Raw genomic sequence first — 68516 nt, 5'->3', positions numbered from 1 at the left:
CAGCAGGGACCAGGAGGACGCTATCGGTTCCTTTAAAGCCAGGTTGTAGCCATGCGATTCACTGGACTGTTATTTTTCAAAATGCAATTGTAGACTTAGTGCATATCTACCAAATACTCTGTTCTGCAAACTTCAAGAAATTAGGTAAAAGGGCTCCGGCTCCATAGTTGAGGAAGGGGCCAAAGTAGCCACCAGTCCTTCGGTACACTGCCTAGAGATGGAAGGTGGTCCAGAGGAAGTGCTGGGTGTCGCTGCCTTCAGCCGGCCTCAATTCTTTGGGAGGGGCAGCTGGGAGGGTCCATACAATACTCTTTATTTTTACTCAATTTGGATTTTAGAATACGCAGTGGCATTTGAACATCTAGAGTTTAGTATTTTATCGTTTAGGAGAAAACCCGATGGAAGCCAGGGGATGCCCTCAAGCTGCCAGGGTGTCTAATCTCTTCACTGAAGCAAAAGGCAGAAGCTTGGACTGTTCAAGTACAGAATTTCAAGTTCCAAAATCCTACGTGCATTTACACTGGGCCATGTGATTGTCCTGTGATGAGCTCTACCAAGCAGAGCCTGCAAGTTGAAGAAACGCTTCAGTAAGCCCCACCTGCCACTGGAGCCTTAACCACCAGACCAGCCAAGCTGGAGACTAGACCAGTTCTACAGGCTTTCACTCCTTTCCAAGGGACTGACCTGAGTGCACAAGCGCCCCCAGTTGGTAACAGGGCTGGAACTCAGCCGGGCCCAACTGGAGCTTGGAAAACATTCTGTTCTATAGGATATAAACAGCTGTTGTCCCCAAGGGATCCCAAACCCTGAGCAAAGAGGAAGACGTGAAGGCCACTGGGCCTGCGGTGGGTTGCTCTGGCTCAAGGCCACACGTTATCTGGCACACAGGAGACGTGCGGACAAGGAAAGATTTAGTGAGGATAAGGCAAGGCTTGGCCCGACGTGCAGGCATGAACCCCAGAGGCCAGTGGCCGTGGGTAAAGCTGTTTAGTTTTCTCAGCACTGTAGCCTGAGACGCACTGCTTTGCCCCACAGAGCATCTGGAAAGAAGATGTAGGACAGCGACCACAACAGGCAGTAAAACGCAGTCAGAGAGAACGGAGACAAGAGCAGCATGATGGCACCTGGAAGAAAAAAGGCGAACACTCCGTTTTTATGAAGCCCTCCTTCGTGTATTTTCCATCCTCTTCTCTCGCATCCCCATCCTCCCATCCTTCGGTTTGTACTCGTGGTGCCGAAGAGACAAAAATCAATGAGACATGAGCCCTGCCCTTAAGGAGGTATTGTCTGTTTGTAACTAGATGATCATAAGCGAACGCAAGCTCAGGTTCCATTTTGTCGGATTCAGATCAGAAACCCAGTCTTAGCCGAGAATACATTTGAGTTGCCCAGGCCCCTTGTTATATATGATTGTGTCAAGTTTAACACGTGACAATGGCCAACACAATGTTACCCGTATGCAGAAGAACACAGCAGACCTGAGGCAGCTCTCCCTTGAAAGGCCTGCTTCTGCTTACCAGTTATTCCTGTCTGGAATCTGGGAACATGGCTAGTAACCAGTTCCCTATACCAGGATAGAACTTTCCCTCGTGGGCAAGAGTGGCTCACTGTGCTTAGACGGTGCTGAGATTGATTTCCTTCTGTGAAAATCTAGAATTTTGGTACTGCTAGGCCGAGGGTGCTGATGTGGCCAGCCCCCATGAAAACCTTGGGCACTGGGTCTCTACAGAGCTTCCAGCTAGATAAGACTTCACGAGTGTTGTCACAATTTCATGCTGGGTAGCCCCAGAGGGGCCCAGATTTTGCCCCTTTCACCTTCCCTTTGCTGCTCTTGCCTTGTGTCCTCTTGCTGTGACAAATCTTAGCCATGAGTCTAACTATAGGCACCCCGTGAGTCCCTAGAGAATCAATGAACCTGGGGGTGGTCTTGGGGGACCCCCAACACATTTGAATCTCAGATTCACCACTGAAAGGCAAAAGGGCGCCAACACTTGTGGGATATCTTCTTTGCATTAGACATTCTGCTAGGTATGTTACAAAGATTGTTCCATTTACATTTCAGAATAACGCTGTGATTCAGAATCAAGTCTGTTTTTCAGATGAGGAGACAGAGGGGATGTAACCTGCACGAGGTCTTGATTCAAACCCATGTCTGCTTTTGTAAAAAAAGTAGACACTTAGCCTCAGAGAGCTCAAAAAGAGGGTGGGAGAGTACGGGGCAACAGCAGGTCCATGGGGATAACCACCATGCATTCCTCAAGAGAAATCAAAACATTTGATCTGGCAGAAGACCACTTCTAAGGGCAAGAGGCAGTTACAGAAACGGATCGGAACTTTGGGATACTCAATATCTAAGAATGGTCATTGATCTGTTAAGGCAAGGAGACAATATTTTAGTTGTCCTGGAAAATATGTGACATAAGATCTCAGTAGCCACAGGCCAGCTTCTCAGAAGCTCTGTGGAGGAGATGGAACCTCAGTCTAAAAAGGGGATTGGGGCGCCCGGATGGCTCAGTGGGTGGAGCATGCAACTCTTGATCTTGGGGTTGTCAGTTCGAGTCCCACAGTGGATGTAGAGATGACTTAAAAATAAAATCTTAAAAAAAAATAAAATGGGGGCATCTGGGTGGCTCAGTCAGTTAAGGGTGCAACTGTTGATTTTGGCTCAGGTCATGATCTCAGGGTGGTGAGATCAAGCCCTGCACTGGGTTCCACACTGGGCGTGGAGCCTGGATAAGACCTCTCTCCCTCTCCCTCTGGTCCTCTCCCGCGTGCTCTCTCTCTCAAAAAACATTTAATAAATAAATAAGTAAAAAGGTGACTATCTGCACCCCAGGTAAGAGGAATATTAACAGTGGCCATTTTGAAATCTATCCAGTAGGGCTCTGGTATTAAATAGTGTCTAAATCTGTGAGGTGCAATTTCCTCCTTTACTCAGAGCCAAGACAATCCAAGGAAGGCTGAGGCCAAGCGTATGGTGTATTTTGAGGTGAGGGGATCAGTGGTATCTACAGGAGCAAAGAACATCATGGGAAACACTGTTGCTATGAGATAGGAGTGCAGGTGGAGAGAAGAAGGGGTCTAGAAGTTTCCATTTACAGGACACATCTGTGCCAGAGGATTGGTATACATTATCTCATTTAATCTCAAGAATCCTGAGGTAGGGATTAATGTCTTCATTTTATAGATGAAGAAAACTGAGCTCAAAACAATGAGGTTATTAGCCCAAGTTCATGCAGTTAATACGGGCTGGCGGGTCTGTTTTCCTCCTTTGGTCAGTCTCCCGCCACTGAGTCAAAGTAGCCACTTAAAACTGCTGCTCAGAAATCCCTTCAGAGGCTTCCCATTTGCTGTTAGGATCAGTTCCCCAAAGCTGCCCATCTGGCAGCCTCGGCTTCTGTCCCTAGCGTCTCTCAGCAAGTTCCAGCCACACGGCTGCACGAATGATTCCAGCACCTTCTAGCTTAGAGCTGTCACAAAATACCATTTTCTCTTCTGAACTACCCCTCTCACCCACCTAGCCAGTCATCTTGCAGGTTGCTTTTTTTTCTTTTCCAGTTCCATAGAGATATCATGGACATATGACATTGTATTAGTCCAAGGTGTACAACATAAGGATTCGATATTTGTGTGTGACACCATCAGCACAGGAAGTCTAGTGAGCATCTGCCACCACACAGAGTTACATGTTTTCTTTTCTTGTGATAAGAACTTTTAAGCTCTCCTCTCCTAGCTACTTTCAAATGTACGATATGATATTGTTAACTGTGGTCACCATGCTGTCCCTTATGTCCCCAGGACTTACTTATAACTGGAAGTTTGTACCTTTTGACCACCTTCAGCCAGGTGAAGCAGCCTTTCCCCCCTTCAGGCCATTTCCGCCTAACTAGGTCCCCCTCCAACACCTTCTCAGAGCACCCTGTGCTTCCACAACACATCACAACAATGCATTTCTAGTTATGTCTGTCATCATTTGGTTGGTGTCTGTCTCCCCTATCAGACTGTAAAGCCCGAGGTGGGAAGTGTTTGTCTGGTTTACCGATTTGGTTCTCAGCACCTGGCGTACGGCAGGTGTCCCCGATTGAACTTGACAACATTCAACAAACACTCACTGAGCAGCTACCCCGTGGTTGGCACAATCCTGGGTCCAGGGATTATTGCGTGCCTAACAGAGAGTTCTCTAGCCGGGGGCAGGTTTAGTGTGTGGAGACAATGAACAAGTAAAGGCATGCCAGATGATGATAAACCCCATGCGGAAAGATAAAGCAGGGTAAGGCAGCTCGGGAAAGCTGGGGCGAGGTACAGGGTGGCAGTGAGCAGCAGGGATAATAAACAATCACTGGTGACATTGCGAGCAGCCATTTTCACTCACCTCCCAGATAAACCACTTTTTTCCAGTTCTCAGACTCCAGGATTTCATCGTGTGGGTAGTAGCTCTGGTCCATCATGAATAGAATCATAAGTGAGGCCATGCAGGAGAGAATGAACGTGTTGCCTTTGGTCAGAAGGGAGGTGGAGGCTAAGACACAGGAAGCATAGCGGCAGGGTAGACCCCTGTACGTGAGCTGAGCGTCTGCTGGAGAAAGAAGAGCCAGGCATTAGCTGCTTCCCACGGCTCTAACGCTATCTCACCCGAAGCAAGCCCCTCTCGTTGGGTCTTCCCTTCCCCACGTTCCAAATCCCCCTCCTTGCAGGGCAGTGGCAGGCTGTAAAGCATTTAGTCATTCACAGAGAGGACTTGGCACCAGATCCCCATGGGGAAGCAGGCTGCCAGGACCAGGCGGGGACCCCGGCCCCGAGGACGGCTCTGTAGAAGGGTCTCCTGAGGTCGTCTGGTCTGCATCTGCCCTCCCTTGCATTGGGAACTTGGGCAAGGCAACTGCCCTCAACAGAGCTCCGTTTCTCCATCTGTTGTGGAAAACTGGAGGATGACCTCTGGTTCTAGATTCTGTAAGTCTCTGTGCACCCTCTAAAGGTCACACAATAAGAAAAAGGCACAGCTGCTCAGAGAACCCCGGGACCCTGCCCCCAACCAGGGCTCTGCTGGTGCAGCCTGCAGCCTTCAGTGGGCCTGGGACGCAGGAGAAGGAAGAGGGACTCCACAAAGGAGGGGGAGAGTCAGTCACTGCCCCCCTGGCTTCTGGCTCCCACCGGCTCCCCCTCCCTGGCTCCCGACGCTCAGCTACAAAGCTGGGGATCACTCACCAGTTGAATAGAAACACAGGCGGAAAGTAGCAGCTAACACATAGATGACAGCCAGGAACCCACTCAGAGGCCCATCCACGCCGAGGAGCAGGGCTGAGGCCAGGCCGAAGGTGGTGAAGATTGCAAAGTCATTCAGCTCCACTCCTGCTCCGGAAGGCCAAGGTTAGAACTTACACTCATTTGTCTCGCACCTTAGTCCACTCTGGTGGGGGAGCTGCAGTGGTGCCAAGCAGGGTCTGAGGTCCCAGCGAGCCACAGCTGCTCCCCCGGGGGATCAAAGACAGGGGCTCCTCCTGGCTCTGCCTCACGCTGACCCTGCGGCCTTAGACAAGTCTTCCCCTCTTGGGTCTGACTTTCCCACCCTTTAGCTTCCAGGACTGGGTCTACGACTGGATGCAAATTGACAAGCTAGGGAACCCTTTTTTCAAGCACAATCTTACACGAAAACAGTTCCTTGTATTTTGAACCAGTGGCTCGGCCACCACCACCTCAGCCACCACCCCACTCCCGATCCCTGGATCGGCCCCAACGGGGAGGCCAGGGCAAGGATGGCTGAAGCTAACAAGTGAGCCAGCGGAGGGCTAGCTCTAGACTGTGGGGCTCCCGGACGGCTCTAGGGCTGCTTCTGCCATCCTTGGAGGGTTGTGAACAGGAGTGGTGACCGATGGAGGCCTGTTGGATGTTAGAGGGGGGAGGGGGGATCTGAGATGGGGGCTCCTGGGGTCAGGGATCAGGGGTCTGAGGCCTGGACTCACCTGACTTGGAGCAGAGGCTGAGGTGTCTGGTTATCGCCCCAACTGCCATGTCTAACAGGAAGCTGATCAGAAGCATCCAGGAGGCACAGTGGCTTCTCCTAAAGTGTATGGCAGCGGGCCCAAATAGGATGGCTCCTTCATGGCCTCCACCGGCCAACCACTCCACATACCCCCAATACACCAACACACTTCCTACACTTGCACACTGGCACACACCCCTGCCCTGCATGTCCCCACACTCATGTTCTTTCTGAAATACACTGCTTTATACACCACACACGCACACACACACACACACACACACACCCCTGCCATACTCTCAACCCACAGTCTTAAAGGGGTGCCTGGAGTGCCATAGATAATCAGTAAGGTCCCTTCCAGCGCTAAGTCCCAGGCATATCTGAGGGCACAGGGGTCCTCTGTTTTAGCCCAGCCTTTGCAACCATCTCACTGTGGATTCTCAGAGAAATCCCTCCCTGCATCTCTAGGCCTCTCTTCCTCCATCTGTAAAATGAGGGGTTTGTGCCAAATGACTTAATAGATATAGGCCTATCTAGATGATCTATTTCTCCTAGTGCAAGTTTTGGTAACTTATGACTTACAGAATTGGTCCATTTCATTTAGGCTATCAGATTTATAGAGTTGTTCATAATATTCCTTTCTTATACTTTTAATGTCCATGGGATCAGTAGTGATGGCTCCTCTTTCATTTCTGATATTGGTATTTTGTGTCTTCTCTTCTTTTTTTTACTTTTCTTGGTTAGCCCGACTAGAGGCTTGTCAGTTTAATTGGTCTTTCCGAAGAATGAGCTTTTGGTTTCATTGGTTTTCTCTACTGATTTTTTATTTTCAATTTCATTGATGGCTGCTCTCATTTTTATTATTTCTTCTCTTCTGCTTACTTTGGATTTAATTTGCATTTCCCCTCCTAGTTTGCTAAGGTAGAAATCTTACATTATTGATTTTATATCTCCCTTCTTTTCAGTTTTTCTAAGAGTTTTTTTTTTTGGAGAGATTTTAGGTCTACAACAAAATTGAAAGGAAGCTACAGATATTTCCCATATACCCCCTGCCCCCACATATGCATAGCCTCCCACATTGGCAACATCACTCACCAGAACAGTACATTTAGATTCTTCATACATACAAAGGATGAAACTCCACTGACACATCATAGTCACCCGAAGTCCGTAGATTACCTTAGGGTTCACTCTTGGTGTTGTATATTCTATAGTTTTGGACAAATGTGTGATGACATGTATCCATCATTATAGTATCATGCAGAGCATTTCCACTGTCCTAAAAATCCTCTATGCTCTACCTATTCATTTCCCCCCACCCGCCCCTGTCAACCACTGCTCTTTTTATTGTCTTCAGAGTTTTGCCTTTCCAGCGTATCATATCATATTACTGTAATCATACAGTATGTAGCATTTTCAGATTGGCTTCTTTCACTTAGTAATATGCGCTAAAGATTCCTCCATGTCTTCTCATGGCTTGATAGCTCTTTTTTTTTTTTTTTTAGCACTAAGTAACACTGTTTGGAAATACCACAGTTTATTCATCTGTTCACTTACTAGAAGATATCTTGGTTGCTTGCAAGTTTTGGCAATTATAAATAAGACATCATAAACATCCAATTGCAGGTTTTTGTGTGGACATAGCTTTTAACTCATTTGGATAAATAGCAAACAGTGTGATTGCTGGATCATATGGTAAGAGTATGTTTAGTTTTGTAATGAACAGCCAAATTGTCTTCCAAAGTGGCTGCACCATGTTGTATTCCCACTGTTGCTCCACACCCTCGCCAGCATTTGGTGTTATCAGTATTCTGGACAACTGGTTTGGCTGATAAGTGTGTAGTGGTATCTCATTGTTACTTTAATTTGCATCTCCCTGATAACATATGGTGTGGAGCATCTTTTCACATGCTTATTTGCCATCTGTAGATCTTCTTTGGTGAAGTGTCTGTTAAGGTCCTTGGCCCATTTTTTAATTGTTTGTTTTCTTACTGATGAGTTTTTAAGTTTTGTCTATTTTATAGTACCTTATCAGATGTACCTTTTGCAAATACTTTCTCCCAGCTTACAGCTTGTCTTCTAATTCTCCTGACGTTGTCTTTCACAGAGCAGTTTTCTTTTCCAGTATATGCATTCAATGCTATACATTTCCCTCTAACTACTGCTTTTACCGCATCTCACAAATTTTGATAAGTTGTACTTTCATTTTCTTTTGGTTCAAAATACTTTTCTTCTTTAATTCATGTATTATTTAGAATTGTGTTGTTTAACCTCCACATATTTGGGGATTTTCTAGTTATCTTTCTGTTACTGATTTCTACTTTAATTCCATGTGGTCTAAGAGCATACTTCATATGATTTCTATTCTTTTAAATTTAAATTCAGTCTTATAGCCTGAATGAGCAAAGAGAAGAATGTGTATTCTGCTGTTACTGGATAAAATATTCTATAAACGTCAATTAGATCCAGTTGATTGATGGTGCAGTTCAGTTCAACTATCTCCTTCCCAATTTTCTGCCAATCGGATCTGTCAATTTCTGATAGAGGGGTGTTGAAATATCCAACTATGATAGTGAATTTATCAAGTTCTCCTTGCGGTTCTATCCATTTTCATCTCACATATTCTGATGCTCTAAATGATTTCTAAGATCTCTTGCAGACCCTACATTTGAGGATTCTGCATTGCAGTCCAACACATGCTCCCAGACTGCTCTGAAAGCAGCCACCGCAGTCTCAGGCAAGGCTGCCCCAGCCTGCCATTCCTGAGTCTACACCCTGGTTGCAGTGTTTGGATGGCCAAGCAGAAGCAGAGAGCCTGACCCCAGACTTCAGCTGTCTCTAAACCACCTCAGCACTACCTTCCTTTAGATCCATACCTATGTGTGGACTGGGTTCACCATTGTGCCATAAAAATTACACTCCCAGAAGATTAGGCTGAACTAAGAAGATATTTTCTGTTGCAGGTGTGATCTACTGTATAAGACTCCACAAATCCAGACTTAGAGAATCATAAAATTTTCAAACTGGAAGGGAACTCAAACATCATCAGGTAAGATTATCTTAAATTATGGATGAGAAACTGATTCAGAGAAGTCACATGCTGATGGTTATAGAGAATAAAACAGTTAGGAGGAGGATACCTGCATTATAAAGGATTTCTCTTTAAAGAATTGATTTGCCAAGGCATTGAAATATGATTCAATTATAGAAATATAATTTGCTTACAAAATATAATTTGCTTTGCTTTTTAGGGGTCCATATACATGTCTCAGATTTTCCACAATAGTGCTAATTGTAAATATTCCCCACATCATATGTTCTAATTTAAGAATAAAAAATTTTAGGGGTGCCTGGGTGGCTCAGTCGTTAAGCTTCTGCCTTCGGCTCAGGTCATGATCCCAGTGTCCTGGGATCGAGCCCCACATCGGGCTCCCTGCTCAGCGGGAAGCCTGCTTCTCCCTCTCCCACTTCCCCTGCTTGTGTTACCTCTCTCGCTGTGTCTCTCTCTGTCAAATAAATAAAATATTAAAAAAAGGGCGCCTGGGTGGCTCAGTTGGTTAAGCGACTGCCTTCGGCTCAGGTCATGATCCTGGAGTCCCGGGATCGAGTCCCGCATCGGGCTCCCTGCTCAGCGGGGGGTCTGCTTCTCCCTCTGCCTTCTGCCCTCTTGTGCTCTCTGTCTCTCATTCTCTCTCTCTCAAATAGATAAAATCTTTAAAAATAAATAAATAAATAAAATATTAAAAAAAAAAGAATAAAAAATTTTGAATGGTAGCCTGCCTACCATTAAGTAGGCAGGATTAAGTGAGGGCCACCAGAACAGAATCTCTTCATTTTTCTCATAAAAACCATTCTAGACTGCCACAGCTGGAAGGAACTATAGAGATCACAGTGCAAGCTCCTTGTTTTAGAGATGGGGAAACCAAGGCTCAGGGATATGACCTAGCCAAAGTCACATGTCAGGTTGGTGGTAGAACTGAGGCTAAGATCTTGGCCCCTTGACTCCCAACCCACTACACCTTCTCCTGCCCCTGGTTGATCCTGTGCCTCAGTGCCTGGCTCGCTAGGCTCCCCACTCCTTCCCTCATGCCACTGACTCCAGCTCTTGGCTAGGAGCTTGCTGGGCCCCAGACCTACTTGCAGAAGCTGCAGAAGATGGAGAAGAGCCCCAGGATCAGGTTGGCCAGGGACAAGGCATTGGTAACGTCCTTCCAGGAAAATTCATTCATCTGGGGACAGCTCTGGTTGTTGGTCAGGAAGAAACTGGTGCAATGATCTGGGGCTCAGGGGAGAGGGGTAAGGGTTCCCAACGTCAAAGAGTCCCAAAAGAGGCTCCCAGGGACCAGGCAGTTCTGTTCGCCGGACCTCATCCCAGGACTGCACCCTCCCAACACTGTTTCACTGTCTGGAATAAGAGAGACAGGAGGCAGATGGAGGAGACCAGGAGGCAAAGACAAAGGTGCTGAGGATGAGCGTCTTGGGGAAGCACAACAGCAAAGCAAGTGAGGCCGCACAACCAATTGACTGTACTCCTTGCCATAGTGCGGGCCTCCCTCCAGCCCATGTGGTGACTCTTCTCGTATCCCCATGGCCCAGGGGACAAGGGGTATGGACCCTTCCCCCATCGGAGAGATGAGCCTTTTGTCATACGTAAGCCCTTGTTAAAACAATTACGAAGTTACGGGGCGCCTGGGTGGCTCAGTCGTTAAGCGTCTGCCTTCGGCTCAGGTCATGATCTCAGGGTCCTGGGATCGAGCCCCGCATTGGGCTCCCTGCTCAGTGGAAAGCCTGCTTCTCCCTCTCCCACTCCCCTTGCTTGTGTTCCTGCTCTCGCTGTGTCTCTCTCTGTCAAATAAATAAATAATCTTTAAAAAAAAAGAAAAGGAGAGGAAAAAAAGTTCTTTGGGGCACCTGGGTGGTTCAGTCATTAAGCGTCTGCCTTCAGCTCAGGTCATGATCCCAGGGTCCTGGGATCGAGTCCCACATCGGGCTCCCTGTTCGGCGGGAAGCCTGCTTTTCCCTCTCCCACTCCCCCTGCTTGTGTTCCCTCTCTCGCTGTGTCTCTCTCTGTCAAATAAATAAATAAAATCTTAAAAAAAAAAAAAAACAATTACAAAGTTACTTTTAATACTTTTTTATTCCCGTGAGGTGAGCCCCAGAGGAATAAAAAAGAACCCTGGGAAGGGGTAACCCCCCACCCCCCAGGAATAGCCCAGGGGGTGAGAGGCTCCCTGAGGGGTAGAAAGCACAGAAGAGACCGCCATGGAGTCAGCCTCCTTTGTTCCGCAAGCCATACTCACTCCCTCAGGACAGGGCTGCCGCTGGAGTGCCCCAAGGTCCTGGTTCTGACGGGCCCCAACCAGAACAGCAGCCCCAGCTCCCACAGGGGAAGAGGTGAGACACAAGAAATGAACATGGACAGCACGGAATAGTTCACAAGTACCTTCCACTATGTTCTCGCTCCTGATCCTGACGACCTCAGAAGATGGTGCTATCATGATTTTATGAATGAGAAAACTGAGGTTCAGAGAACTGGGACATTGGCTCAAAGTGACGTGCTAGGTGAGTAGAAGGTAATCCCGCTGCCAGGTTCTCAATCTGGTGCTTCCTTGGCTGGGGGCCCAGCTCTGGGCAGGAGGAGGTTTGTGGGGTAGGAGACCGAGGAGGAGCTCAGTTGGCCAGCCCTGCAGGGCAGCATCAGCCTCCCCCTGTGGTAGCAGCCCTGCCCGGGGGCTCCTCACGCCTCCCAGCCCCTCCGGGCTATGGGCAATGGGTTGGCCCAGCCCGTTTTCACAGCCTGGCGGGCTCTGCTCTTCCTCTAAGACCAAACATGCACTCCGTACAATAGACTGCTTGTGACATGAAGTCTCTTTTGGAGGAAGAGCCCCAGGGCTTTCTGGAACAGGGAAGCCCCGCTAGTTGCTGCAAGCATGCTACCCACAAACAGTAATCCTGCCCCTGAATGAAATACACAAGTTCCAAGGTGTTTTCATGGCCGCTTCCTCATTTAATCCTCATTTGAGAGGGGAGGAAGCTGAGCCTCTTCCTCCTCTCAGCCAATGTCTAGCCCCAGGCCCCTCTGGTCTGGGCCAGAGTTAAGACAAATTATGGTCCTTTCCCATAAACCCGTCCACCAAGATATCAGAGGCTGGGAGGGGCTGGGCTTGGAGTTTGGAACTGGGCAGGGTTCATGGGGCTCACTCCTCCCCCAGGCCAGTCTCATTCACCAAGGCCATCAGGACTCCTGAGACCCTCTCAGACGTCAGGGCCCCTCCAAACCTAAGACAAGAAGAATGCTGGCTGAGAAATCGGAGAGGGGAGGGGAGCCAAGGGCTGGCTGCCTACTTCCTCCCCAGGAGTCCCCCCTCCCAGGCTCTCCTGGGCCTCAAGGCTGACTCCAGCAAGACCAAACACCTCTGTGCCCAGCCCAGCCCACCCCTGCCTGGAGAGCAGCACGCCAGCATCTCTGCCCCTCAGAGGTAGTCAGTACATACCTGGGGCATTTCTACCAATCACCAGACACACCTCATCTGCACTACTTCAGTTATTTTTTAAATTAACGATCAATTATCTACTATATCATCCCTTTCATTCAGGAAGCACTTTCACATCTGTGGTTTCCATTGGCCCCGTGAGGTTGGCCAGATGAGGGTTACTACCCCTACTCGCAGGGTAAGGCAAAGAAGATGCAGAGAGGGGAAGAGCCTTGCTCAAAATCACACCAGAAGTGGCAGATCAGGACTTACAACGTCACCTTAAATGTTCTTTCCCCTTACTCTGCACTCTGCTATCTACCAACCAACGTTCCTGAGCATTGTATTCTCCCTAAGCTCAGACTAAGCTAGGTGCTGGGGAAAACCTTCATGGAATGTCCAGTCTACCCAAGGAAACAGCACTCATGCATGTGGAGATTCCCAGACTCTTCATCTTACAGGTGAGGAAACTGAGTTTTCAAGATAGTCAAGCGACTTGTCCCAGTGAATGATGGAGCCAGGATTTGAATTGGGCCTCCTCTTTCCCAATTAAATGACATTGTCAGCATACAGCACGGGTCCCAGGTGTGAAAGAATGTGGACCTCAGAGTAAGGGCTCTAGAAATCCAGAGAAAAAAGGAGCAATCCATTCATTCAGCAAACATTTGGTCATGAGCAAGATTCACTGCCTGGTGCTTGGCACACGGAGAAGATTAAGACCTGGTCTCATGTCTCAAGGAGCTCAGTAGAGCAGAGGTATTCAACTGTGCACAGAAAAGGGGAGGTGACCAGGCTGCCAGGGGAACATAGAAGAGGGGTCCAGCCTGACAGGGGGCTTAGAGAAGGCCTCTCGGGTGAGGGGGTCCGAGGCGAGGTGTTGCTGGGCAGTGGCCTGCAGGACTAGATCATGTCACTACCCCATTTTGTGCAAGCTGTCCATGGCTTCCCAGGCACCCAGGATGGAGTCCATCTCCTTCCTTTGGTGTACCAGCCCTTACGATGAAGCTGGCTCTCCCTCTGCTCTCAGGGAAGCCTGACCGCCCCCACCCCAGCCAGGCGACCCTCTACACTGCCGCATCTCCGTGTGCTCACCATGTGACACCGGGCACTCTGCATTGGCACGGCCTATCCTGTCTTCCTCCTCTACTACAGGGGAAGCAACTTGAGCGCAGGCTGTGGTCCCCTGTGCCCAGCACGAGGCCTGACAATAGAAGTTGTTCGATGATTGTTAAGTTAGTAGAGGATGTCACTCTGGTGCTTCCCCAAGATCCTCTCACTGCACCAAGTCACATCTCTCCCCTGCCAGAGCCTGTTCAGTCCGTCCTCCAAGAAGCCTTCTCAGATGAACTGTCAACAAACCAGACCCTCAGCACACCCAGCATCTACCCAACGCTTAGGATCTTCCATTTACTCATTTTTAAATGCATGTGTTGATGCCTGCTCCGCGCCGGGACTGCGTTCTGGGGGCAGGGAGAACAAGAGCTAGGCTGCATCCTCAAGAGGCAAGGAGTCTGGCAGGGGAGGCGGATCCGGGTAGGGAAATGCAGGCAGTGTGGCAAAAGTCATGCTGCACAGGGGCTGGTCGCAAACTAGAGCGGGCATGCGCTCCTGGGGGGGGGGGGGGCCCCCCCCCCCGCCCGGACCCCCGGCGCAACCACGGCAGTTAGAGATGCCCCCACGCGCAGCCCCGCGGGCCACTCCGCCACAGACAGCCCCGCCCCCTCCCCGCCGGCGTCCCGGCCCCGCGGGGCTGCAGCACCAGCCCTGACACCGCCCCGCGCCCAGAGATGGAAGAGAGGGAGCCAGGCTGGCCTCCAGGACCGCTCCACCGCCCCCCGCGCGGCCGGTGGGCTGGTCGCTGACAGCACTCTGGGGAGGAAAGCACTCTGGGGAGGGGCATGCGTTGCCTCGGATGCCTACCTGGGGACCAGACATTCCTGGGTGGGGTGAGGGCAGCACTCTTAACCCGCTTCCTGTGCGGTGGAGCAGGCCAGCCGGGGCCTGGGGGAGCCGCACGGGTCCCAAGCCTCTCACCCCTGGCTCTTAGCTCACAATCCCTGAGAGGCAGGGGAGGGGCTGTGGGGGGAGCTCTAGTTGGCAGAAAGGGGGACTTCAATTTACAAAGGAGCCTAGGCCACCCTGGGGGCGCCTTGGGGAATGGAGGGATCTGGGAGGAGGGGACTGGTCTCTCTCCATCGTGGCCAGCAAGGGAAGGCTGGGGGCGGGGGGGGGGGGGGGGGGGGTGGGAAGGGACCAGGGTGCAGGGCGTGTGGGAGGTGGGCTGCAAGGGCTTTGGGGAAGATGGGGCTGTAAAGGATGGCTGGGGTCCAGACTGTGAAGGGCCCCCAGGTCAGGGCTTTTGCTGTTTGGTTTACTGCTGTATCTTTGCACCTATAAGAACTGCTTAGGCATATGGTAAGTCCCCCCCATCCCACCCCAGTATTTGTCGGGTGAATGACAAAGCGAGTAATTTACACTCAGTCCTGAAAATAGTTTAAAGCAGGGAAGTGACATGGTCAGTTTGGTCTAGAAAGACGATTCTGGCAGCTAGTGTGGAAGAAGGCTCTGTAATACTGCAGGAGAGATGAGGCAGGCCGGAGCAGGGACATATTGCTGGACGGCAACAGAAGGGAATGGGAGGAAGGAGCCAGACTATAGGAGCCATTGTGAAAAGCATCCCAAGGGTGTGGGAGAGAAATGAGAGGGAGAAGGTAAGAGCCTCTCTGAGGGTCTCAATGTGGCAGCCAGATGAATAGTGTGCTACAGAAAGAAAGAAGCTTGTTAGTATTGGGTAGGTTCCCAGACACAAGTTCTGATACCTGCCCCACATCCTCCCACCTGCCCTAATGCCGAGTTAGAGCGGCAGTGGCTTCCAGGACCCCACAGGAGAATACGCAAGAGAAGGGGTGGAGTTGGGTGGTCAGGTGACACTTTGCTTCTGTTAGCAACCGGGAGGGGAAAGAGGAGCGAGCCCTGAGTGGCAACTAGCCACCTGCACTGTGCTCGGTGCTTTACGGACATCATCATCATCATCTTACTGGACGTTCTCAAATGCCCTCGACATTAGTATTAGCATTCCTATTCTCCAGAAGAGGAAATGGAGGATTTGTTGATTTTCATAATTGATGGAGCTGAGACCTAAACACAGTCCAACACTAAAGTCAGACCTAAGGTGTCTGAGAAACTAAAAGAGAAAACGAGGTTGGAGGCAACAAGTCCAGGAGTCAGGTCAGCTTCCTTCTATCCTTTGTCTTTACCTTAATTTGTCCATGCCACATGGACCATTCATGGCAGATTAAAAACTACGGCATACTAATTCTACTGCTGGCTTTAACTCTTGACCAGACTCATGCTGCAGCTCTAACACTACCAGATGTGGAAATCTGAACGGGTTACTTTGCTTTCCTGAACCTATTTCCTAATCTGTAAAATGGGATTGTTGAGTGAACTAAACGATGTGCTCAGCACAGAGTAGAAGCTCAATCATTATCATCATTATTATTATTCTAAGGACACGATCATGCCTCTGTTAGCCTGGACATCCCCAAGGATTCCTTCTGAAGAGGGAGAGGAAGCAGGGGTAGCTACAAAAGACACGTGTCCCCATCTGTCAGAAGTTTCTAGCTTCCTCCTATTCTGGATCTCACAAGGAAGTAGAGAACGAGAACAGTACAGTTAGACTGTCTACACTTGTGCTAATATGGTAGCCACTAGCCACGCATGGCCCTGAAGCACCTGGAGTGTGGCTAGTCTGAACTGAGATGTGCTGTAGGTGCAAAGTGCACACCAGAGTTTGAATACTTAGTTCAAATATACATATAAATAACACACTAATAGCTGTTTAGTATTATCTGCTGAAATGTTAACATTTAGGATATACCGGGTGAGATAAAATATATTATTAAGTTCACCTGTTTGTATTTTTTAAGGTAGCTACTAAAAATTTTCAAGTCATACGTGTGGCTCACACGGTATTTCCATTAATGCCACTGACTTAGATCCCTTCCAGGATATAAGTACATAGACATAGATGTCCATCCATTCATACATTCTTAGAGTATTTATTATGCGCCAGGCACTGGTTCAGGTGCTAGGAATAGGGCAGGAGACAAGACGGACACTGTTTCTGTCCTTGCAGAACTTACACTCAAGTGTGGGGGAAAGGCAACAAATAAGGTCTGCTCGTGAAAAGGGTGATGGAAAACAAAGCAGGGTGAGCCGTCACTTGGACGTGAGAGGAGTTGGGATTTCTGACAGGGTCATCAGTGAAGTGATATGCGAGCAGCGACCTAAAGGATGAGAAGCCACAAACCAGGCAACAATCTTGGGGGCAGTGTTCTAGGCAGGAACAGCAAATGGAGAGCCTCCGAAGCAGAAATGAGCTTGATTGGTTAAACGGACAAGGTCATCGGGAACAGGGCGAGTACAGAGAACGGTGGATCACATAGAACCTTGGCAAGAGGCTTGGATTGTATTCTAAGTGTAATGAGAAATTCTTGGGTCATTTTTATGGAGCGGGGTTATGACCCGAATTCTCTTTGTGAAGGACAATGCTCCCAGTCTCTGTGGGGCTAGACTGAAGCAGGGTGAGACTGGGGGCAGGGAGGTGAGCTGGGAGGCCGCTGCACTAGTCCAGGCCAGAGACAGCGGTGCTCTGGCCCGAGGGGTCGGGGTGGAGGCGGTGAGAAGCTGTCAGATTTGGGATATATTTTGAAGACAGCTGAGAAGACTTGCTGACTGGTGTGGGAAGAACAAGCAGAATCGAGGATGACTTCGACTTCTGGCCTCAAAAAACAGAGGGAGCTAGGTGTTGATGGCAGTATGAGGGCTGGTGATGAAACACGTCTGGGGCAGAATTCAAGGCTTCGGTTTGGACACGTTAGGGCTGTAATGACGTCAAGTGAGGCTGTTGATAAACAAGCCTGCAAGAAACTGGGGAGAGATCAGGCCTGGAGGCAAGCTAGTGAGCCAGCAGCATAGGAGTGGTATGTGATCCCTGGGGATGGACTAGATCACCTAGCAGAGAGAAAGAAAAGAAGGCTAAGGGATAGGCCCCAGAGCAATCCAAAAGCCAGGTGTCAGGAGACAGAAAAGGTGTAGTCAGCAAAGTAGGAAAAAAAGCAAGAGATGCTAATATCCCACATCAAAATGAAGAAAAAAGCTTTCAAGTAAAGGGTGGTCCATGGAATCAAAAGCTTCTTTAGAAATAATTACTCCAGGCACTTAGTAGCTCCTTCCTCCCAAGCTGCGGCTCCTTATGGGGATGAACCCTATCTTGTGCATGAGGGTTTTTCACAGGCTTTAGTGCCGGAAACACGGGCTCCACTGCTTAGGAGTTGTGACCTTAGGTAAGTTACTTATCTTCTCTGGGCCTTGATATACATCCCCTCCATGCTCATCACTACACACCCAAGTGAACGACTCCAATAGCATCCCATAAGCACATCTACCTCTGTCACTTTTAACTTCCTTACACCTCTATGTTGGGATCCCCTAGGACTGGTTATGGTTAGACTTGAATCAAACAGGACTGTTTGATCTATATAACCATGGGCCCGTTGCTTAATCTTTGGGTTCCTGCTTTCTAAAACAGAGATACTGTTGGTGCCTGGGTGGCTCAGTCGGTTAAGCATCTGTCTCTGGCTCAGGTCGTGATCCCAGGGTCCTGGGATCGAGCCCCATGTCAGGCTCCCTGCTCTGTTGGGAGTCCACTTCTCCCTCTCCTTCTACCCTTAGCCCCGGCTTGTGCTTGTTCTCTCACTCTCGCTCTCGTGCTCTAATAAATAAATAAAATCTTTTAAAAAAATAAAACAGAGATACTATATACCTCATAGATGGTTATGTGAAAATTAAATCAGATAATGGATATGCTTGGCAGAATAAACGCTCACTAAGCACTATTTATCATCTTTGTATCTACAACACCAATACTCTCAATGCCTGTGGACTGACAGATAACTTGAGAAGGTAAGGACACAGCAGACCCTCCTTCCAGACAGCTAGCATGGAGAAAGGGAGGTGCGCTCAGCTGCTACTCACACCCAGTGAACCTGGACAGGGCTGGCATGGTGGGCTAATAAAGAAAATATAGATTGCTCATCCTTCTGGGAAATACCAGGGATGTCTCCCCCTTCCATATTTTGCTGAGTGGATCCCCACCATCCATATCAGCATTCAAGCCAGAAATCCAAGCATTATCTGAGAGTCTGTCTTCTCACTCAACCCCTGCCATCTTATTAGTTAACAAGATGCACTCTATTGTAGCTTCAAAATGCCATACTTCATCAAATCCAAGATACCAACTGTTATAAGACACATAAGACACACCGTTATATAGTTCTAAGAAAGGAAAAAATGCTGCCACTTAAACTGTGACGTGCCACTGACTTTTAGAAGCATCCAAGTTCCAGAGATATTAAAATGTGGGGGAAGAAGAGTACATCTTACAATTGATGAGGTTGTACCTCTCATTCCATCACTGCTACCTTAGCTCAGACCTCATCATCGCTTGCCTAGACTAGGGATGGAAGCTCCTACTCGATCATCTTCCCTCCACTCGTCCTCTGATGCCAAAAGAGGTTTATACAAGGCCAATATTACCAACTCCCACCCCAAATCTTTCAATTAAGTCTTCTCCCATAGCCCCTGGCCCACATTCTTCACTTTAAATTGGCTGCAATTCCCCAGATGTTATATTGCTTCTAGTCTGGAATCGCTTTTCCTCCCATTCTTCATCTGCTTACCTCCTAGCTATTAGAAGTAAGAGTTCTTTAGCCAGGGCATACCTCACTCCAGCCCTCCTGCCTGCCGGGACTGGTTTGGTTAATACAGCTTGTTAAATGGATATCCCTTTCTTCACTCACAAATAAATTCCATCCAAAAATGAACCCTACTCCAAACTCCAAAGACAATTTTCCTATAGAGGACAGTTGGAGTCTCCAAACAAGCTCTAACTCTTGTTTCTTTTTCAGCACCGATGTGGGTGTCTGATCTTCCAAGAAGTCTTCCCAAATTCTCCAGTCTGAGTTAGGTAGCCTTCCATGGTGCTCCATACCCCATGCATACCACTAGCATAGCCTTTTTTATACCACATTGTAATTGTTGACTTGGTTTCTCCCCCACTAGACTGACAGCTCCCTGGACACAGGTGCCTTTTTACTCAGCTGTGTTATTCTCCAGAACCTGGAACCTAGAAGGCACTTAATACTTATAAAATGGTTGAATGGGTAGATGGATGGGTGAATGGAAATTGGTTACTGTCTATAACCAGTGGGTCCTAGTTCCCCACTCTGAGATGCTACCTCCAAAATCACCGCATTGCCACAGACTTTCCCCAAGCTTCGTAATTGGCTGAGGCCGCAAAGAGCAACGGCACCACCTGGTGGGCAGTGCGGGAAGCGCACCTTATTGAAGCGCAGGAACTTTTTTTTGAACCGTTCTTTTTTTTTTTTTTGCTCCCGTGGTTAGGAAATGCCAAGTGAGGGGGATTTGTATTTTAAAAAGATCAAGCTGGGGTGCCGGGTGGCTCAGTTGGTTGGGCGACTGCCTTCAGCTCAGTTTGTGATCCCGGGGTCCTGGGACCGAGTCCTGCCTGGGGCTCCCTGCTGAGGGCGGAGCCTGCTTCTCCTTCTCCCTCTGCCTGCCACTCGCCCTGCTTGTGCTCTGTCAAATGAATAAATAAAATCTTAAAAAAAATAAAGTAAGAATAAAATAAAAAGCTCCAGCTGATGACTGTATGCAGAATGGATTGGAGAAGGGATCCAGGAGGAAGCAGGGATGCCAGCTGGGGAGGTTATTTTGTCAGAGCTGAGAGTCGAGTCCCGATCTGTGACTTGAACACTACCATGCTTACCCGCGTGGTAATACTGCCTCTTTTACCCAGGACCTTCTTTTCTCCCTCTCAACTGAGCACTGTGGCAGGGATTCCAAGATCTGCTCCATGATTTCTGCCTTCTGGTATTCGTGCCCTTGTGTAATTCCCTCCTTCGAGTGTAGGCTTGCCTCTGACTTGCTTCTGACAGAATACAGCAAAAGGAGATGTTACTCCAGTGAGGAAGACTACACAAGACTGGAACTTCCGTCCTCCCAGCAGACTCGTCCTTGTTGGCTTTCATCAAATTGCCATGTCCGGGAGACCAATGTAGCAAGGAACTGAAGTCAGTTTTTGGTGAATAGTCTGTTAGTAACAGAATCAACAACCTCAGTCGAACACCCTTGAGGAACTGAAATTCTGCCAACAACTTAAGTGAGCTTGGAAACAGATCCTTCTCCAGCCTTCAGATGAGAACCCAGCCCTGGCAAATCATTGGATTGGGGCCTGTAAAAACCCTGAAGCAGAGGGCCCAGGGAAGTGTGCCTCAACTCCTGACCCAGAGAAACTATGAAATCACAAACGTCCATTGTTTTAAACCACCACATTTCTGGTCATGCATGCAGCAACAGACGACTAATAAGCACCTGCTCAAAATGTGTCACAAGCATGCAGGTCAGAAGCTTATGAAAACCTTGGAAACTCTGTGGTCAGAATCAACTACTGTACCACTAATGTGTGTGTGGGTGTGCGTATGTGTATCCCCAAGGCCAACCCCGCCAGAGGCTTTTGCAGCTGACTCCACAGAGCATCCCCCTGTGAAATGAGTGACCAAGTATCCCCTGGGTGACCCTGTCAGATTCTAGCCCCGTCCTGTGCTGGAACTGCACTACCTGCTAACTAGCCTCAACCCAATCTTTTTTTTTTTTAGTTTCAAGTTTTTATTTAACTTCTAGTTAACATATACTGCAATATTGGTTTCAGGAGTAGAATTTAGTGATTTATCACTTATGTGCAACACAGTGCTCATCACAACAGGTGCACTCCTTAATCCCCATCCCCCATCTAGCCCATCCCCCCCCACCTCCCTCCAGCAACCTGCAGTTTGTTCTCTGCAGTTAAGAGTCTCTCTTATGGTTTGCCTCTTTTCTCCCCTCTATGTTCAACCTCAACCCAATCTCAAACACTTCCAGGTACAAAAAGACCAAAAACAGTCCTCCCTGGAATATGCCTCGCCAACCTTTACGTGGGAAAAAGAAACTCTTCTTTCTTTAATTCTCTGCCTTGTGGGAGAACAGATGGAGATAAAGGAGAAGGAAAGTACACTGGCCAATACTCTGAAAGTCACTGGCTGGGTACCTGTGACCCAGAGAGGATCCCAAGGGACTGACAGGATTCATTACTATCCTAACTAAAAGTAATAACAACAGCATTTATATTCACACAGGGTCTCTTTTCTCTCTCTCTTTTTAAAGATTTTATTTGAGAGAGATGAGAGGTGAGAGGGTGAGAGAGAGTGCGTGCGCGTGAGCGTGCATGAGTGGGGGGAGGGGCAGTGGGAGAAGCAGGCTCTCCACTGAGCAGGGAGCCCAACATGGGGCTCCACCCCAGGACCCCAGGATCATGACCTAAGCCAAAGGCAGACACTTAACTGTTTAACCAACTGAGCCACCCAGGCACCCCACACAGGGTCTTTATTCAAGAAGTTCATGATTCATCCACAATACCTCAATTCTCATGCCACCTCCCATCAAGGCAGAGAATGGGGGCAACAAAGAGGTGACAGGTCCTTGCTGTGAGAGCTATTTATGAGTGTCCACTCTCAGTCAGTCCCTGGAAGGTGGGTTCAGTGCTTGGAAGCAGGGCCGCAGGCTGGCTTAGCAACTTGTTCACTATGTGGATTTGGGCATCGTGCTTCTCAATGTCCTCATATGGAGTCCAGGACAAGTCATGCTGTAGCTTGTAGGCACCAAGGAAGTCATGTGGACAACCTGTCCCCCATTCCTAGAGAAGGCAAAGAAATCAATTCTCATCAGGGTAGGAGGTAAAAACATTGGGTTCATTTCCTTGCCACGAATTTCTTCCCTTTCCTTTTTAAAAAAATTTTTATTGTTATGTTAATCACCATACATTACATCATTAGTTTCTGATGTAGTGTTCCATGATTCATTGTTTGTGCATAACACCCAGTGCTCCATGCAGAACGTGCCCTCTTTAACACCCATCACCGGGCTAACCCATCCTCCCACCCCCCTCCCCTCTAGAACCCTCAGTTTGTTTTTCAGAGTCCATCGTTTCTCATGGTTTGTCTCCCCCTCCGATTTCCCCCCCTTCATTCTTCCCCTCCTGCTATCTTTTTTTTTTTTTTTAACATATATTGTATTATTTATTTCAGAGGTACAGATCTGTGATTCAACAGTCTTGCACGATTCACAGCACTCACCATAGCACATACCCTCCCCAACGTCTATCTCCCAGCCACCCCATCCCTCCCACCCCACCACTCCAGCAACCCTCAGTTTGTTTCCTGAGATTAAGAATTCCTCATATCAGTGAGGTCATATGATACATGTCTTTCTCTGATTGACTTATTTCGCTAAGCATAACGAATTTTCCCAACACCATTTGTTCCATCCACGTCGTTGTAAATGGCAAGATCTCACTCCTTTTGATGGCTGCATAATATTCCATTGTATATATACACCACATCTTCTTTATCCATTCATCTGTTGATGGACATCTTGGCTCTTTCCACAGTTTGGCTATTGTGGACATTGCTGCTATAAACATTGGGGTGCACGTACTCCTTCGGATCCCTACATTTGTATCTTTGGGGGAAATACCCAATAGTGTGATTCCTGGGTTGTACGGTAGCTCTATTTTCAACTTTTTGAGGAACCTCCATACTGTTTTCCAGAGTGGCTGTACCAGCTTGCATTCCCACCAACAGTGTAGGAGGATTCCCCTTTCTCCATATCCCCATCAACATCTGTCATTTCCTGACTTGTTAATTTTAGCCCATTTTGACTGGTGTGAGGAAATATCTCATTGAGGTTTTGATTTGGATTTCCCTGATGCCAAGTGATGTTGAGCACTTTTTCATGTGTCTGTTGGGCATTTGGATGTCTTCTTTGGAAAAATGTCTGTTCATGTCTTCTGCCCATTTCTTGATTGGATCATTTGTTCTTTGGGTGTTGAGTTTAAGAAGTTCTTTATAGATTTTGGATACTAGCCCTTCATCTGATATGTCATTTGCAAATATCTTCTCCCAGTCTGTCGGTTGTCTTTTGGTTTTGTTGACTGTTTCCTTGCTGTGCAAAAGCTTTTTATCTTGATGAAGTCCCAATAGTTCATTTTTGCCCTTGCTTCCCTTGCCTTTGGCAATGTTTCTAGGAAGAAGTTGCTGCGGCTGAGGTTGAAGAGGTTGCTGCCTGTGTTCTCCTTTAGGATTTTGATGGACTCCTGTCTCACATTTAGGTCTTTCAACCATTTTGAGTCTATTTTTGTGTGTGGTGTAAGGAAATGGTCCAGTTTCATTCTTCTGCATGTGACTGTCCAATTTTCCCAACACCATTTGTTGAAGAGGCTTTTTTCCATTGGACATTCTTTCCTGCTTTGTCAAAGATGAGTTGACCATAGAGTTGAGGATCTATTTCTGGGCTCTCTACTCTGTTCCGTTGATCTATGTGTCTGTTTTTGTGCCAGTACCATACTGTCTTGATGATGACAGCTTTGTAATAGAGCTGGAAGTCCAGAATTGTGATGCCGCCAGCTTTGCTTTTCTTTTTCAACATTCGGGGTCTTTTCTGGTTCCATACAAATTTTAGGATTATTTGTTCCATTTCTTTGAAAAAAGTTGATGGTATTTTGATGGGGATTGCACTAAATGTGTAGATTGCTCTAGGTAGCATTGACATCTTCACAATATTTGTTCTTCCAATCCATGAGCATGGAACGTTTTTCCATTTCTTTGTGTCTTCCTCAATTTCATAAGTATTTTATAGTTTTCTGAGTACAGATTCTTTGCCTCTTTGGTTAGATTTATTCCTAGGTATCTTATGGTTTTGGGTGCAATTGTAAATGGGATCGACTCCTTAATTTCTCTTTCTTCTGTCTTGTTGTTGGTGTATAGAAATGCCACTGATTTCTGTGCATTGATTTTATATCCTGCCACTTGACTGAATTCCTGTATGAGTTCTAGCAGTTTCGGGGTGGAGTCTTTTGGGTTTTCCACATAAAGTATCATATCATCTGCAAAGAGTGAGAGTTTGACTTCTTTGCCGATTTGGATGCCTTTTATTTCTTTTTGTTGTCTGACTGCTGTGGCTAGGACTTCTAATACTATGTTGAATAGCAGTGGTGATGGTGGACATCCCTGCTGCGTTCCTGACCTCAGGGGGAAAGCTCTCAGTTTTTCCCCATTGAGAATGATATTAGCTGTACGTTTTTTGTAGATGGCTTTTATGATATTGAGGTATGTACCCTCTATCCCTATACTCTGAAGAGTTTTAATCAAGAAAGGATGCTGTACTTTGTCAAATGCCTTTTCTGCATCTATTGAGAGGATCATATGATTCTTGTTCTTTCTTTTGTTAATGTACTGTATCATATTGATTGATTTGCGGATGTTGAACCAACCTTGCAGCCCAGGGATAAATCCCACTTGGTCGTGGTGAATAATCCTTTTAATATACTGTTGGATCCTGTTGGCTAGTATTTTGGTGAGAATTTTTGCATCCATGTTCATCAAGGATATTGGTCTGTAATTCTCCTTCTTGATGGGGTCTTTGTCTGGTTTTGGGGTCAAGGTAATGGTGGCCTCATAAAACGAGTTTGGAAGTTTTCCTTCCATTTCTATTTTTTGGAACAGTTTCAGAAGAATAGGTATTAATTCTTCTCAAAATGTTTGGTAGAATTCCCCTGGGAAGCCATCTGGCTGTGGGCTTTTGTTTGTTGGGAGATTTTTGATGACTGCTTCAATTTCCTTAGTGGTTATAGGTCTGTTCAGGTTTTCTATTTCTTCCTGGTTCAGTTTTGGTAGTTGATACATCTCTAGGAATGCATCCATTTCTTCCAGGTTATCTAATTTGCTGGCATAGAGTTGCTCATAATATGTTCTTATAATTGTTTGTATTTCTTTGGTGTTAGTTGTGATCGCTCCTCTTTCAGTCATAATTTTGTTGATTTGGGTCATTTCTCTTCTTTTTGATAAGTCTGGCCAGGGGTTTATCAATCTTGTTAATTCTTTCAAAGAACCAGCTCCTCATTTCATTGATTTGTTCTACTGTTCTTTTGGTTTCTATTTCATTGATTTCTGCTCTGATCTTTATTATTTCTCTTCTCCTGCTGGGTTAGGCTTTATTTGCTGTTCTTTCTCCAGCTCCTTTAGGTTTAGGGTTAGGTTGTGTATTTGAGACCTTTCTTGTTTTTTGAGAAAGGCTTGTATTGCTATATACTTTCCACTTAGGACTGCCTTTGCTGTATCCCAAAGATTTGAATAGTTGTGTTTTCATTTTCATTTGTTTCCATGAATTTTTTAAATTCTTCTTTAATTTCCTGGTTGACCCATTCATTCTTTAGTAGGATGCTCTTTAGCCTCCATGTATTTGAGTTCTTTCTGACTTTCCTCTTGTGATTGAGTTCTAGTTTCAAAGCATTGTGGTCTGAAAATATGCAGGCAATGATCCCAATCTTTTGGTACCGGTTGAGACCTGATTTGTGACCTAGGATGTGATCTATTCTGGAGAATGTTCCATGGGCACTAGAGAAGAATGTGTATTCTGTTGCTTTGAGATGGAATGTTCTGAATATATCTGTGAAGTCCACTTGGTCCAGTGTGTCATTTAAAGTCTTTATTTCCTTGTTGATCTTTTGCTTAAATGGTCTGTCCATTTCAGTGATGGGGGTGTTAAAGTCCCCCACTATTATTGTATTGTTGTCGATATGTTTCTTTGCTTTTGTTATTAATTGGCTTATATAATTGGCTGCTCCCATGTTAGGGGCATAGATATTTACAGTTGTTAGATCTTCTTGTTGGATAGACCCTTTAAGTAGGATATAGTGTCCCTCCTCATCTCTTATTACAGTCTTTGGTTTAAAATCTAATTTGTCTGATATAAGGATTGCCACCCCAGCTTTCTTTTGGTGTCCATTAGCATGGTAAATGGTTTTCCACCCCCTCACTTTCAATGTGGGGGTGTCTTTGGGTCTCAAATGAGTGTCTTGCAGACAGCACATTGATGGGTCTTGTTTTTTAATCCAATCTGATACCCTGTGTCTTTTGATTGGGGCATTTAGCCCATTTACATTCAGGGTAACTATTGAAAGATATGAATTTAGTGCCATTGTATTGCCTGTAAGGTGACTGTTACTGTATATTGTCTGTGTTCCTTTCTGGTCTATGTTGCGTTTAGGCTCTCTCTTTGCTTAGAGGACCCCTTTCAATATTTCTCATAGGGCTGGTTTCGTGTTTGCAAATTCCTTTAGTTTTTGTTTGTCCTGGAAGCTTTTTATCTCTCCTTCTATTTTCAATGACAGCCTAGCTGGATATAGTATTCTTGGCTGCATATTTTTCTCATTTAGTGCTCTGAATATATCATGCCAGTCCTTTCTGGCCTGCCAAGTCTCTGTGGATAGGTCTGTTGCCAATCTAATGTTTCTACCATTGTAGGTTACATATCTCTTCTCCCGAGCTGCTTTCAGGATTTTCTCTTTGTCTCTGAGACTCATAAGTTTTACTATTAGATGTTGGGATGTTGACCTATTTTTATTGATTTTGAGAGGGGTTCTCTGTGCCTCCTGGATTTTGATGCCTGTTTCCTTCCCCAAATTAGGGAAGTTCTCTGCTATAATTTGCTCCAATATACCTTCTGCCCCTCTCTCTCTTTCTTCTTCTTCTGGGATCCCAATTATTCGAATGTTGTTTCATCTTATGGCATTGCTTATCTCTCGAATTCTGCCCTCTTGATCCAGTAGTTGTTTATCTCTTTTTCTCAGCTTCTTTATTTTCCATTATTTGGTCTTCTATATTACTAATTCTCTCTTTTGCCTCATTTATCCTAGCAGTTAGCGCCCCCATTTTTGATTGCACCTCATTAATAGCCTTTTTGATTGCGACTTGGTTAGATTTTAGTTCTTTTATTTCTCCAGAAAGGGTTTCTCTAATAACTTCCACTCTTTTTTCAAGCCCAGCTAGTATCTTTAAAATCATCATTCTGAACTCTACTTCCGACATCGTATTAATGTCTGTATTGAGTAGGTCCATGGCAGTCGGTACTGCCTCTTGTTCTTTTTGTTGAGGTGATTTTTTCCATCTTGTCATTTTGGCCAGAGGAGACTAGATGAATGAGAGAACAAAATGCTAACAGGATAACAACGTCCCCAGAAAATATACTCTTAAACAAATCAGAAAAGACCTGAAACCGGGGGAAAAGAAAGGGAAAGAAAAAAGAAAAAGAAAAAAGAAAAAGATAAAAACAAACAAAAACAGAACAAAACAAAACAAAACAGAGTATGATCAAATATGATCAGGCTGGTACATAGATCAGTGCCACACACTAGATTTTGGGTGTATTTTGGTCTGTTAGAAGAAAGTGCCCCCCCAAAATTTTAAAGAAAGAAAAACTTATATATGTACAAAAATAAGGGTTAATAAAATGAAGGGATGGAATATGACTGTAAAGATGAAAATTATAAAAAATTTTATAAAAGGAATTGATAAGAAGTTGTTTGAAAAAAGAAAGAAGAGGATTGAAAAAAAAAGGGAGAGAATATTATCAGGCAGGAGACCAGAACAAAGCCATACACTAGAGATTTAGGGTATATTTTGATTTGTTAAAAGAAACTGTATCTCAAAATTTTAAAGAGAGAACAACTTATATATATATGCCAAAAATAAGGGTAACTACTATGAAGGGATAGACTATGACTCTAAAAATGAAAAATAAAAATGTTTTGTAAAAAAGGGATTGATAAGATGTTGGTTGAAAAAGGGAAAAAGAAAAATTAAAAAAAAAAGTTAAAAAAAAATTAACTTTGAAAGACTAATCATGGTAAAAAAGCCATGGATTCTATGTGCATTATTCCCCTAGTGCTGGAGTTCTGCCGTTCTCATTTATCAGTAAACTTGGTCTTCGCTGGCTGTTCTTGCTGATCTTCTGGGGGAGGGGCCTGTTGTTGCAGTTCCCAAATGTCTTTGCTGGAGGCGGAATTGCCCCGCCCTCGCCGGTCGGGGCTAAGTAATCTGCTCAGGTTTACTCTCAGGAGCTTTTGTTCCCTGCAAGCTGTCCGTACAGCTTTGCAGGCTGAGAGTGAAAATGGCGGCCTCCCAATCTCCGCCCTGGAGGAGCCAAGAACTCGGGGCCCCGCTCCCCAGTGAGCCCCCAGAGAAAAGCAGTCAGTCATTCCCGTCTCCCCAGTCTCCAGCCACACTCCGTGCTCACCTGGCCTCTGACCGAGCGTTTCTATCTCTGGCACCTGACCCCGTGTGGAGTCTCCAAACCCAGCAGATCCCTGCGGTGCGCTCCCTCGCCTCTCCTCCCGGGGGAGGAAGGGGAGTCTCCCTGGATCTGCCACTTGTTGGGTCCCTGCTGGAGGAGCAGTGGCCTGACTGTGCCACGGATCACGGTTTATGGCAACCCCGAGCTGAGAGCCCGCGCCTGGGCTCCGCCTCTGCAGCCGGCTTCCCTGCTCTGTTACCTGGGAGCTCTGCCACACTCAGGCACCCCCGGTCTTTCTGTGACCCTGAGGGTCCTGAGACCACACTGTCCCGCAAGGGTTCTACCCCCAGCTTAGCCACTGGAGTGACGTCCCTCAGCGGAGCAGACTTCTAAATGTTCTGATTTTGTGCTCCAGGGCTCTATCACTTGCCAGAAGCAGCCGACAGAGGCCCCCGCCCCCGCCGTCTGTCTTCCCGAATATCGCCTCAGATTCACTTCTCCGCACGTCCTACCTTCCAGAAAGTGGTCGCTTTTCTGTGCAGAGAGTTGTTGCTATTCTTTTCTTCGATCTCCTGTTGAGTTTCTAGGTGTTCAGAATGGTTTGATCCCTATCCAGCTGAATTCCTGAGACCAGACGAAATCCAGGTTTCCTACTCCTCTGCCATCTTGCTCCGCCCCCCCATCCCACGAATTTCTTTTTTGGTTTTTCACATCAGACCGGTGAGAATCATCCTCATTGCATCACACATCAGATACCTCTCTTTTTTTTTTTTTTTTTAAAAGATTTTATTTATTTATTTGAGAGAGAGCATGAGAGGGGGGAGGGTCAGAGGGAGAAGCAGACTCCCTGCCGAGCAGGGAGCCCGATGCGGGACTCGATCCCGGGACTCCAGGATCATGACCTGAGCCGAAGGCAGTCGCTTAACCGACTGAGCCACCCAGGCGCCCCCATCAGATACCTCTCTTAACAGAGATAATGACTGTGAAATAATTTAAGTGTATTTTTCATGTATATTTTTTAAGAGTCATGCCTGGGCTCACAACACCTCCAATTTTCTAGAAAACATTTACCAACCCTATGCCTACATTTTCTCAAAGACCAGAGTAGATTTTTGTGCAAAAATAAATGCTTTTTTTAACTCTTGAAAAATTCATTTTATTTCTGCTTATTAGAAAATTAATGGTCATTACTGGTTGGCCTGGATATATTTTGTTTCAAAAGTATATGCCATGCAGTTATAAACATTATTTCATCTATTTGGCAGGAAAACATGAGATTTTTATATAACTTTTAATATCACAATCGCAAAATTTTGAAATTATTTTATAAATATGTAGACCCATATGGCATGTGGTCCTTTTGGATATTTTTCTATATATTCTAATCACAGGTAGCAAGATGAAGCTTTTTTTTTTTTTTTTAACAAATAGAAACATTACCAGTTAGCAAGATGAAGCTATTATTTTTTTTACAAACAGAAATACTGCCTGATATTTTCCAAAGTTGAGAATATATATATTGTCAAGTAAAAATGTACTTTATTTTGTCCAAATTTAAAAGAATCTTATTATCAGTTGTTCCAAAATCTTTACTATTAAAAAAAAAAACACACACAAATAGAGGTTTTTTTTTTTTTTTTCCATAGACAGGAAGAAAAGAAACATACTAGGCCCTCAATTTGATGTATCATGTTCATTTGAAAAAGATAATAGCTGGATTCTTCAGTAAAAAAATTAAATAGTATTCAAACCCAACTTATTTTATTAATTGTCTTAAATACCATCTTACTATCTAGCAGAACATTTTTGAAATATAAAATATCACTGGGGACTTGTTGATGTTTCAACAGTGACAAATTCCTCATAATGGTATATTAATATTGTGATAAACAAAAGCTAATCGTAGCCATTTCTTTTTCTTTTTTTTTTTAAGATTTTATTTATTTATTTGACAGAGAGAGACACAGCGAGAGAGGGAACACAAGCAGGGGAAGTGGGAGAGGGAGAAGTAGGCTTCCTGCCGAGCAGGGATCATGACCTGAGCTGAAGGCAGACACTTAACGACTGAGCCACCCAGGTGCCCCTAATCGTAGCCATTTCTACCAGTAAAAAATAAATGTTCTTACCTTTGGAGAAATAATAGAAAAATACTGCTGACCACTCCCCCGTTTATAAAGGTAGTAAATGTTGCCAGGTTTTTTTACTATATTACAAGCTATGTGGTGCAAGTCAGCGTCTCTGTGAGCATCTTCCAATACCTAAGAACCACAGAGATGTAACAAGTTAAGTATCGGATGTAACAGGCACTCACACTCAGTGATTAATCCAGTCAAAATCTGGAAATTACTCAATGCTTTGGAATTGCTCCCCCATAGCAATCAATCACTACTAGGATCCAGATAATTCTGAAGAGACAAAAGACTGCTACTAAGCTGTAAAAACGCCTTTAAAAGAATTATATTTCAAAACGTCGACCACTACTGGCTGTGAATGGCTTTTAAATTTCTTTCCTATTTTTTTTTTTTTTTAAAGATTTTATTTATTTATTTGAGAGAGAGAGAATGAGAGACAGAGAGCATGAGAGGGAGGAGGGTCAGAGGGAGCAGCAGACTCCCTGCCGAGCAGGGAGCCCGATGCGGGACTCGATCCCTGGACTCCAGGATCATGACCTGAGCCGAAGGCAGTCGCTTAACCAACTGAGCCACCCAGGCGCCCCTCTTTCGTATTTTTCTGTAGTAAGTACATTTCTTTTATAAATGAGAACCTATTTTCCCCCTCAAAATGCTTTACCTCACTGAAACTGTCTCCCAGTGAAAAGCTTATCTTATACGTAACCTCTTAATCCTATTTTCTTTCACTCAACACTTCGATATTTCTAGAAGGTACTGAAGACAAATAAGTTAAATGATTATAAGCAAGATCAGTCAATCCTGCGAATTAAATGAAGAAAATGAATGCCTGCGTAAAAGCTGTTACTTACCTTCCTGGCTTGTTCTTGTAAATGTTGGATTTGCTCAGCTATGACCGTCAGTTTGTTGGTGGCATTTGCTCGGATGAATTCATCAGCCTAAAGGTGAGACAAAACCAAAGGGTGGGTGAAAAAAGGACAAGACTTCCACAATGTTATTTAGAGCCCAGTGTGAAGAGTTATCTCGACATCTTCGCTTATGCCTAAAATATATCCTGTCCTTCCTCACCACTCCCCCATGAGCTCCCATTCCACTCCCTCTTCTCCCACCCAGCCCAAACAGCACTGCTTATGAGAAGCCTCCCCTGACATGGCCCCACACCACAGAACTAGGTCCTCCTTCTTTTCTATGTCCCATAGCTTTCTACCCTTTTCACTCTATATTCTAGTCACACTGAATTTCTTCAGTCCTCCAACATGCCCTACTCTCACGTGCTACCAATATACTGAATACATCTTCTTCTTGATATAACATGTTCTCCCCCTTACTCTTTGCCTGAGTAAACCCACTCATTCCTTAGGCCTCCATTTATTTTCTCATGTTTAAATATTTCTGAAATCAGGAGTGGGTCTTACAATAAAAATCCAAAGACACTTGTGATATGGCTCTTATCACCCGTTATGTAGGAATCTAGCTATATACAGAAACTACCTATTAATCTGACCATTACCTTGGCTGAGTTATTTACTTCAAACCTAGTTATATTTTAACTTATATTTGTATTCCTAATTGTTACTTCAAATGTATTTTTATGTTTTTATTTATTTATTTATTTTTTAATATTTCTTTTTTTTTTTTTTTAAGATTTTATTTATTTATTTGAGAGAGAGAATGAGAGACAGAGAGCATGAGAGGGAGGAGGGTCAGAGGGAGAAGCAGACTCCCTGCCGAGCAGGGAGCCCGATGCGGGACTCGATCCAGGGACTCCGGGATCATGACCTGAGCCGAAGGCAGTGGCTTAACCAACTGAGCCACCCAGGCACCCCTCAAATGTATTTTTAAAGACAGCACTAGGATGTAGACCTGAAACAAAGTTGTAATGTACACAGAAGACTGCCTGTCATGTGCTAGGAAATGCAACTGAAGGCAATGGGAATTGATTAAAATAAATAATTTTCACAGCCAGAGAGAATGGTGGTGTGACCAATTCAGGCACTGGGAAGGATTATCATTCAGGCATCAGAAATCTGTCAAAGACTTCCAGTTTACTTTCAAGAAAAGCTGATTAATGTCCGGTGGTATACAATTAAGTTAAGGAGAAGAAATTAGGAGGTTAAACTCGAACTATCAAGAGAATTTGCTAGTTAGTTAAGGGCGCTCAAGGTAAAAGTCAGGTATAAGGCAGTATCATGTAAAAACATAAATAACTGAGTAAACAGGGTCAATCATTTATCTGTTCCACAAATATAGACTGGGCAACCACTGTGTGTCAGACACCATGCCAGGCCCTGGGTGCACTGGCAAATCAGAGAAAGAGGTCCCTACTTCTGTCAAGATTACAGCCTAATACACTGGCCTTATGAATAATATGAATCAAGTAACATATGCAATTTTTAATTTTCTAGCAGTTGTGTTAAAAGTAAAAATAAGGGGCGCCCGGGTGGCTCAGCTGGTTAAGCGACTGCCTTCGGCTCAGGTCACGATCCTGGAGTCCCGGGATCGAGTCCCACATCGGGCTCCCTGCTTGGCAGGGAGTCTGCTTCTCCCTCTGACCCTCCTCCTCTCATGCTCTCTGTCTCTCATTCTCTCTGTCTCAAATAAATAAATAAAATCTTTAAAAAAAAAAAAAAGTAAAAATAAGTAGGGGTGCCTGGGTGGCTCAGTTGTTAAGTATCTGCCTTCGGCCCAGGTCATGATCCCAGGGTACTGGGATCGAGCCCCGCATCGGGCTCCCTGCTCCGCGGGAAGCCTGCTTCTCCCTCTCCCACTCCCGCTGCTTGTGTTCCTGCTCTGGCTATCTCTCTCTCTGTCAAATAAATAAGTAAAATCTTTAAAAAATAATAAATAAAGTAAAATGAATTCTAATAATCTATTTTATTTAACCCAATATATCAAAAAACATCATTCCAACACGTAATCAGTATAAAACAATTTTAATGAGATATTTTATATTTCATATTGTTATTTTTTATACTCCCATACTATCAATTGGGATGCCAAATTTTGATTAGAAATCCTCAATCTGTATTTGGACTTCATAAAATTTACATTTGAAAGAGTCAGTTCACATACTCAGCTTGTTCCAAATATACTTAAAAGTATCCAATAATTGACTCGATTATCAGGTTTTAAAATGTAAATTAGTTAAAATTACATAAAATTTAAAATCCAGTATCTCAGCTGCACTACTACCATACATTCCAAGTGTTCAACAACCCTGTGTGACTAGAGGCTACCATAACGAACAGCACAGCTCTGGTGAGTAATACAGACACCAACAAGAAAGACAATTAGAGCTAGTATTATACGGACTCAGAATAATGATGCGCTACTATGAGACTGACGCGCTACCTACTGCGCTAACGAGGCACCTTGATGCGCTACTATGAAGGAAATAACAGTAATTATGTGGTAGAAGGAGATCAAAGGTAACAAGTGAGTGAAGTAATGGTTCAATAACAGGGAGTGATGAGGACTGCAGGGATTGGAATATATGTGTAGCTTAGAGGCAAATTCAATTTAATAATAGTGTCATTTATGTTTATTTTTTTTTAGAAGTTTGGACTTGATCTTTATTCTTTTTAAAAGATTTTATTTATTTATTTATTTGGCAGAATGAGATAGAGAGAGTGAGCATGAGAGGGGGGAGGGTCAGAGGGAGAAGCAGACTCCCCGCTGAGCAGGGAGCCCGATGCGGGACTCGATCCCGGGACTCCAGGATCATGACCTGAGCCGAAGGCAGCTGCTTAACCAACTGAGCCACCCAGGTGCCCCAATACTGTCATTTAGATGGGGTGGGGTAGAGCCTTCTACAGACAAGGCCTCACCAAGGACGTGACATTTGACTTGGGTCTGAACAAAAGGAAAGGGCCAGCCAGGTACAAAACTGAAGATGTGTCTGAAGAGTAGTTAGTGAGGAGAATGTAAAAAAGGGGGGCAGGGATCAGATCACACAAGGCCTTATGGCCCATGGGTGAAAGTGCTACTTTTTGTTCCAAGGACAATGAGACACCTTATGGCCAAGGAGAGAGTAGCTGGTTTCTAGAGCTAAGATGGTTCTAGGTTAACAGTGGAGTGGCCTCATTATTAGTCTTTTTCTTAAGGTGGTAGCAGCAAATCTCTTCCTTGTAAACAAAAGGACCGAATTCAAACAGAAATGAGGAGGAAAGTACTTATAATTACTAAACACAAACTCTGGCCCCCATCACTCTGAAGCCCTTCACATATATATATTATCTCATTTAGTTTTATAACACCTTATGAAGTTGGAGATAATAACTTCAGCCTCATTTTAGGAATTATACTCTCAGAGAGGTGAAGCAACCTGTCCAAGGGTTCACAGCTAATAAATGGCAGTTGAAGATCTGAACACAGATCAGTCTGATTCCAAATTTCCTGCCTTAATACCAGATCTCTTGAGTTTTCTGAACACACACTAATACAGAAATGGCATATCAGCTAATCAGTCCTACTAGAAAGTACATTTCAGGACACAGACAGTAAATATGCTTGATTCAATCTGTTTGTCTCTCGTGTTTTTATTTCAGCTGCTCAATATCGATAATATTGGAAAAATGGAGGCAGCACAATAATGCACCCTCTATATTTCACCAGATTATATGCTGAAGGGCAAAAACAGTATTCCGTCTTTGTTTTGGGCTACTGTAATAAACATGATGGTCACTCAGTAACCCATGAAAATGTTTGCCTAAGCTTTGGGCCTGGTTGCCTCCCCCAGTAAGTGATCCAATCAAGCAGACACATGAAATTTTTCTAATCCATAAAAGTTATACTTTGCTCCCCACCTCTATAGATAAGTCACAAAGTCTGAATCAAAGGCACTTTCCTAAGCATTCAAATATGTCTAAATAAATAAATAAATAAATAAATAAATAAACCCAGGGGGTGCCTGGGTGGTGCAGTCAGTTAAGCGTCCAACTTGGTTTCAGCTGATCTCAGGGTCATGAGATCGAGCCCTATATTGGGCTCCAGGCTCAGAACGGAGTCTGCTTGAGATTCTCTCTCCTTCTCCCTCTGCCCCTCCTGCTTGTGCACATGCGCTCTCTCGCAAGCTCTCTTTGTCTAAAATAAATAAATCCTAAAAAACAAAAAACCCCTGAAGTACAGAGATGTATGTGTGAGGAAATTTGAGCATGTTAATAATTAAATATTTTTAAGCAAAATAAAGACCTTTGAATATAACCAAGGCCAAATGTGATAGTGCATACAAGGATAAAGGGATATCAGAAGCATTAAAGCATCAGGGCCCTATATCTCTACATACTGAAGAGGGTTCCACAACTGAAGTCTTGATAAAAATTAGATGGAATTTGTTTTTTCACAGCTTTGCTCTAGAAGCTCTCCTAGTTGAAATCCTGCATTTTACAGATAAACTGAAGTCAAGGGGCGCCTGAGTGGCTCAGTAGGTTAAGCGTGAGAAGCTTGATTTTGGCTCAGGTCATGATCTCGGGGTCCTGGGATTGAGCCCCCCCAATGTGCTCAGTGGGGAGTCTGCTTAAGATTCTGTCCCTCTTCCTCTGCTCCTCCCCCTCCGCATGCACTCTCCCTCTCTCTCAAATAATCTTTAAAAAGAAGGTGAAGTCCAGAGAAAAGTAATTTGCCTCAAGTCATATGCAAGTTAATATCAAAGGGGGTGGAGCCTGGGTGACTCAGTTGGTTAAGAGAAAGATTCTTGATCTCAGCTCAGGTCTTGATCTCACAGTGGTGAGTTCAAGCTGCGCTGGGCTCCATGCTCGAAGTGGAGCCTACTTAAAAAAAAAAAAAATCAAAAGAGAGATTAACACGCATGTGTCCAAACTTCCAGTGCTTTTTCTGTTATTTCGCATTTCCTCCTTTTTTTACTTTTGGTAATGAATGTCTAAGTACTGGGCTTGGGAATGTTGTGTCCAGTGAATGACAGCACAGGACAAAACTTAAGAGTCCCTGTCCTTGTAGAAGATGTTAAGTTCTAAAAGCATTCAGGTTTCAGATAAAGATTTTAGGGGAAGCAGTTTAAAGTAAGTGGACTATGCATCCTTACATAATCTGCGTTAGACTGATCGTGAAACTTCCACGGAAACTTCTCTTCACCTGTAAAATGGGAAGAAGAACTTCTGTACTGCCTACCTCACAGGGCTGTCCTAGGGCCCAAATGAAATACTGAATATTGAAAGTGCTGTGCAAAACTTGCCCCCAAAGGAGATTATAGGCACTCATGTTGCAGCTGAAGGAGCCTTTGGTCTCAGAAGATCAGAGTTCGAGTCAAGGACAATCAGTTTTCCCGTGTTGTATGTAAGATGCAGACAAAACAAATGCCACAGTAAGTGGTTGTGAGGTCCCAGTCCTAAGACGCAGGGCCAAACGTGAACGAAGACGGTTATTTACTTCCCCAGCCGCACCTCCTCACCTTCTGCACCTGCTCTGCGAGCGCCACGAGGTCTAAGGGGTCCCCGGCCCGATGGGTGTGGTAGGGGCTCACCAGGGCCAGGCCGCCGGGGGTAGAGGTGCGCTCCACCAGGGCTCCTGCGACACAAACCCAGGAACACAGCCCGTGAGCGCCCGCCCTCGGCCTCCCGCGCAGCCCGGGAGACTAGCTGCTCCGTGAGGGCTTCTTTCCCCGGCCGGACTCCCGCCCTGCGTACCTCCCCGACCGGTCGCCGGCTGAATTCTTTGGTTTTCGGGGACCTCCTCCGCCTGCCCCAGCTTTGCAGCGTCCTCCATGACAACACCTGAAACCTCCCCACCACCCTCGCGTCAGGGGGCGGAAGAGCCTGCGCATAAAGGCCCGTGGGCGGAGCTTCCGTGTTCCCCGGGCATTGGACCTCACCGCTGAGGAGCGCTGCCTGAGCCCGCGAGCGGGGCCCCGGCTGTCGCTCAGGGCTCGGCTGAGGGGCGGGGTCCAGGCTTGTGGAAAGCCAAAAAGGTGGTGCAAGCTTCCCGGGCATGCGCTGCCTAGCTTGGGAGGCGGGGTTCCACTCAGGGGCGGGACGGGAAGGGGTGGGCGGGACGGGAAGGGGTGGGCGGGACGGGAAGGGGTGGGCGGGACTCCTCGGGGGTGGGACTCCAGCCTCCGTGGCGGGTGGCTGGCGGTCCCGTCAGGTCGGAGGAGGCAATGGCTGCACGCGCTTTGAGGCTGCTGACCACACTGCTGGCTGTCGCCGCCGCTGCCTCCCAGGCCGAGGTCGAGTCCGAGGCGGGATGGGACATGGCGGCGCCTGATCTGCTCTTCGCAGAGGGGACCGCTGCCTACGCGCGCAGGGACTGGGCGGGGGTTGTACTGAGCATGGAGCGGGCGCTGCGCTCGCGGGCCGCCCTGCGCGCCCTCCGCCTGCGCTGCCGCACCCGCTGTGCCGCCGACCTCCCGTGGGAGCTGGACCCCGACTCGTCCCCGAGCTTGGCACAGGCCTCGGGCGCCGCCGCCCTGCACGACCTGCGCTTCTTTGGGGGCCTACTGCGCCGCGCCGCCTGCCTGCGCCGCTGCCTCGGGCCGCCGGCCTCCCACTCGCTCAGCGAGGAGCTGGAGTTGGAGTTCCGCAAGCGGAGCCCCTACAACTACCTGCAAGTCGCCTACTTCAAGGTGCAGACCTGCCCGGGCCCGGGCGGCAGGGATCCTTCTGGGCGTGGTTGCAGATGACCCGGGCGAACTTGGGGGGCCGGGAAAGTGTCCGCGGAGAGGGAACGTAGCCTCCTGGCCGGGGAGCTCTCCTCGGACCCAGGGAGAGCAGGGACCCTGCCGGGAGACCTGCTTCGCCCGGTTCGCATAAGCAGATGGTAACCCCAAAGGTCCAGCCTGGGGTTAAGGCACGGACTAAGCAAAACTTGACCTTGTGTTCCCCGGGAGCCTTCCCAAAGGGAACTAAAGCGGCAGCTTGGGTTTCTCTCCCAGATTTCATTGTAAGTGCCCGAGTGAGAAGCTAGGACCTTTCTACAATATCTTCCTTCCGGTTCGCTGTTCAGGGATGCTTTTCCTGCTGCCCGAGTCCAGCAGCTCTCTTTCAGGACGTGAGGTTGCCACGTCGCCAGTAGGGGCTGTCTAACCCCTCCCTGTAGCGGGACCCTCTGGCTATTGTCAGGTTTTCAAAGAAAATGAGTATTTTTAGGAATTCCAGAGTGGCGTAAGTCCAAGTGCATACATGGATTTGGAGTGCCCCTGACTTGCATGATGATGATGATGATGATGATGATGATGATGATGATGATGATGATAGCCAGCACATACTTCTAGGCACTATTTTAAGTACTTTGTGTTTATTGGTTTATTTGCCCAGATCCTGTCAATGTCCTGTAAGGTAAGTGCTATTATTAGGCCCATTTTATTGGGGGAAAAGAAAGAAGGAGCTGTGTTGCATATTGTCACATCCATAGTTTAACAGACCTTCGGTTCCACCTAAAGAGAGACTTAGGGAACCGTGGGGACCACGGACTTCCACCTCTCCACAAGCATTTTGCTTACACAGTTTGCTTACATTCCTCCTTGTTACTTGGAAAAGTACTGTATTTGAAACCAAAATAAGTGGGTCATGTCTTTGGTCATGTCACTTAACAGCACACTCTCAGATTCTTTGACTAACGTTTCCTGAATGCCTGCTACATTCCAGTTCTTGTACAGGTCATTAAAATACTTGACTTTATATTGTTTTGTTTTACATCACTTCCCTAGTGAGAATCACTACAGAAAAGGCTACTAAAAGGGTGTGTACATAGGGCGGTGGGAGCACAAAGGAGGGAGGATCTAGCTTCCTCTCAGAGAAACAAGGGAGACTGAAAGAAGAGATGACAATTGAAGTCAGTCCTAAATATCACTAGAGGAGAGAAAGGATGGCCATTCCAGATAGAGCGAGGCCAGACTGGGAAGAGAGTTCTGCAGGCTTCAGGAGCCAGTGTCAGAATCAGGTTTTAGAATGCTAATTCTGGAATGTGGAATAAGCCTTGGGAGAAGGAGAAAGTGGTGGCAGGGCTAACCATTAGGAGATGAGTTGGTGGGACGCCTGGGTGGCTCAGTTGGTTAAGCAGCTGCCTTCGGCTCAGGTCGTGATCCCCAGGTCCTGGGATCGAGTTCCATATCGGGCTCTCCGCTCAGCGGGGAGCCTGCTCCTTCTGCCTGCCGCTCCCCCTGCTTGAGCTCGCTCTCTCTCTGACAAATAAATGAATAAAATCTTAAAAAAAAAAGGAGATGAGTTGGTTGTCCACTTGAGAGAAGGAAATTAGGTGCCTAGGTGCTTAGGGAGTAAAGAAGGACTGGGGTGGAGAGAGAAGGTGGCAGGGCAGGAGAATAAATCCATGAAGGGGACAGACTTGTGAGAATTTCTAATTGTACAGTTAACAAAACAGGTGCAGAGGATTATTGACTTTGGGTCACCTAGCTATTTTAGGGTTAGAGCCAGGGCTGACTTCTTGTTTAGCATGCATCTACTAGTACTGATGAAAAAAGGAAAAGGAAAAAATTCTTAGCGTGTTAATAATACCAGCTAACATTTATTAAGCACTTAGTATGTGCCCAGCACCAGGTGTTAGAAGCCGCATGTATACCAGCTTGTTTTAACATTACCAACAAGACTGTGAAACAGTGAGTGCTATCTCCAGGTGGCAGATTAGGGAACTCAAATAGAGAGTAAACTTTAAGTGTCTGAAGCCCCAGCAAGTGACTAATTAAACCTAGCTTTGTCACAAGTCTGTCTGTCACCTAAGCCGTGTTAATCATTAGATCATCAGTGATTTATTTTGGCTTCTACATAAGAACCTGTGTGACGTTGATATGCTTGAGTCCATTGCTTTGGGCATTATTGTGGCATTTGGCACATTTTTTTCTTCTCAGATTTCATAACCACTTGTTTTAACCTCATGAGCCCTGGGCTTTGAGTCAGAAGACGCCATATCCAGATTTTGTATAAGACCTTAGGATTTTTCCGTCACCCATCTTTTCCTTGAATGTGTCAAAAACACTTGATTATATTTTTTGAAAAAAAAAAAAAGTATCTTCTAGGGAAATCCTTAGGCACAGTGTAATCATTAACTGCTCTTTCTCCCCTACTACTAAATTCTTGAAGCCTTAGACTTTTTTCAGCTCAGTTGCCACTTCTGAATCTTGAGAATATATTACTTGGGCAGTCAGTCTTCCATAGCATTCCTCCCAACAACATGACCTTTGTTTAAAAATAGAATGTTTACACTGTTGAAGATTTACCTCCTATGATTTGGGGAATTGCAAAGCCTGATTTGGGAAATGGCTGAAATTCTGCCCAGGGCCCTGTGCTCCTGATTTCTGGTATGTAGTTCCTGCAATAGGTGTGTTTTCTGGGGCTGGCGAAGTCTGGCACAAACTGTGGAGTGGAAGGCTCAGGAAGGCTGGGATTTCCTGTTTACTGTGGACTGCCCATTTGGACACAAACCTTCAGGGTTTGGAGGTGAGGATTATGTTCTTGTGCCTTATTCTTAGATCAACAAGTTGGAGAAAGCTGTAGCAGCAGCACACACCTTCTTCGTGGGCAATCCTGAACACGTGGAGATGCGGCAGAACCTAGACTATTACCAAACCATGTCTGGAGTGAAGGAAGCCGACTTCAAGGATCTTGAGGCCAAACCCCATATGGTGAAAAAAACTTTGTCCCCCCCATTCTCTCTTTTTATTAAAGTGATATTTACTAGGCTTGTTTTCTGATTACAGAAGTAGTAGACATTCATTGTACAACACTATAGAAAAATGCAGATAAGTATAAAACAGAAAGTGATCATCTATAATACTGCCACCTTAAGGAAACCAGTAGTTCATATTTTGGCCTAGTTTTTTTTTTTAAAGATTTTATTTATTTATTTGTCAGAGAGAGAGGTAGACAGAGGGAGAAGCAGGCTCCCCGCTGAGTAAGGAACCCAATGCGGGACTTGATCCCAGGACCCCGGGATCATGACTTGAGCCGAAGGCAGATGCTTAACCGACTGAGCCACCCAGTTGTCCCTATTTTGGCCTATTTTTAAAACTCTTCTAGATCTTAATTTTTTTCCCCTAACTTGGTGTCATACTGTGTATATATTTTTCATCATCCTTTTTGAACTAACACTGTATCATGAGCCTTCTCTCATGTCTTGATTTTCTTTGAAAATACAATTTTTAGTGGCTGCATGATAGTCCATTTTATGCATAATTGTATTAATGTACTGTGTAGGTTTTTGCTTTCACTACTGTAAGTGGTACAGTGTTCCTCGATGTTCTTATTCTTTTTTTTTTTTTAGATTTTTATTTATTTGACAGAGAGAGACATAGTGAGAGAGGGAACACAAGCAGGGGGGAGTGGGAGAGGGAGAAGCAGGCTTCCTGCTGAGCAGAGAGCCCAATGCAGGGCTCGATCCCAGGACCCTGGGACCACGACCCAAGCCGAAGGCAGACGCCTAACAACTGAGCCACCCAGGCGCCCCATCGATGTTCTTTTTTTTTTTTTTAAAGATTTTATTTATTTATTTGAGAGAGAGAGAATGAGAGAGAGAGAACACCTGAGAGGGGATAGGGTCAGAGGATGAAGCAGACTCCCTGCAGAGCAGGAAGCCCGATGCGGGACTCGATCCAGGGACTCCAGGATCATGACCTGAGCCGAAGGCAGTCGCTTAACTAACTGGGCCACCCAGGCGCCCAGCCCATCGATGTTCTTATTCTGTTTGTTTAGGAGAAGTCTGTGTCCCATGAGAGATATTGTCTGTGATGATACAGCATTTATATTTATAAAGAGCTTATGTTCTCGTAAGTTTTCATAGTTTAGAAATAGAGATATTAGAAACAATATCAAAATGACTTTTAAAAGTGAATTGTGTAAGGACGCCTGGGTGGTTCAGTCCATTAAGCGCCAGACTCTTGATCTCAGCTCAGGTCTTGATCTCAGGGTCCTGAGTTCAGGCCTCTGTTGGGCTCCATGATGGAGGTGACAACTGCTTAAAAAAAAAACTGTACATTGTGTACATCTAGTACATTACACAATCACACAGGTTTGGTGGGGTTTGTTTGTTTGTTTGTTTTTTAGTGATTCTATGACAAACGGAAATGGTTATTCACAAGAATGGATGCTGTGTCCCACAGATGGCAAAACCCATTCTGTAATCAGCGGCAGCCCTAACTCCCCCTTATGCTGGAAGGATTGCTCCCATCAGCACAGACCTAATTCTAGCATCTAAGAGTTCTTTTTAATTAAACTTTTATTTTGAACGCTATTATCCCTACAGAAGTGCAAGAAAATTATAATGAACTCCCTTGTATCTTTTATCTAGATGGAGTTTAATGCTTTTGGGTTTCCAAAGAAACCTGTGGAGACCATTTACAGGAGGCCTTCACTAGGTAGCGGGCACCCTTTTCCGTCCCTAACCTAAGACAGGCCGTGAGGACGCAGGTGCAGGTGGCGGGGGGAGCGAGGGCCCAGGGCTGTGTGCGGCCCGCAGTTGAGTCCCCCTTCCTCCCAGTAGCACGAGTTCCGGCTGGGAGTGCGGCTCTACTCGGAGGAGCAGCCGCACGAAGCCGTGGCCCACCTGGAGGCGGCGCTGCGGGAGTACCTGGTGGCGGACGCGGAGTGCCGCGCCCTGTGCGAGGGGCCCTACGACTATGACGGCTACAACTACCTGGAGTACAACGCCGACCTCCTCCAGGCCATCGCAGGTGCGCGGCCGCGACCCTCCCGCACGCGCGCCCGACCCCGCCCCCGCGCGCCCCCGCCCACACCGAGGCCCTCGCCAGCTGCCCAGGGCTCCCGGGGCCACGTGCGGGCAGTCCCCACTGCTCGCCGTCTTCCGCCTCAGACCTAAATGTAGTACATCTCGGAATCGGACTGAAAATTCCTTGCACTTGAATTTGTTCCTCTTCCCAGAATTCGCATCCTGAAGATCCACCTGATGGTTATTCCCCGTCTTTGATTCCTTTCAGATCATTACATCCAGGTCCTCAGCTGTAAGCAGAACTGCGTCACAGAGCTGGCTTCCCACCCAAGTCGAGAGAAGCCCTTTGAAGACTTCCTTCCATCACATTATAATTATCTGCAGTTCGCCTACTATAACAGTAAGGCCTACTTTCTTCCTTCTCTGCCACTTTTCAGCAGGAAGCCAAAAGCAAGGGAGGCAGGGATGATGGCCACTCTGCAGGTAGGCATCTTTGGCTTCTCACTGTGACCTGGGACTCCGGGAGGCACCGTGCCGGGTGACCCCTGCCTGCTTTGTGACAAGCCACTGGCCCCAGAAGCCAATGCTAGTAACCCAAAAAGCTGGGAGACGGAGACCTAGGACCTCTCTCTCGTCCCTTCTAGAACACTGATAATCTGACTCTGAATCCGAGTTCAGTTAGAGCAAAGGCAAGGGTGTATCTACCATTTAAACCAGCTCACGGGACATTTTCCAGCCCTTCGTCGTACAATAGTGCGGATGCTCTGGGTGGTGCGGGGTGGGGGGCTGCCAGTATCCAAACCAGCAACAAGTCAGCAGGTCCTCATCGAGTTCCTACTGTGTGCTAAGCATCACCGCATATTCGAGAGTGTGAGGTGTTTATCGTTGCGCTGAGACCAACACATGCGAACAAGCACTGCTCCTCCGTGGAAGAGGCCACCTGCTGTTGTAGTGTCCCCATCTTCTGAAAATCTGCAGGGAGAAGAAGATAGGAAGATGGGACTCTTCCTAAAATTGGTCTAATATGAGGCCAGTGTTTAACTGACTTGTGAAATTATAAAGATGTGGGCGTTCAGTAGTAGGCAGGCCTGAGGACCCTGAGCCCCTTGCATCAGTTCTGCATTCGGTGTTTGCGTAAATTCTATTCTTCTCATTCTTCTAGAACTTCTCCCTCAGGTCAGGCAGCTGTGGTAGGTAGCAGGGCCACCTTGCCGTGTCATCACCGCCTCAGGCTGTGCTGAGACTCAAGACCAGTGGTTCCTGGTGCCCAGGATTGGACCCTCTCTTCTCAGGCATTTCTTTTTTGCTTTGCAGTTGGGAATTATACGCAGGCTATCGAATGTGCCAAGACCTATCTCCTCTTCTTCCCCAACGATGAGGTGATGAACCAGAATCTGGCCTACTATACAGCCATGCTTGGAGAAGAACCAGCCAGATCCATTGGCCCCCGTGAGGTGAGAGACTTGGGTCAGTTAGAGGGCAGAAGAGTGGCCGGGGGGCGGGGGGTGGGGACAGAAGGGTCTGGTAGTGCTCGGGCAGCGGCCAGGAGGGGGGGTTGCCTGGGCCGGGCACGAGTACACTGACGCACTTGTCACTCAAGAACCAGGGAGCAGCCTTACTCCACACCATCGGGGCCCAGAAGTCTGCCGTCTGAGTTGTAAAAGAAAAGCAGAACCGCAACACAGGCTCCCCTTTTCCCCTTTCTTGGTACCTCTGCTTTGAGATTTGCTGTCATTTGGCCAAGATCTGTCATTTTTTACTTCCAGCTAAATTCTTTTTTCGCTCACCTGTTTTCTTGCCTGTTTCCTCCCTGTCCCTTCTCTGAGCTCTCCGTCCCTCAGCATCACTCCCAGCTCAACTCCCAAGCAGACACAATGACCAAAGTGAAACACACTGACGTGTTGACAGTGGTTATTTCTAGGTGGTGGAATATGGGTGATTTTTTTGTATCTTGCCCATTTATGTTTTCTAAATTCCCTTCAGTGGAATTACCAGTTATTTTTTGTAGTTAAAAACATGAAAAGTTCTTTTTTTAACTCAGTGAAATACAATACTGTGAACCTCGATATTTGTACATACGCCTTTCCCAGACCCTAGACCCTCTCCTTCTTGAGCCCAGAATGGTGAGTTGGATTTGAAGTCACTGGTCTGGGGTCCTGCGCTTACAAGGATGTGTGATCTTCTGCATGTCATCGTGTGGGATCTCAGACACCCTGCACTGCCCCTCTGAGTCTCCGTTTCTCCCTCTATAGAACGCGATTATGGTTCTTACTCTTTCTTCAACACAAGATGAGCGCGAGAGGCAAATGAAATACCGAGTAGAAATGCACTTTGTAAGCCAGCAGGCGTGGTACGAGTGTGTCCCAAGAGTTGTGTGGACAGGCAGCATCCCAGGGGTCTTTCTGATGGTAGACAAGTAGCCAGCGGCCGGCTTCCTCACCTCTGACCTCAGCCACCTCCTGGAACAGGGGGTGGGTGGCCTATCGTGGCTGCAGGGATCCCTGACTTCAGAACAGGAGACTAGGAGTGAGAGGAAGGCGAACCTCAGTCACCCATGTCCTGCAGGCTCCTCCCAAACCCTAGCTACCTTCTATGTAAAAATGTAACTTTGGACCCGTTTTTCATTTTATTGGAGGAAAAATATGGTAAATAGCATTACTCTAGAGGCAGCTCATTTGTTGTTTATGCGACGAATACTTGGGACAAATAAGGGTGCAAGAGCAGGCGCACTCCCACGCCGCCGGTGGGATTATGAGTTGGACCGTTCATTTAACCGGCAGTTCTGCCCCCGGAGATGGGCCGCGCAGCCGTGTCGCATGAGGATGCGAAGGCAGACGCGCCCGGACACGCGTCAGAACCTTGCTGCTAAAAGCGACCACCCGAACCAAGCTAAATGCCATCCATTGGGGAACTGGCTTAAATGAATCATGGTAGATGCATTCAGTGGTATGCGAGACAACCATTCTATTGCGTGAGTGGGTTACTACCCAGCGGTATGAGATGGTCTCCATGATATTGTTGTAGGTAAAGGAAAAAAAAAAAGATCTAGAACTGTATATTCTATCGTATTTATGTTTTTTAAAATACATACGTACTTTTTAAGTCATCAACTTTGTGGACAGATTGACAAGAAACTGTTCATCAGCTTACCCCTGAGGCACGGGCCTACAGGGCGGGGGTGGGGAGGGAGACCTGTTTCTATTTATGCCTTTTGATACTTTGTGGATCTCTTCTAGCTATAGGTGCATTACCTTCCTGTCTTTTTGAATGCCATCTAAAGCACACCTCAGGGACTGACGATACAGAAGGGTACATAATCCCAAACTTAGAGAATACTGTAGTAAATCTAAGAGTGGCCATGGATACAAGCTGGAGTGGAGGAAGGAAGTAATTGACTGACTGGCAAGCCACGGGAGGCTTTTCAAGAGGAAGTGCTGTTGACATTTGGTTTTAAAAGCCTTCAGGAGGTGAATGAGGCAAGGGAAGGCCTGTGAGATGGAAGACAGCATGTGCACACAACCCGGACAATTGTCCCACATGCATGCAAGGTGATAAGAGGAGTTACAGGAGATGAGGCCTGGGAGGGTCAGATTCGGAAGGGTCTTGAGTGCCCTGACGGGACCTTGGCCTCTGTCCCACAAGGCAGACAGTGGTGGGCACTCGAAGGGTTTTAAGCAGTAGTCCAGGCAGCTGTGCAAGGCTCAGAACGGGAAGGAGCTGGAAGCAGGAGACCAGTACAGGGCTGCTGTGGCGATGCAGAGGGGAGCTGCGGGGCCGGGGGAGACGCTGGCTGGAGGAGGGAACTGGCTGGGTGGAGTAGGAGGTGGCGTTGGCAGAATGGCGGGGGGCTTCCCTCCTCCCTCTGCACGTCTAATTAGACACAAGTTTCCCGCTTGGGAGACGCAGGCATGGTGCCGCCCACCTAGCTCAGGAGCGCACAGTGGAGCGGGATGCTTTCCTCACACATCTGCCCTGCCTGTACTCCAGCCCCAGGGGGCCAAGCTTTCCTCTGTTCGCCGAGAGAAGGACGTAGAGGATGAGGCAGCAGTCGACTTCCGGTGTGGTGGTTGTGGAGCTTACCATTGAGGGTAGCCACCCTTCGCGTGTGGCGGGGCATTTAGGCTGCAAAATTCCTCCATAGCTTTTATTTTTATTTCATTCGATTCTCATAACAACCTGCTGGGGTGGGGCTACCAGCCTGCCCTGAAGGGAAAAACCCAGGTTCTTCCTTCCTAGCTCTGGAACCCGGAGTCTCTCCTCGCCTGAGGACGTTACCTTGTAGTTGTCCTCTCTGGCCACCAGGTGGCGACAGTCTGCATTTGCGATGGCACTTCTTCGGGTCTCTGTCTTGCTGAGTGAAGACCCTCCCAACCCCCCCACTTTATGGTCATATTAGTGAGTTTGGGGCAGAGAGGGAAAATAAACCACTTTTAACTAGAACCCTCCTTCGGGAAAGAAAGTAACTAGCATTTGTTGAGGGCTGCCCCAGTCCACACGCTGTGTGGTTCAGCCCCCATCATCTCATTTAATCCCCACAGTGGCCGTGGTAGGGGGCGCTATTCTCCCATTTTAGAGATGAGAACATTTGGGCTCCGAGAGATGGGCTAGCTCGCCCCGTGGCCTGTGGCTGAGGGTGGCGGCCCGGGTCCCTCCCTGCGTTGTCTCAGCGCTGGCGCAGTTCCCAGCTCCTTGCTCCTACTCCGTGAATCAGTGCCGAGCGAATGAATAAACGTAGGCGTGGGATTTGCTTCCTAGCAGCCTCAGGGCCGCGGGAGAGGGTTTAACGAGAGAATGCACCGAGCGTGGTGTCTAGCACTTGGTGAATCACTTAAACTCCTTAGGAGAAATTTCCATCTCCCTGTTGGGTAAATATGCTAGATGATGTAGGACTCATTGAGGTCTTGCTAACATTTTCCTTACTGCCTTCATCTTTAATTGCAACTGATGATGTCTTCTTTCTCTTTTCTTTCCTCCTCCCGCTGCTTGGAGACTAGCAGGGCACCTAGGGAGAGAGGTGGCCCCAGAAGGCACTTAGTCTCCCAGCCCTGGGTAAGCCCTCCCTGTGAGCACGTGTGGGAAGGGCCAGAGGGCCCGAACCAGCTGCTGCAGCTGCAGCCGCCCTGCTCCAGGAGGGATCCATCCAGTCTGTTCAGAGTCTCAGGGGAGGCAGTGGGCCTAAGGAAAAAGCTCCTGGCCTTTAGGGCTTGAATGTCGGTCCCTGCTCCCTTTCCTTTAGTGTCAGCTTAAACAAGCCGCCTATCCCCTCCTGCACCTCAGTGTCTCCATCTGTAAAACGAGCAGCACGGTGTCAACGTCAGAGGTGGCTGTGAAGGTCAAATGAGTAACACATGGGTCACCCAACATCTAGGTCTCCTGCCTCCCTGTCGAACCCCTACGGAAGTCAAGAAGGAACTCTCCTTCTTTGAGGAATATGTCCACATCTCCTGAGAATCCTCAGATTTCCTGTCTCAGAGATTAACGGGGGGTACGGGGGGGCGGGTGTTATGTCACCCTCAGCGGAAGCAACCCTTAACACAGGGGTGAAGCTGCTGTCCCAGACGGGAGAACAAGCACAGTAGTGGTGGGGGGAGAGGACGCTCAGATCACACTGGGAGCAACAACATGGAACGTGGGGTTGGGGGCCCCCCCGAGAGCTAACAGGGCTGAATTCCAGGGCATTCCTTCGACTTTGTTTCCTCAGAGTGCCCGGGAGTACCGACAGCGCAGCCTGCTCGAGAAAGAACTGCTCTTCTTCGCCTACGATGTCTTCGGAATTCCCTTTGTGGATCCGGTGAGCCCGGATGCGGGAGTCGGGGAGGGCGGCTGGCTGTGTGACTCTGTTTGGGGGGTGGAGCCAGACACGGGATCTGTGAAACCTGTGGACGAGAGACAGAGGAAGACAAAGGGGAATTCTGGGCAGCCAGAGGTGACTCTAGTTTGGAGACTCACTTGATCTCCTGCAAGGAGGCAGCTGGATTCTCCCGGAGGCCCGAGTCTGTGCAGAGACCCGGAAGATGAAGCGGGTCACCCTACAGCGTTGATTTTTCTCCTGATCTGCTTTTAGGATTCATGGACTCCAGAAGAGGTGATTCCCAAAAGATTGCAAGAGAAACAAAAGTGAGGACCCTGAAGAGACTGCATGACTGGAGCGGCCTGATAAGCACTTGAGGCTTCCTGAGCCCAGGCAGATGTGCACTCCTGGAAGGGGGGGGGGGGGGCTGGTCCAGGCTGGGAAGCTGGGGTGGGAGCCAGGGTGGCCCCCGGAACACAGTCCTCAGAGCGGCTGTGCGCACAGGTCCGAACGGGAAACAGCCGTCCGCATCTCCCAGGAGATCGGAAACCTTATGAAGGAGATTGAGACCCTGGTGGAGGAGAAGACCAAGGAGTCGCTGGATGTGAGCCGGCTGACGCGGGAAGGTAAGAGGACAGCGCTCCGGCTTCTGGCTGTCGTGGAGGCAGCAAGGCAGGCGTCCCCGCGCTAGCTGGCCGGCCCCGGGACTGAGCCTAGACTCACCAGGACTTCCACCCGGAGAAGGCCTTCGGGGAAGTACGACTCCTGGGTCACAGCAACGCTAGTTAAGCTCACTGCAGTCAGTGTTTATAGCGCAAACCTCATCCGGTCTCCCCACTTCCATCATGCATCCTGCTACCAAGCCTCCAAATCCGAGGTCTCTTCCCCCCTGCTCCGCCCCCTCCAAGCTGTGCTGACACTGCTTTTCCTCGCCTCTCTCCCCAAGCCTCTCCTCTTCCCATTGCTGCGGGTCCCCTGCACCTGCTGTGTGCACTCCTGTCCCTCCTCAATCTGTGCTTCCCCTACCCCTGCAGTGGCTAGACCGGGCTTCCAAACACGCAGACCCTACCCCTACCCGCCCTGCCTGCTGCTCGAACCACCTGCTTCTACCTTCTGTTCGTGTGCCCTGGGCTGCTTCTGTTCCTTGGGCCCGTCTGCCCCCGTGGCTGTGCTCATGCCTGTCCCTCCTCCCGGTACCCTCCCATCGCCTCTGCCCACGAAACCTTAATCTCCCTGTCCTGGGGACACCCTCCCTTTTTGTTTGGAACTTTCACGGCAGCTTTCTTTTTGCTTGCACCAAGTCTGCCCGTTTGCATCGTTGCTGGGAGAGGGGCCGTCTTCAGGTGTGAGACCCTCGCCTCGCACGCGGGGCCTGGCGCACACCGGGGCTTCAGTGAGTCGCCTTCAGTAGGTCCCCAGCACGGAGGGACACCAGGAGAAATAGAAGAGGTTAGCCTTTGCTCTACAGTTGCTTAAATGAAAAGTGGGTGATTTCACAAGAAGAGCACGTGGAAAGAATTTGTCCCGCATTCCTTGGTTTCAGGCAGCTTTCACTCTGTGGTTTCTCTTCTGTGGGGGAGGCTGGCTGGGCAAATTGAGGTCCTCGTTGGAAATAAATGCTGCTGGTGCCTGGTGCGATGGCAGCGAAGATTCTGAGCCTTTCCTGTGTGCCCGGTAGTGTGCTGAGCTTTTAACTCGCCTTGTTGCTCTTTACATCAAGCAAGCACCAATCTCAGGAGGTAGATGCTGTCTTACAGATGAGGAAGTGAAAGCTCAGGGAGGTTAAGTAACTTGCTGAGCTCACACAGCTAATAGGTGGAGGATTCAGGAGTTAGACCCCCTTCTTTTTGATTCTGGAGCTCAGGGTTTGAAGAATCTGTTGGCGATGTTTCCTCAACAACTGGCAAAGGCCCAGAGCCAAGAACTGTTTGGGAGAGGAGCTAGGACTAGGGCCTGGCGCTCCCATCTTGTCAGCTCCAGGTGCTGTCCTCTGAGCCATTTGCCACCTTTGGAAGTGGCCGGATAGGAGGTTTCTCTGGTGCCCTGGAAACAACTGGAATTTCTATTCCCGTCCGATGGAGAGTGTCTGGACAGAGCTGCCGCTGGACTCAGCCCAGTCTTGCCGTTGCTTTGCAGGTGGCCCCCTGCTCTATGAAGGCATCAGTCTCACCATGAACTCCAAAGTCTTGAATGGTTCGCAGAGGGTGGTGATGGACGGCGTAATCTCCGCTGACGAGTGCCGGGAGCTGCAGAGACTGACCAACGTAAGGGACACCCCGTGACTGCGCCTCCCCGCTGAGCTTGCCTGCCCCTCGCTGCACACCGGCGACCGCCTCTTCGCGGACCCTCAGCTGCCCCAGCTAAGCCCCCCTGTGTTTTGGGCCTTGCAGGCAGCAGCGACCTTGGGAGATGGCTACCGGGGTCAGACCTCCCCACACACCCCCAGTGAAAAGTTCTATGGCGTCACGGTCTTCAAAGCCCTCAAGGTAGAATCAGTACTCAGCATTCTAGAGTGTGGGGAATGGGAGAGGGGAGGCTCAGGCCGTGGGGGGTAGTGGGGGGGGTGGGAAAGGTGAAGGTGTCTGCCTGTCGGATTCCAGAGGCCACTGGAAGGAGGAGGAATTAAGTTGAGGAGGTTGACTTTTGCGTCCTGGCTGGTGAAGCAAGTGTGATCAAAGTGAGGCAGGCGAGACAAGACTGGTGGCCAGAGCTGGGAGAGGGCTTTCTGTCCACAGAGAGGAGCGTGGAGGAGGGGCAGGTGTAACACGGGAGCGCTGTCGCACGTGGGAGCAGAGCAGGGGGCCCGGTGCCTCAGTGGGCTCTGTTGGCCCGCCGCCGGGCGTTCAGGGCAGCTGACTGCTGGTCTCCTTGGCAGCTGGGACAGGAAGGGAAAGTCCCCCTGCAGAGCGCCCACCTGTACTACAATGTGACCGAGAAGGTGCGGCGCGTCATGGAGTCCTACTTCCGCCTGGACACGCCACTCTACTTCTCCTACTCCCACCTGGTGTGCCGCACCGCCATCGAAGGTGGGCCTTCTCCGTCCCTGCTGAGCATACGCTGTGGCCTGGCGCGGGTGCTGAGGACACGGGAAGGAACGGGATACGGCCCTTTTCATCCTAGCCGGGGCACGAACACGAAATGGGGCAACCCCGTGCGATCAGTGCAGCGGAGGGAGTTCCAGTCCGTCCACCAGGGAGTCAGGAGGACTTCCTAGAGGAGGTGGTGACCGTTGTGCAGGATGAATAGGAGTGGTGGAGTGCCCAGGTGATGAGAGCATGTTTGAGCCAGGAAGAACAGCACACGCAAAGAAGTGCAGGCATTGGGCAGCCTGGTGGGGGGCACTAAGAAAGTGGCCATTTCTGGGGCGTGGGGTTGAAGGGGGAGCAATCCGGTAAGTCAGATAAGGCTTGGGCAGGCTTTCAGAAGCCACACTACGGAGAGCTACATTCAGGAGTTTGTTTTCATCCTGTAGGCCACTGGGTCTCAGCAACGCTCCTGGGCTTCCAGGTGTGTAGGTCAGTCGTGAGCGATGTTGCAAGTTCTGTCACAAACTGTTCGGTACCAAATCCGTGAGAGACGGACTTTTACAAGTCAGAGCGGATGCGAGGTCGCTCGTCGTCCGCTCTCTCTCTCCTGCATTCCCTTTGCTGTCCTGAGGAGGGATGAGGTGTGGCCAGTGCCCCGGGGTCACACGTGGCCCACAGCCCCATCTGTCATGCCGTCGCCTTTGGAGGCCCCGGCACTGATGGGCCACTAGGTGGTAGAGATGAGAGGGCTTTATCCGCCCCCCAGAAGGTCTGGAGTGCTCTCGAACTCTGGACACACCCAGAGGAACGCGTCAGACACAGCCGTATGTGTCGTGGCCTCTCAAGGTGGGGACCGGGCAGCGGGAAGCTGGGAAGAGTCCTCAAATGCGAAGGACTCGGTGAGACCTTTGTCTTCACGAGGTTAGTTTTGCCGCTTTGTGGTGAGAGATTTGGAGAACGTGGATCAAACCAGAGGGTGGGAAGCTGGTCAGCAGCGACCGGGTGGGCAAGGACAAAGGCCCACCTGGCCAGTGGCGGTGGGAGTAAGAGAGGAGAGGACAGGTGAGGGAGACGGAGGAGGTGGAGGGACAGGGCGTGGCACCTGGCCGGACAGGTGGGGACAAATAGGAGGGATCTACCGTGACCGGATGGTGCCACCAGCCTGCTCTGGGGGCGACGGTTCCATGTCATGAATGTGCTTGCCTAGCATTTTACAGTACGTGCCGTCGGTGCCCTTTCACGGCCTTCCTCCTGCGTGGCTTCTCCCCCTGCGGAGCCCTGCGGAAGCTAACTGCTTACCTTTGCTCCTGTCTGGTCCCCTCCGTGCCGTCCTCATCTCGTCTCCCGCTGCAGGGCGAGGCTCACTGTGCCCTGCATCCTGCCACCCTCCTGACTCCTCATTTTCATTTCCCGGGGGATTCCTGTTTTGTAAATTCGAGCCAGAAAGCTGGGGTCGTGCCGCTGAGCCCAGAACCTGCCCTTGGTTAGAGCCTCCCAGCCAAGCTTGCTGCACCTGCTTGGCCCACCAAGAACCTTGCTGGGAAGCCTGCAGATTCGTCTGCCCCCGGGCTGATGGCTTAGCCAGAGACCCCCTAGTTCACTGGCCATTCCCATAGACCCAAAGGCATTTTGGGAAGCACCCCCCATGCCAACAGGAGAGCTGCAGTGTCTCCTGAGGTGTCCCCACGCTAACGTGCGTTACCTCGGCCCCAGAGGCACAGGCCGAGAGGAAGGACAGTAGCCACCCAGTTCACGTGGACAACTGCATCCTGAATGCCGAGGCCCTCGTGTGCATCAAGGAGCCCCCTGCCTACACCTTCCGGGACTACAGGTGCCCGCCCTCCCTCTGAGGTCCCCAGTCCCCTGCGCCTTGCCCCGTCCCCAGCACACACACACACACACACACACACAGGTGTGGGACCAGCTGTCCCCAGAATCCAGTCCCCTATCCCCACACCCTCTGGCCAGGCAGTCGGACAGAAAGGGAGTCATTCCCATGTGGTGTGATGAGGAGGACAGTGGGTTCTCTGGAGTGAGGGTGGAGGGTGGGGAGGCTGTCTTCCCATGGCGGGCCCCCTCCCCCTGCTGCTTGAGAGCCCCTGGAGATGTGGGAGCCGTGGGCTGTCGGGGGGACAGGAGGAGGCGGCCCATGGTGAGACCATGTCTGTCCTTCCCAGTGCCATCCTTTATCTAAATGGGGACTTCGATGGAGGAGCATTCTATTTCACTGAACTAGACGCCAAGACTGTGACGGTGAGCGTGCCCTCGTGCCTGTCCCTGGGGGCCAGAAACCCTCACAGTGCGGAGTGCCAGGGCTCCCCTCCTCAAACTGGGGGGCTCAGAGATCTGTCGCTCACTCCTCTGACTGGCCACCTTTTCTCTCCAGACCCTAGTGATCCCGTGTCCCCTCTGAAGGCAGGTTACAGTCTCCTGTGTACCCCCCACTCTGTGTCTCCTTCAGGCAGAGGTGCAGCCCCAGTGCGGGAGGGCCGTGGGATTCTCTTCAGGCACTGAGAACCCGCACGGGGTGAAGGCTGTCACCAGAGGGCAACGCTGTGCCATCGCCCTGTGGTTCACGTTGGACGCGCGGCACAGTGAGAGGGTGAGAGCGCTCGGTGGCGCTGGGATCTGCCCCTGGAAGGGCCCCGGCTCAGCGTCCCCCTTCCCAGTCTCCTTGCCGGCGGCTTAGACATGAGAGGGACACCACGCCTGGCGTCCACAGTGACTCCTCCTGGTCACATTGCCTTGTCCTCCCTGGCCCTTCTTCCATAATGTAAATGGGGCTCCGGGTTGGGGTGCCAAACTGGGGGGTGGTGCTGGCGCTCGGTCGCCTGGCTGGGCAGCACTTCAGCTGTCCACCCAGAGATTAGGACCTGCTGGGAAACAGATGAGCTCAGAGGCCATGGGGGAAGAACCTGTTGCCTCCCGGCAGCAGCACCTGAGAGCAGGTGAGCGCCTGGTCCAGAGGCCTCCCTGAACAGGCGGGGGTCTGTCCTTGCAGGACCGGGTGCAGGCGGATGACCTGGTGAAGATGCTCTTCAGCCCAGAGGAGATGGACCTCTCCCAGGAGCAGCCCCAGGAAGCCCAGGAGGGGGCCCCCAAGCCTGTAGAGGAGTCTCTGCCTGGCAGTGAGTCGGGACACAAGGATGAGCTCTGACAGCGTCTGGCTCGCTGTGGAGGGGTGAGCGGACCCACCCTGAGGAACTGTGTCCTCCACCGGGCGGCCCCCAGGGGCTGCGCTCTGCCGCCCGGCGGGACCCTGCTCGCAGCCGTCCGCACGGTGCTACCGCTCTCGGAGTGGACATGGCGGGACGGCCCTCTTGCCTCCAGACCCGGCTGAGGGCTCAGGACGCAGGCCCGGAGCCGCCCCCGGGGGCCTGCTCAGGCAGCCGAGTGACAGCACTGCAGTATTTAAGTGTCTGTGTAGACAACCAAAGAATAAATGATTTGTGGTTTTTTACCCGGGAGTGGGTTCAGAGAGTAGGAGTACGGCTACCTGCCGCCCGGGCCGGAGGCCGCTCCAGGGCGGCGTGAGGGGGCCTGGCGGGGGGACCTCTCCGGCCTCAGGCCGGACACCGAGCCCCAGGCCCCTCAGACCTATCATCTGCGGAATGGGGGTGCCGGTCCCCACCCTGCCCGCCTTCTGGGTGGATTCGGTATCGGATGTGACAGCCCTTTGTAAACTGGAATGCTCTGGATGAATGGTGGGGATTATGACCAAGGCCCCGCCGGCAGCCAGCTCGGGCACATCGCCCCCGCGTCAGCCGCATGCGTCCTGCTCTGCGGGCCGGCCTCGGAGGCCCTGGACCCCAGGAGAACACACACCTCTCGGAGACAGAAAGGGCACAGGTGAAGATTCTGCCCCTCTGGCCGCAAGCCCGTCTCCCCTCCCGGGCTTGAGATGCCGTGGGCTGCCGAGTTCGGGAACCCGCGCTCTGGTCCTCACTTACTCAGTCAGCCAGTAGCCGTTGGTTGAGTCCAGTGCTGCCGGGACCACGTGAGCCAACGAAACAAGTCCCTGCCGTGACCCAGCTGCTGTTTTAGTAGGGGCGACAGGTAACACACACGTGTGCGCGCGCGCGCGTGCGTGTCGGCCTTCGAGGTGGCCAAGGAAGCCGGTCAGGCCCTGAGGAGGGCCGAGCAGCACAGAGTGGGCAGGAAGGGGGACAGCCCTGCGGTCACGGTCTCGGGGCCTCGTCCGTCCCTGTGGGCGCGTGGGCCGTGCCTCAGTGAGACAGCAGAGGAGTGTCAGCCTCGGGGAAGGGTGTGTGTGCGGAGAAGGGGCTTTGGGGCAAGGGCGAGAGGAGGAGAGGCGAGGGAGGTTGCTGCGGTCCCCAGCGGGAGGGGAAGGTGGCGTGGAGTAGGGTGCTGGTAGGGCAGAGGGTGGAAGAGGGCAGGTTCTGGATCCATTTTTGAGGTGGAGCCGACAGGAGTTGCTGATGGGTCAGGTGGTGTGAGAAAAAGGAGCATCAGGAAGGCTTCCAGTCTCCGCAGTGGGAAGAAGGGAGCCGCCTGCCCTCTGGCAGAGGAACCGCGGCGGGGATGGCGCTGGGCGTGGACGCCGGGAGGCCGGTGTCGCGCGTGCTGTGCTGAGTTCAGGAGCCTGGAGCCTGTTAGGCCTCCAAGCAGAAATGTCAACTACACAGTCCGGTGTGTGGACGGGGAGTTCAGGGAGAGGAGGAGGGGGGAGCCATCACTTTGAGAGTCGTTGCCGGCCGTGGATGGTGTTCAAAGCCGGGAGACTGGGTGCGCGTGGACAGGAAGAGGCAGAAGACCGAGCCTGCTGGAGGCAAGGAGGCTGGGGGGCCCAACGGAGGACAGGGGGCCAGCCGCAAGCAGGGGACCTGAGAGGGGTCTCAGGAGCTCAGCCCTACGTGGGGACAAGGACGAGCTGGACACGCGACGTGGAGGATCAGCCGTTCTGAAGTGGGGAGACAGCATCATATGTGAGCACGCTCAAGGGCAGGACCTCACGGGGACGGTCACTCCTCTGCTAGTCCCTGGTGATCGCGTCCTGTTTGGTGACGCACTCGCCATAGGGAGAGAGGACACACTGATGGAAAGAGCATGAGCTTTGCCCCCGGGCTGAGCTGGGTGAAGCTCACTTCCATCCTTGGAGTCGTGTGAGGCCAGAGTGCGTGTCCCCCGCAGTAACATGGGGTTGTGGTCCTTACCGCCCAGGATGCCTGACCGCAGTAACGAGGGAATGCTCGGAAAGCACCTGGTGCAACGCTTAGCACGTAGCAGATACTCCACAGAACAGGAAACTACATCAGCCTGATTCTGGTCCTCCAGAGGCTTCCACACCAAGGCAGATGACCTTTACAATTTCAGTGTATGCTAACCACACAGAGCCAGCCAACTGTCTCAGTTTAACCCATGAAGGGCCAAAGGTTTTCAGTGTCTGGGCCTGGGATAAATGCAGGTAATGGGGGCGGACTAGTGGTCCAGGCAAATGGCAGGGCTCCCAGCAGGGGTGCCAAGGACAGCCTGCGCTCAGGGTTGTTTGGGGAGGAGGGGGCACCCCCCGCAGCCACACATGTTGCAGAGATCCCACCCCACCCCCACCCTGGGTGAAGTGTGGGACCCAAAAATGAGGCTGGTAGTAGGGCCTGGAGGTGCTTACATTTCCCGGGGAAGGAAGCAAACCACACGCCAAATGCTATGAGTGGAAAAAGGCGCAGAGCATTACGGAATGGCAGCTCTGGGCGCTTGGCCCCGCCTGGACACCACACTGCCGCCCAGCTGTGGTGCCTGAGGCAAGTCCTCTCCATTCCCAGCCTGTGGTTCCAGAGGAGAGGGAGTCTGAGTTGCAGGGGGAGTAAGACCAGCACCACCTCCTGAGCCCCCAACATTTCAGGTGGTGGCTGCCGAGTGTGCTGGATGGCAACCAACTGAATCAGACCCTCCCAACGGGCGGTGGGAGGGGGCCAGGGAAACAGCTCCAGTAATCCAGCCGGAGGGAGGCAACGACGTGGACTCCCCAAACCAGTCGATGATCAGTGTGCGTCTGCTGAGCCTGGCTCTCTGCCAGGCACTGCTGGGCAGGAAGGGGCTGTGGGGCTCCAAGTCACAGGCAGAGCGCCCACACCCAGGCCCAGAGGGCCCAGGGGGGTCTGGCCCAGGAGGGAGTCTTTGGCGAAGAGCTTTCCTTAGCCAGCCCCATTTCTTCAGGCAGAGTATGCTTTCCAAAAGCGCTTCCACCCATTATTTGATCCCTGTATCTCTCTCATGAACCCGACAGGGCCAGTGCCTTTATCCCTATTTTATCTCAGAGAGGCTAAGGGACTTGCCCAATGTCACACAGCCTTTTGGTGGCAAAGGTAAAGCTAGAAGCCTAAGCTTCTGGTCACATACGTGAAGGCACTTGTTAGGAAGTGTGGCACCCCAGCGCGGTTTCTAGGTAGCTCCAAACGGAGGCTGGGCTGGGACCCTGAGCGCTCCTGCTCTCCCCGCCTGCCTGGGAGTCACTGGACTGCAGGGGGCCGCAGGGGGAGTAGGAAACGCCCCCCAGGAGCGCCATCTGAATTCCAAAGGGCTTTGGAACCTTGGTGAGGGAAGGCCCTTAGGGTAGGAGAGGATATTCTGACAGCCTGGAAACCTCAAATAGCAAAGAGGAGGGTTGCCCAGAAGAGCTTCAGAGGGGACGTGAGCCTCAGTCTGGACCACAAAGTAGCTCTGGAGCCCAGTGCGAGGGAGGGAGGCCCTGGACGGAGGGGTGTGCAGGCATCCCCACATCTCTAAGGCCTCACGCCCCCAGACTTCACTCCTGGGGGCAGCTGTGTGACCTTAAGTGTCTCACTTCCCCTCTTTGGTTCTCAGTCCCCTCATTCATCAGGGTCCTCCTCAGAAATCAGGGTGTGGGATGAACGTGGGATGAGCGTGGCGCTGGCGGACAGGTCTGCTGCGTGCTCGGCCCGGGGAGGTTACCTCCCGGCCTGCCCAGCGCCAACAGCTGCCTTGAGGACCAGACAGTTCGTGCACAGAAAGGGTGCTCGCTGCGTCCCCGGGAGTCTCCGCTCTGGGCCCCAGCCATGTCCTCTGTTCCCCCTGATCGTACGGTCTCCAAACTGCCTGTGATAGAAGAGGGATCCCAACGCAGGACTGACTTCTCAACTGTTCTAGGCCCCCTTTGAATTGGGGGACCCTCGGGCCATCCCAGGAAGCAGGTCTATGTGTCCGTGGATCCACGTGGCTCTGGCCTTCCCAGCGCACAGGGGGCCCAGTGTCTGCCCCGCATGCGGAACTGCAGGCCAAACAGCGCCCAGCCCTGCCCCAGCCCCTGGAGCTGTAGGCCATACCAGGGGCCCACGCCCCGGGCGGGCACAGGGCAGCCCTTGTCTGCGCAGTGCCTGGCACCCCCTCGTTTGCATAGCCACGTGAAGAATGCGAGGGAGCAGGCTGGGGACAAGTCCCTGCAGAGGGGGGCTGGGCTGTGGGGGAGGAAGCCTACGGGTGAGGGTGGGGGGTCGGCAGCCAGACCCTGCTTTCCCCCAGTGCGGTCCAGGAAAGGCAGGTGGGCCACTGGGGATGGAGGGGGCAGCCAGGGGCTGGCCCGAGTAGGAGCAGGATTGTGACATTCCCCCTGCACCCACGCCCGGTGGAGCCCACGGGGCCAAACTGAACGTGAGGGGATTGCTAATGAGCTGGAGGAGAGTTAAATATTCCCCTGCTCCAGAGCGCTGAGCTGGGGTGGGAGAGAGAAGGGGGAGGCGGGGCACTAGGAGGGGCAGCCCGAACCCTAGGAATGTGCAGAGGCCACGGCTCCCAGCTCCTGGCTCCCGGTCAGGCTGTTCTGGAGCTGGGCGCCAGGGCCCGGTGCCTCCAGCCCCAGCAGGAGCTGCTAAGCCAGCCAGCAAGGGGATTAACGGGGCTGAACAGTCTGCCTTCCTTCGGGCGGATGCCAGGAGGTCAGTGCCATCTCCCACCTCCCTGGCCAGGCCCCTTGCTGGCCGGCAGCCAGGTCTGGCCCAGCCTTGAAGGGTCCTTCTTCTGCCCCCCTCAGATCTCAAACAGACCCCACAGTGCATATTCCCTGGCCTGGCCTCCCCTGCTTTTGATACATATGGCCCCCCAGAACCTGGGACTCTCTCTCCCCAACATCCAGCCCAGTCTCTCCACATCTGGCCTCAGAGCCCTCTCCAAAAAGTTCTCCCTGATGTCTAACTTTAGTCTTACCTGCTGCAAAGTAGAATTCCATTTCTTTTCTGTCCTACAGTCAGAGGACAGAAAACCCCAAGGGTCAGGTCAGCCATGCAATAGCAAAATCCATCATCTCGGGGCTGGCGCTTGGGCAGGAATTAGAATTGTAGGGCACTTGCATGGTTCCTAAAGGGGGTTCCCTGGCAGGAAGGCCCTGAGGGCAAGCAGGGTCACTCCTCCCAGCCCCTCCCCTCTCTATCCCTGGGAGGTGGGGCAAGGACACCATGGCCCCGCCCCCCGCCCCCAGGGGGCTGGCAGGAGCTCTGCTGGAGACCCTGCCCTGGCTTAGGCGGCTGCTGTGGGCGGGCCCCTGGCCTTTCCAGCCCCTGGGCCTCCCCCTGCATTCTAGAGCCCAGAGCTGCTGCAGCCGCTGCTGCTGCTGTGGGCCTGCCCCCTCTCCTTCTCAGCCTCTGGCCAGCGCTGCTCCCCCTTCCCCCCACCCAGCAGCTCCTCTCACCTGGCCATGACCCCAGCCCCCCCAGGGACCCTGGCCCAGCCCTGAGCCCTGGAACCTGCAGCCCCCTCCCCTGGGCCATGGCCAACTCAGGCCTCCAGCTCCTGGGCTACTTCCTGGCCCTCGGTGGCTGGGTGGGCATCATCGCCAGCACAGCCCTCCCGCAGTGGAAGCAGTCCTCCTACGCGGGCGACGCCATCATCACGGCCGTGGGCCTCTACGAAGGGCTCTGGATGTCCTGCGCCTCCCAGAGCACCGGGCAGGTGCAGTGCAAGCTCTATGACTCACTGCTCGCCCTGGAAGGTAGGCCTCCCTCCAGCTGGGTGGGGAAGGTGGGATGTGGGGGAAGGCGAGGTCCAGAGCAAGCTTGCCCACAGCCTGCGACCTGCGCTGGGCTCCATTCTCCAGCCCCCTGCCCGCGTGCGCTTTTGAAAATCCAGGCCCACCTGGTGCTCCGTGGAGGGCAGGGGCTCCAGGCTCCGGCAGCCATGGGTCCAGATCCCAGGTCTGCCACTGTCACCTTCAAGGAGTCGCTAACCCTCTCTGTGCTCTAATGTCCTCATCTGTAGAGGGGAGCACTAGGACTTTACAGGACTGTGGAGGGTTCGATGAGATAGATGAGTGCCTGGCCCTCAGGCTCCCCTCCACCTCCCCCCATACTCTGCAGCAGACACACTGTGCACACACACCTTCATGCCAGGCCTGCCACCTAGACAAGCACGCCTCCGTTTGGGTGTTCCAATGCACACACACACACACACACACACACACGCCTGTGCACACAGGTGCTTGGGCACGTAGGTCCCTCTCCTCCTGGCGTGTGCATTTGAACTTGACAAGTTGGCTTGTAAATAGGCACCACCGCAGCTCCGTCCCCGGCTCAGGGCCAACCCACCCAGCCTCTGCCCAGGGCGGCGCAGGCCTGAGCGGGGCAGCTGTCACACGGCCCTCCCCCACGACACCCGGCCAGGCGGGTCATCTGGTCTCCTTCAGCGACCCAGCTCCCCCGAGCTGCCCGCGGCCCAGGACTGACCGCACAGGTGTACGGCTGCCATGGGTGACTCAGAGGGCAGAGGGAAGGTGACCAGGAGCCAAAATGGCTGGGGGGGAAGGTGTCCCTGCCTGAAAGTCAACTTGGGGCTGAGCTGGATGGACCTCAGACACCCTCACTCCCTCCTGCTGAATCTGCAAGGCCCCGGGAGGAACTGAGCCCGCTGCCTGGGAGGGGTGGGCCGGACCCCAAAGGGAGTCCCACCGCCAGAGAGCAGCGGACGAGAGAAGTCCAACTACCCTGGCACCGCACACACCACCTGGAGGAACCTGCAGGGGGAGTGAACGGCGGGTGGTAGAGGTGAAGCTCAGCCCCACACCCTGTCCTCACTGTCCCCTCACACCTGCTGCAGGTGGCTGCCCAGGGGGAGCTTCCGGCCCCTGCCCCAACCCCTTCCCTGCTGCGCTCCTCACACCTGCCCACTTCTCCCAGAGCCTGCTCAGTGCCCCCTGCTCTGCCCAGGTCACATCCAGTCAGCGCGAGCCCTGATGGTGGTGGCCGTGCTCCTGGGCTTTGTGGCCATGGTCCTCAGTGTGGTCGGCATGAAGTGCACTCGGGTTGGAGACAGCAACCCCATCGCCAAGGACCGCATCGCCATCTCTGGGGGTGTCCTCTTCCTCCTGGCAGGTCAGTGTCCCTGGCTCCCTGTCTGCCATCTTGGTCATGGCAGGTGGCCCTGCTCTGGGTGGCCAGCCGGGGGCCAGAGTAGAGCTGAGCGCTCCCTCCTCTGTCCTTAGGCCTCTGCACTTTGACAGCCGTCTCGTGGTATGCCACCCTAGTGACCCAGGAATTCTTCAACCCCAGCACACCCGTCAATGCCAGGTGAGGGCCAGCGCGTGGCTTGGACCACGGAGCTGGGCCTCCCGCTCCGCTGCCTTTGTCCAGCAGGACACGTGGAGGAAGAAACGGGGTGGGGGGAGCCGCAGGTGCTGTCACGGCGAAGCTGTCTGGAGTGGGGGGCCAGGCAGGGTGTGGCTGAGCCCTCTGAAGGGGCCAGAGTCCTGTGGAGGACACCGCAGGAGCTCAGCAACCTGGATCCGGGTTGAAATCCCAGATCTGGGCGCGCTGGCTGTGTGAAGGGCGAGTTCCGGTCAGATGGAGCTGGGACCCAAGGACCCAGCTGACGTGGCTGTGAGGGCTCAGTGAGATGTTGCAGGGCGGGCTCAGCACAATGCCGGGGCCCCGGAGAGCACTCAGTAAAGCCTCGTTGTGACTCCTGCCCAAGGTGACAGGTGCATTGGGCTGGGATATGTAAACTGGACAAGCGGTAAGGCAGATGTGGGGGGGCCTTACAGCCAGAGGGAAGATTTGGTTCCCCATCCTGGGGGGGAAGGCAGCCAACAGTCCTTCCGGCTGTGGCATGCAGCATGGTGGGGAGAGGCTAAGACCGGTAAGGTGCAAAGGTCTGGAGCAGGGCTTGGGGCCCGAGGCTTGCAGTGCAGAGTAGGTTCAGAGATGTTTAGGAGCTAGAAGGGCCAGGACTAGGAAGGCCCAGGGTGTGAGGGCCGGATACGGGGCTCTGTGAAGAGCCTGGGCCCACCTGGCTCCACCGCGCCTCTCAGCTGTGCCCGAGCAGAGAATGGGACAGTCTCAACCCCAGACATCCCAACAGACCTTGGGCCCTGGGCTGGAGGGAGAATGAGAAAAGGTACCCAGGCTATCACAGTCAGGAGGGCCGGCTGGAGAAGGCAGAGGTGGGGCGGGGGAAGAAAAGGAGACCACAGGCACAGCGCTCCTCCCCTGGGGTCGGAGCTCTAGCCACGAAGATCAAGCAAGAGGCAGCTCAACTCAGACGCCAGGCTGGCACTCCTCCCTGTCCCTCCAACACTCCCCGAGGCAGCTGGTACGCGGGCCCGTGATGGGCCTGGGGGACACGGATGAATCCGGCGCTGTCCGCCCTCGGGGCGCTCCGCAGGGAGCCAGGCAAGCCAGGAGGTGCAGGCCACCCAGGAAGAGTCAGCAGGAGGCACAGCAGGAGGGGTCAGGGAAAGCCCCCGGGAGGAGGTGGCCCAAGTGGGCCCTGAAGGCAGAGGAGCGGAGGAAGCGCAGAAGGGGGGACGTTCCAGGAGGGGGCACCTCCAGCAAAGGCACGGAATCGGGGAGCCCCTGGGCACCGCAGAGCGGGAGTGGGGGGTGCGCAGGCTGGCGGCGGCCCCCAGGCGGGGAGTCAGGAGCGCCAGGTGGAGGGCCCGCTGTGCCCCCGAGGACCGCGGGAAGCCCGGGCTGGGGGTTCCGGGCGCCGGAGGGGGACTGAGAGAAAGATGGCAGGGATTGCCCTGCTCCTCCCCACGGGACTCGGCGGCCCTCCCGCACCCCCGCCCCTGGCCGGAGGAGGAAAGGGGCCCGGGTCTGCGCGGAGCAGGCCCACCCTGGGCCTGGGTCCCCTTGGGTGGGGGTGACGGGCTGCGTGGAAGTCAGGAGGAGCGATGGGTCTGCAGCGGAACTTCTCCGAGAGACTGAGGAGGCTTGGGAGGCCCCCAGCCTCAGCTCCCCACCCCCTGCACGCCCCCCGCCCCCACAGGGGGATCCCTGGGGGAGGGCAGGCTTGCAGCCACACCTGAGGCTGTCCTCCCTACCCCTTGCAGGTACGAGTTTGGCTCGGCCCTGTTCGTGGGCTGGACGTCCGCCGGCCTGGCCATGCTGGGGGGCTCCTTCCTCTGCTGCACGTGCCCGGAGCCTGAGAGATCCAACAGCAGCCCGCAGCCTTACCGGCCTGGCCCCTCGGCTGCCGCCCGAGAGTACGTCTGAGCCCGGACTCCGTCGGCCCCTGCAGCACCCTGGGCAGGGCCAGCAGGGCACCCCGTGAACTCCATTAGGGCTCTGAGCAGCTTGTCCCCACACAGGCACCCACCCTGCGCTCTGAGACTCAGACCCAGACACTCAGAGGGAGGCCAGAGGCAGGCCCCAGCCCACGGGTGCACACGCCTGTCCCGCTGCAGGCGTGGACCCGTCTGCACAGCGCACGGGCACCAGCAAGTACGTTTGCCATCCAGGTGCCGGCGCTTTCCCGGGGTGGCTTTTTTACTCCCTGCAGGGCACACGAGTGTCTGCTCTGTGCTGGGCCCCAGGGACACAGCCACAAAGACGGCCCTTGGTGCCCCATGCCCTGGGGTGGCCAGAGCCTTTCCCGTCCCCAGGCTGGCAGGCTCCTCACAGCAACCCCATGCAGGGGGCAGGGCCAGGATGATGAATGTCCCCCTTACACATGAGGAAACAGGTTCAGGGACACCAAGAGGCTTGGCCCCACTGTTCCTGAGTTCAGGTCTCAGGCTCTTCCAGTACGCCCAGCACCCCGCGGACACCCCCACGCATGGCTCGGCCAGCACGCGGCCAGCCCGCCCCCAGGAGTGGGCCCCAGGGAGGGCTGCCGTGGGTGCCCGGGTCTGACTGCGCTGGTCAGGCCCTGCGTCTGGGCCCGCACCCCACAGCCCCTGCCCCACCCTGCTGCTCACCCCACTAACCAGCTCTCCTCTCTTTTGACTTTCAGACCAGTTGTTAAGTTGTCCGCCTCCGCCAAGGGCCCCCTGGGTGTGTAATGTCCAGGTCCCCAATCTGACTCTGTGCCCCCGGCCACACTTACGCTGTGTGTTTGGTATTGTTTGGAAAGAGAAGTGAACATCCAGCTCCAACTGTGGTGTCATTTGATGTGCCCCTGGCATGGCCACGGTGGGTCTTGGCTCGGAGAGGTCAGAGCTGGTCCCTGGGGTCTTTGGGCAGCAAGACGGGGAGACAGACCTGCAGGGTGGGTTACATGGCACATCCGGTGCCGATCGGGGCTCCAGTAACCTCCCTGGCCTGACACTTACCTCAGAGCTGGGGTGAGGGGACACTGGAGGAGCTCACTACATGGAGAGGGACCTTAGGGCCTTTCAGCCACGAAGACTGTCCTGAGCAAGGTTGCAAGCCCCCTAATGCTGCCCCTTCTTCCACATCCGCCCCTCCTCCTCTCCAGTCTGCCGAGGTCCCCCTACATCCCCGCCCTGGAACCAGAGTAGAGAGGGGCAGCCTCAGGCAGAAGGGTGCGGTCCACGCTGGAGGGGCTTTTGGTCTTGAAGTATAGATACTACCTTAGTGTAGAAGGAGGAGACGTCCTCAGAGAGATATAGGGAAGATTAACCCAGATCAGCACCTCCGCTCATGCTCAGGCCTCGCCAGCCCCAAACATCCTCCCTGGCCCCGAGTCTCTGGCCACTGGCTACCCTCTGCCTCCCATCTGGAAAGAGCTGACCATAACTGCCCCCTGCCTTCCTCATGCCCTCCTCAGCCAGCTCTGTCTGGCTTCCTCCAACACCTGCTGGTGACCACAGCTCTCACCAACTCACTGAATCCCAAGGAGGTAGCTGGGCCTTCTCCCCTGAGCGTGGCTCGAGGGAGGTGAGGTCAGACAGGGTGACTGTCATGCACGCTCAGAGGTCAGGGATGGGAGGAGAGGAGCGAGCGGTGGAGCGGCTGTGGGACTATGGGCTCAGGGCCCCGGCCTGGCCGCGGCCGCACGTCCACGGGGCGCCTCAGGAGTGGCCGTTTCCTGCGGCCTGGCCAGCCCCTGGCTCCGGGGGTGGGCGCCTGACCCCGCGGGGGTTTACCAGAGTCTTGCCCCTCGAGTTATGAGTGAGGACTACAGAAGAGTCTCTCTGGGTGCCAGAAGCTATAATGCGGGGAGCTGGTGCCCAGGCTCCACATCCTGCCGGAACTGGCCTGGGGTGGGCCCGGCGTTGAGCTCAGGCACCTCCTGAGGGACTGCGATGTGTGGGCGCCTCTGTGAGGCCTACGGCTCGGGGCCGTTGGGGCCACATTTCTTGCCACTCTGTGGGCCTCTGGGAGGGAGAAAGCCACCTTGGTGAAGAGGTGAGCAGAGGAAAGATGACAGGAAGGCCTGTCTCCGTCTGCCTTTCCTGAGACCAGGCTGCTCCGTGAGGTTCCCACATCCTCCCAATACATATCCACCTTTTTTGCTGAAACAATTTTGAGTTTGACTTCGGTCTCACACAACCAAAAGAGCCCTGACTGACACCACCAAATCTGGAACCTGGAAATTGAGAGTCTGGGTGAGGGCTCCTGTCACGGGCACCAGCTGAGCAGGCGGGGATGTGGGGCCCAGAGGCTCGACCTCTGCGGGTCCTCCAGCACCTCCCTCCCGTCCCCAGCTGGGGATTTGGCAGCCCTTGCAGTCTGGTCACAAAGCGGTTGGCCAGGGCACCGTGTGTATTCTCTTGAGGTTCAGGGTCCACCAGAGGCTTGGGACTTGGTAGGAAAACATGGGGATAGAATGTGCTGGCTGCTCTCCGTGAGTTTCGGGGACAGCGGTGGGTCTGACAGCCACAGGAACAAGCTTCCCGCTGGTCCTTCGTGGAGGGATGCCCTTTCTGCCTCGAACCCGGGACTGGAGAGGTGCAGAGTCAGGCGAGCGCATGTCGCCCCGGGATACGCTAACAGCACAGTGGGCAGCAGGCCATGGGAAGATGTCCGGGGGAAACTAGAGGAGTTCAAGGCTGCAGGGGTTCCGGAAGCCTGATCCTCCACGCCTCTCTTGAAGCAGCTGTTTTCAAATGTCCACATCAAGGTCACCTGGGCTGCCAATGTGCGGCAGGGCCACCTTCCCAGGCCTCCTGACTGCACGGCTGTTTACTGCCCCAGCCGCGGGGCTAGAGGACTGGGCAGAGACCCAGCAAGGGGGTCAAAGGGCACGATCCTCAAGCTTTTGCTGATGTTTATTAACAGAGTTCTCCCAAGAATAAAACTGGCAGCCCATAAAAATACAGTTTGGGGAGGAAAATGCCTGTGTTCTCAGCCAGTGACGAGAAGCATAGCATAGAGGCAGCAATACATACAGAAGGTGCACGGCAACAGAAGGTGCTCAGCCTAGGGAGTGAGCCTGGGGCCGTGGAGGAGGCTACCAGGGGACCCACCCAATGCCTGCCTCGGAGAATATGGATGTGCACTGAGTAGTACATGGTGTCCAGGAGTGATGCTTTTGTGTTGTATGTATGTATTGTTAATTCTGTGTGATAATGACACCGTGGTCTGTTTGGGTTTTTTTTTTTTTAATCCCTATCTGTTAAGAGGTGCACCCTGAAATGATAGAAGGCTGGATTTGCTTTAAAATGCTCTAAGAACAAAACGGTCAGGGGCAAGGGAAGTTTGGTAAATGCCAGTGATATTTAGGGGTTCACTCTGTTCTCTTCGTTTGTGTGTAGGTTTGCAAATGAAAAAAAATAAAAAGTTAAAAATGCCTGTAAGTTTTGCAATGTAGCCACCCCTCACTGACCACTGAGACAGAGGTGATGAGCGCTCTAGAGACTCCTGCTACCTGGAAACTTGGTAGAAACACAGACTCTCAGGCTCCAACCCACACCAGGTAACACAGGCTCGGCATTTTAAGGAGCTCTCCAGGTGACTGGAGCACACACAAGTTTGGGGAACGCTGATCTAGGCTAGGGAGGGAAGAGCTGTGTGGTGCGTTGTCTTCCTCCATCACCTGAATACCGGATGCAATGAAAGCAGCTCAATGTATGATTTCGTCTAGAGTTGGCAAGAT

The 68516-nt window shown here is 51.0% G+C and overlaps 4 protein-coding genes across 7 annotated transcripts; 2 read left to right on the top strand and 2 right to left on the bottom strand.

Moving 5' to 3' along the window:
* Positions 1 to 996: 996 nt before the first annotated feature.
* TMEM269 (transmembrane protein 269) lies at positions 997 to 10245 on the bottom strand. The gene is made up of 5 exons (XM_021684433.2): positions 10118 to 10245; positions 5961 to 6058; positions 5206 to 5349; positions 4373 to 4573; positions 997 to 1124 (listed from the first exon to the last, which is right to left on the bottom strand). Exons 1-5 carry the CDS (start codon positions 10207 to 10209, stop codon positions 997 to 999), a joined length of 663 nt encoding a protein of 220 aa, XP_021540108.2. The 5' UTR covers positions 10210 to 10245.
* An 11689-nt stretch (positions 10246 to 21934) lies between these two features.
* Positions 21935 to 37565, bottom strand: C4H1orf50 (chromosome 4 C1orf50 homolog). The gene is made up of 5 exons (XM_021683786.1): positions 37472 to 37565; positions 37237 to 37352; positions 31682 to 31768; positions 30828 to 30959; positions 21935 to 22267 (listed from the first exon to the last, which is right to left on the bottom strand). The coding sequence occupies exons 1-5, from the start codon at positions 37548 to 37550 to the stop codon at positions 22070 to 22072; spliced, it is 612 nt and encodes a 203-aa protein (XP_021539461.1). The 5' UTR covers positions 37551 to 37565; the 3' UTR covers positions 21935 to 22069.
* Positions 37566 to 37890: 325 nt separating this feature from the next.
* On the top strand, positions 37891 to 55706 carry P3H1 (prolyl 3-hydroxylase 1). Of its 3 annotated transcripts, XM_021683783.1 has the most exons (15): positions 37891 to 38406; positions 41266 to 41418; positions 43272 to 43461; positions 43726 to 43857; positions 44772 to 44911; positions 49159 to 49248; positions 49522 to 49574; positions 49753 to 49874; positions 51385 to 51512; positions 51639 to 51734; positions 52124 to 52274; positions 53988 to 54105; positions 54452 to 54527; positions 54736 to 54876; positions 55276 to 55706. In XM_021683783.1, the coding sequence occupies exons 1-15, from the start codon at positions 37942 to 37944 to the stop codon at positions 55429 to 55431; spliced, it is 2211 nt and encodes a 736-aa protein (XP_021539458.1). In that variant the 5' UTR covers positions 37891 to 37941; the 3' UTR covers positions 55432 to 55706. The 3 variants fall into 3 exon arrangements, with proteins under 3 accessions (XP_021539458.1, XP_044769924.1, XP_021539459.1); XM_044913989.1 differs by lacking the exon at positions 51639 to 51734 and having other exon boundaries at positions 51385 to 51452; positions 52187 to 52274; positions 55276 to 55640; XM_021683784.2 differs by lacking the exon at positions 54736 to 54876 and having other exon boundaries at positions 55276 to 55640.
* A 5211-nt stretch (positions 55707 to 60917) lies between these two features.
* CLDN19 (claudin 19) lies at positions 60918 to 65517 on the top strand. 2 transcript variants are annotated; one of them, XM_021683781.1, is made up of 5 exons: positions 60918 to 61233; positions 62444 to 62608; positions 62719 to 62803; positions 64567 to 64719; positions 65469 to 65517. In XM_021683781.1, the coding sequence occupies exons 1-5, from the start codon at positions 61011 to 61013 to the stop codon at positions 65515 to 65517; spliced, it is 675 nt and encodes a 224-aa protein (XP_021539456.1). In that variant the 5' UTR covers positions 60918 to 61010. The 2 variants fall into 2 exon arrangements, with proteins under 2 accessions (XP_021539456.1, XP_021539457.1); XM_021683782.1 differs by lacking the exon at positions 65469 to 65517 and having other exon boundaries at positions 64567 to 64729.
* Positions 65518 to 68516: the final 2999 nt, after the last annotated feature.

Source organism: Neomonachus schauinslandi, chromosome 4, assembly GCF_002201575.2.
Source record: "Neomonachus schauinslandi chromosome 4, ASM220157v2, whole genome shotgun sequence".
In the NCBI taxonomy this organism is placed as follows: Eukaryota; Metazoa; Chordata; class Mammalia; order Carnivora; family Phocidae; genus Neomonachus; species Neomonachus schauinslandi.
Note: the sequence above shows the minus strand (reverse complement) of the source record. Positions and strands in the feature narration are given on the sequence as shown.

Excerpts from the sequence above, each read along its gene's own strand:
- TMEM269 (XM_021684433.2), bottom strand. The coding sequence starts at position 10,209 with ATGAATGAATTTTCCTGGAAGGACGTTACCAATGCCTTGTCCCTGGCC. Across the intron at positions 6,059-10,117 it reads ATCTTCTGCAGCTTCTGCAA|GAGAAGCCACTGTGCCTCCT; the intron begins GTAGGTCTGGGG and ends CATACACTTTAG. Across the intron at positions 5,350-5,960 it reads CAGCCTCTGCTCCAAGTCAG|GAGTGGAGCTGAATGACTTT; the intron begins GTGAGTCCAGGC and ends CTTCCGGAGCAG.
- P3H1 (XM_021683783.1), top strand. The coding sequence starts at position 37,942 with ATGGCTGCACGCGCTTTGAGGCTGCTGACCACACTGCTGGCTGTCGCC. Across the intron at positions 54,528-54,735 it reads TAGACGCCAAGACTGTGACG|GCAGAGGTGCAGCCCCAGTG; the intron begins GTGAGCGTGCCC and ends TGTCTCCTTCAG. Across the intron at positions 54,877-55,275 it reads ACGCGCGGCACAGTGAGAGG|GACCGGGTGCAGGCGGATGA; the intron begins GTGAGAGCGCTC and ends CTGTCCTTGCAG.
- CLDN19 (XM_021683781.1), top strand. The coding sequence starts at position 61,011 with ATGGCCAACTCAGGCCTCCAGCTCCTGGGCTACTTCCTGGCCCTCGGT. Across the intron at positions 62,609-62,718 it reads TGTCCTCTTCCTCCTGGCAG|GCCTCTGCACTTTGACAGCC; the intron begins GTCAGTGTCCCT and ends CTCTGTCCTTAG. Across the intron at positions 62,804-64,566 it reads AGCACACCCGTCAATGCCAG|GTACGAGTTTGGCTCGGCCC; the intron begins GTGAGGGCCAGC and ends TACCCCTTGCAG.
- C4H1orf50 (XM_021683786.1), bottom strand. The coding sequence starts at position 37,550 with ATGGAGGACGCTGCAAAGCTGGGGCAGGCGGAGGAGGTCCCCGAAAAC. Across the intron at positions 37,353-37,471 it reads GCCGGCGACCGGTCGGGGAG|GAGCCCTGGTGGAGCGCACC; the intron begins GTACGCAGGGCG and ends TTTGTGTCGCAG. Across the intron at positions 22,268-30,827 it reads TTTCTATTATTTCTCCAAAG|GAATGGGGGACAGGTTGTCC; the intron begins GTAAGAACATTT and ends TGCCTTCTCTAG.